The sequence below is a fragment of the Vulpes lagopus genome, chromosome 20 (genome assembly GCF_018345385.1).
Source record: "Vulpes lagopus strain Blue_001 chromosome 20, ASM1834538v1, whole genome shotgun sequence".
Taxonomy (NCBI): Eukaryota; Metazoa; Chordata; class Mammalia; order Carnivora; family Canidae; genus Vulpes; species Vulpes lagopus.
In genome coordinates this window covers 34,732,307-34,804,395 of record NC_054843.1, presented here as the reverse complement: position 1 = coordinate 34,804,395, position 72,089 = coordinate 34,732,307, and positions in this window count along the sequence as shown.

Sequence of the window (72,089 nt, the reverse complement as noted above, 5' to 3'; positions counted from 1 at the left end):
GGCTGAAAGGCTCTAGCTGATGACCACAAATCAATTACAGTTAACTTATTTTTCCCCACTGTTCAAAGATTAGACTTGAACAGCAAGGGGCTTGTTTCTATGAACAGAGGGTATCACGAACAATTGGGAGTTATTCTCTCAGTAGGGAGCCTTGGCAAATTGAAATACTATAGAAAAAAAAAATCTTTAAAAAAATCCTAAAAAAATAAAGACGGAAAATTCTGAAAACTTTATCTTAACAACAACAAAAAAAGTCCCAAACACAAACCATTTGTCTGGAAGTATTTGTAGATAAAATCTCAGTAAGTAAATCAAACAATTTTTTTCAGCATATATGTATGTAAATGTACTATGCGTAATAAAGCCATATTTTTCAATCTGCGGCTGCTGTAATAAAATCCCTTGTTTGCCAAAATACTTCTAAAATAACATAACCACGGAACATTTATATTTAAAAAAATATTTCAGGACATTGGATAATATATTATTTAGCAAAATTTCATAAAGTAAAAAATTTACAACTTCATTTATTCCTATATTCAGAAGTCTTTTAAATAAAATATTCAGAATTATGGTGAGATCTGAATTCAAATTGCATGCATTCATGTAGTAAAATATAGGTACAAAATTGAAGGAAGAAGAGATTCAAAGAAGATTTAGGTAAACAGTACTTCCCTTTTTCAAAAGTTGCCTGTAAGATGGTCATCTTACATTTCCAAATCTCCGCTGTCTGTAAGATGAAGATCCTGACAAATAGTGCTCAATAGGATTATATTATTAGAAAGAAGCAAATGGTAGGATAGGGCCATTGTTAACAAGAAAGCATATCATAAATATAAATTTTCAAAGACTTTCTATTTTATGTAACCCTTTATGAAATGGTATATAAATTATTCTCTTTCAGTCTCTTCTGTATATGATTATTCATGACTGGGGTTTCAGGCTTTTTGTTGCTTTAATGCATGCTTTTCTCATCATTCCATTAGTCATTACATCCTATCAGAATAATTGATGTTTAGGAAAAAGGAGTTATCTTTTACAAAGCATTTCTGTAACTTCGGTAAGTGTAATAACAAACTTTCTTATGAGGCCTGAAAATAGCCCAAAACATTCATATAGTCCACATTTAGATCAATAATCTGTGGAAATGAAAATCAGCAATATTATTTGGATAAATTGTTTTAGAATACTCTTTGATGTGTAATTAGAACAAAATAATTGTATTTCAATTAAGGAGATTTTTTTGTTGTTGTTGTTCAAAACATGATTTTGCCATAGGTGATATCTTTGGAGGATAAATGAAGACAACTGTCAGACTATTTTCACATAATGGATTTTACAAAACAATATTTAGATAGTTAATTGTGTCTAGATGCATTTTGGTATTACATCTTTTTAAAATGATTGTAGGCATAAATGAAATGCAAAAATAAACATTTTCTCTATACCTTAAAATATTCCCAGAAGTAACAAGATAGTGCTTCAAGTAAGTCTTACAAGGAACAATAAAAATAGAAGACAAGGTGCTCTCAAAATGCATAATTACTCTTCTACTAATATGTTATAATGTTTCAAGTGACAGTTCTTAATAAACAACTGATACAATATTGTCATAGCAAATGCACCCATAATATGTGATGTGAAAGATTTATTTCTATACTAAGTTATTGCTAGGTTATTGCTAGAAGAATTAAAAAGTCTAAATAATACTAATGGACTGAGTCCACATCTGCATTATATCCTCAACCCTATTACCTTTACATTCCAACAAAATTTCTCTGCTGCAAGAAGGTAACAAAATGATTTATATCTGACCACCACACCTACAACAAATTGATCAAAACAATTTTTTGGAAACAAATTTAATGCCTCTTTATTAATCATTTATAATTGCAGGTTTATATAAATATGGATATGGATGATAGAGACAGAATTAGAAATATATGCATTGTTCCTTAGACTTTTTCTGCCACGTTAATAAATAAATTTGAACCAAGAAATATGGCCAAAATAGCATATTACTTATTGTAAGCAAAAATAAAAAGCATGTAGCTAAATATAGGTCATTAACATTCTATAGAAATAATATGTCATAATAGAGCCTGGGTGGCTCAGTCAGTTAAGCATCTGCCTTCAGCTCAGGTCATGTTCTTGGGGTCTTGGGACTGAGGCTTACATCAAGAGCCCTTCTTGGCGGAGAGTCTGTATCTCCTTCTCCCTCTGCTTCTCCTTCTCACTCTTGTTCTCTTTCTAAAATAAATTAATAAAATCTTAAAAAAGGAAGTAATATGTGATATTATACATTTGATTGGTTATAACCTACATTTATAAAGTTATTTCACTACATGCAATCCACTTATAAAATCGTGCAAGACTTTGTTATTTTAAGATACGACTGTTATTTGGGAGACTTAAGAATTAGTCTTTAACTTACAGTTCCTTTCACATGGATAATACAAAATATTTAGAAACATTTGGTATAATATTTATCATCACTGATTCTGATTCAAATAAAAATTAATGTCTTTTTAAAAAGGTCTTATTATATTTCTCAGTATTTTAAAAAATAGTGATCAATTTCATATTTAAGTTTCTCTCATTTGAGGTCACAGTAGAAAATGATCTAGAAAAGTCAAGTGATCGAGAAAGTAAAGGATATTATTCATAACTTAAGAAAATTAGTTATACCTCGTAGACTTATTCAGCATTCATGACAGCTGGTATTAAACATTCAAGACCCTGGTATTTTGATAACAAGGAATAATATGAACAATGGGCCATGCTCTCTTCGAATGTCAAGGGTGAAGATGGTTAATTAAGCCGTTCAGATGTCTATAGAGCAGATGAAGTGAAATACAAATAAGTAGATGCAAATAATAAAACATATCCTAGGAAGCAGTTCATGTGATTACTATTCATAAATGGAGGCCAAGGATAATATTTATCCATTATTCCTTTTGGAAATGATGTTTAAATATGACACCATAAAAAAGCTTAAAGAAGATATATATTCATTAAATCCATAATAAAAATCTCAAGAAACATTGATGTTCTCAAAATGAATAAGAAGGAACATGTGGTAATAATAATGTCACTAAAAATAATAATAATAATAATAATGTCACTAATACAACATTGAAGCATTAAAAAAATTCCAAGGCAGAAACCTTTTTGCATAGTTATCATATAATATGCCTGCTTAGGTATCATTAATTCCGTGTTTAAGAAGTGTTTAAGAGGGGCAGCCCCAGTGGCTCGCGGTTTAACGCCACCTTCTGCCCAGGGTGTGATCCTGGAGACCCAGGATCAAGTCCTGCATCTGGCTCCCTGCATGGAGCCTGCTTCTCCCTCTGCCTGTGTCTGCCTCTCTCTCTGTCTGTCTCTCATGAATAAATAAATAAAATCTAAAAAAAAAAAAAAGAAAGAAAGTGTTTAAGAAACTAATGTTTATCAAAGAGGATATGTGCATAGCATTTTATAATACAATTTAGTAATAACACAAATCTATATGATGTTTAGAATTTTGAGCAAAGACATTTTAAAGGAATGGCATTAGCTATTGTAGCATGATGTAGTTAGAATTAATATACTTTTAAAGTTGCTCTTTCAAGGTGCTAGAGTTGGAAAGACAGTCTACAGATATGAAAATCTGAGAAAAAGAGAAAAGATATTATTTATGCAAAATCACAGCTGGCCAGTTATAGAACCAAGATAGAAACTCATATTACAAATTCATTAAAGAAACATACCCTTTATTGAATACTTACTGAAGAGAAAGCACAAGATACCTGAGAGAGAAAGATGACTAGGTCATGGAGATATTATTCTAGGAAGGATTGCTCTGGCAAGTGTAAGGAGCATCCAACGAAGTAGTATAAAATGATGTAAGAATGGACTTCCACTTCTGAGAAGCCAGTTTAGACTATTTTTTTTTTTTATTTCTCACACTAAATAAACTAAAAACTCTGCAAATTGCACCTATTCCAGAACACAAAGAACAGTAAGGTTTTTTGTTTTTGCTTTTTGTTTTTGTTTTTGTTTTTGTTTTTGTTTGAGTTTCCAACATTTTATTTTTGCTTCATGTCTCCCAGAATGGGGGCTGAAGAAGCCAGCAATCTAGATATGCCAATAAGCACAGACCAAAAAAGCCACAACAAAGGTTTGCTCTTTGTAGCTACAAAAAAGATTTTAGCAATAAGATAGTATCTCATTTTGGCTTTTATTTGCATTTCCCTGATGACTAATGATGTTGAGCAAGTTTTCATATGCTTGTTGGTCATTTGTGTATCTCTGGCAAAATTTCTATTCAAGGTTTTGCTAATTTTTAATTGGATAGTTTTTGTTTTTGCTGTTAAGTTTGAGAGATGTTTATATATTTTGGAAATAAGTCCTTTACATTTGTAGTTTGCAAACATTTTTTTTTTCCATTTCATAGGTTATCTTTTCATTCTGTTGATTGGTTCCTTTGTAGCATGGAGGTTTTAAAATTTGATTCAGTCTCATTTGTCTGTCTGCTCTTATTGAACGTGCTTTTGGTGTCATAACCAAGAAATCCTCCTTGGTTAAGTTTATTCCTATGCATTTTATTCTTTTTGATCCTATTGTCAATTGGATTGTTTTAATTGCTTTTTAAAAATTATTCATTGTTAGTATATAGAAATGCGACTGACTTGTGTGTGATTTTATATCTTACGACTTCTCTGAATTTGCTTAGAGGTTCTAATAATTGGTGCAACCTTTAGGGTTTTCTAGATCATATCATTTATGGATAGAGAATGTCATTACTTCTATTAATTTGAATGTCTTTCATTTCTTTTTCTTTAACTGCTCCATCTAGGACTTCCAATACTATGTCGAGAAGTGCTGAAAGTCAAGCAGCGATGGGCATCCTTAGCTTGTACTTGATCTCACAGTGAAAGTTTTCAGTTTTTTACCATTCAACGCGATGTTAGCTGTGGGCTTTTTGTAGATGATCAATATTATGTTTAATGAATTTCCTTCTTTATTAGAGGGTTTTTTAAATGAAAGATTGATTTTTTTTTCAAATGCTATTTCTGTTCATTGAGATAATCATGTGTTTTTTATTCTTCATTCTGTTAATGTGTGCATTATATTGATTGATTTTCATATGTCAAAATATCCTTGCATTCCAAGCAATAAACTCCTTTAGGTCAAGATACATATATATATATATATATATATATATATAAAATCCTTTTAAGTGTTATTAAATTTGGTTTGCTTATATTTTGTTGAGAATTTTGTTTGAGAATTCATCAGGGATATCAGTCTTTGGTTTACTTGTAACATCTGTCAGGCTTTGGCATCAAGGTAAATGCTAACCTAATAAAAAAGGTTTTTAGAAGTATTCATTATTCTTAAATTTTGAGGGGAGGAATCTGAAGAAGATTGGTGTTAATTCTTTAAATGTTTGGTAGAATTCTTTCAGTTAAGATACCTGGCCCAAGGGTTTTTGGGGGAGAATTTTTATTTTTGATTAAAAATTCAGTCTTAATAGTTGTGAGTCGGCTTAGATTTTTTATTTCTTCAAGATGCAGTATTAGTAGGTTTTGTGCTTCTAGAAATTTATTCGTTTTTTGGTATGTTATCTAATTTGTTGGTGTGTAATTGTTCACATTTATCTATTATTCTTTTTAATTTCTATGATATCTATTATAATTTCTCCTCTTCTATGCTTCCATTTCTATTTTTTATTGAGTCCTTTCTCTCTTTCTCTCTTTTCTTAAGGATTTTATTTGAGAGAGCAAAAGCAGCAGGGAGGGTCAAAGGGCCTCCTCACTAAGCAGAGAGACTGACTCTAAGCTTGATCCCAGAACCCAGATTATAACCTGAGCTGAAGACAGATGCTTAACTAAGTCACCAAGGTGACCTGTCTTTGATCTTTATGCTTTGTCTAGTTAAGGATTTCTCATCTTTATTATATTTTTCAAAGAATAAACCATTTTTGTCAGGTAATATTTTGTTATTTTTTTCTGTTTTTGTATCTCAAGTTCTCCTCCAATTTTTATTATTTTCTTTTGTCTGTTAACTTTGAGTTTATTTTATTCGTCTAGCTTCTTATGGTATAAAGTCAAGGCTGTTGAGTTGAAATTTTTGTTCTTTAATAATGTAGGCATTTGCGACTGTGAATTTCCCTCTTCTTATTGTTTTTGTTGTACCACATAAGTTTTGATGTTGTATTTTCATTTTCATTTGTCTCAAGGTATTTTCTACTTTCCCTTGTGACTTCCTCTGTGATCTGCTGTTTGTTTAAGCATGTACTGTTTAATTTCCACATATTTGTGATTTTTCCAGTGTCCATTTTGCTATTGATTTTTAGCTCCATTTCATTGCGGTCAGAAAGAATGCTTGGTATGATTTAAATCTTCCTAAATTTGTAAAGACTTATTTTATAGCCTAACATATAATCTATCCTGGAGAATGTTCTATATACTCCTGAGAAGAATGTGCATTCTACTCCTGTTGGGTAGTGTTCTGTATGTATCTATTGGTCTAGAGTGTTTGAGTTCTTTTGATCATCTGTCTGGATTAACTATCCATCACTGAAAGTGCAGCATTGAAATCTCCTACTACTTTTATATTATGATTTCTTCCTTCTATCCTGTCAAGTTTGGTATGTATATATATATATATATACATACACACACACACACACATATATATGAATATATTTATTTATTTATTTATTTATTTATTTATAAAATCATTATAGCTTCCTAGTGAGTTGATGTTTTTATCATTATATGGTATTCTTGTCTCCTGTGACAGTATTTGATTTTAAGTATAAAAGTATAAAGCATAAAAGTATATCCTGTCTGATATAACTATAGCCACCCCTATTCTCTTTCCCCCTTCCTCTATTCTCTTTTGGTCATCACTTGCATGGAGTTTATTTTTCCATTCCTTTACTATCAGTGTATGTATATCCTTATATTTAAAATAAGTCTTTGGTAGATACCATAGAGTTGGATCTCATTTTTAAAATTATTTTATTTATAAAATTATTTTATTTATTTACTCATGGGAGACAGAGAGAGAGGCAGAGACACATGGCAGAGGGAGAAGCAGGCTCTATGCAGGGAACCTAATGTGGGACTCAATCCCAGGACCCCAGAATTATGACCTGAGCTGAAGGCAGACGCTCAAATGCTGATCCATCCAGGTGTCCCAGATATCATTTTTTTTAAATCCATTCATAATATATATCTTATTAAAGGGAGATTTAATCCATCTATATTTAAGGTAATTACTAATAGGGAAGCAATTACTATTGACATTTTGTTAATTATGTCCTATATGTCTTCTACTGATTTTGTCATTTTCCTTTCTTGCTGCCTTGTGTTTCACTGACATTTTGTGTGTTTACATGCTTTGGTTATTTTTTTCTCCTTTTCTTTTGTAAATCTTCAATAGATATTTCCTCTGTGGTTACCATGGGGATTAACTAAAATATTTTTCAGTAACATACTAATTATTGTAAATTTTTGCATTCAATCACAGTAAAAAAATTCTACCCTTTATATCTCCCCCTACATTTTCATTGATGCCACAAATTACCTCTTTTTATATCTTATATTAATTAACAGTTGACTGAGTGCTTTGAACTTTTAAATTCTATAACAGAATTTAAAATGAGTTGTTAGGAGAAACTGAGTGGCAGTTGGATAAGCGACCAACTATTGATTTAGGCTCAGGTCATGATCTCAGGGTTTTGAGATCAAGGACTGTGTCAGGCTCCATGCTCAGTGGGGAGTTTGCTTAGAATGCTCTGCTGCTGCCCCCATTCATGCCCAGTGCAGTCTCTCTCTCTCTCTCTCAAATAAATAAGTAACTCTTTAAAAAATGTGGATTTGAGCACCACCATTATAATATTACAGATTTTGTATATGTCCATGTCTTTATCAGAGAGATTTATATTTTTGCATGCCTCTGTGTTGTTTTTAACTGTCCTTTGGTTTTATTTTTTATTTTTTTATAAATTTATTTTTTATTGGTGTTCAATTTGCCAACAATATAAAATAACACCCAGTGCTCATCCCATCAAGTGGCCCCCTCAGTGCCCATCACCCAGTCACCCCCACCCCTGCCAACCTCCCTTTCTACCACCCCTAGTTCATTTCCTAGAGTTAGGAGTCTCTCATGGTCTGTTTCCCTTTCTGATATATCCCACTCATTTTTTCTCCTTTCCCCTTTATTCCCTTCCACTATTTTTTTATATTCCCCAAATGAATGAGGCCATATAATGTTTGTCCTTCTCTGACTAACTTACTTCACTCAGCATAATACCCTCCGATTCCATCCACGATGAAGCAAATGGTGGGTATTTGTCGTTTCTAATGGCTGAGGAATACTCCATTGTATACATAAACCACATCTTCTTTATCCATTCATCTTACAATGGACACCGAGGCTCCTTCCACAGTTTGGCTATTGTGGACATTGGTGTTACAAACATTGGTTTAATGCCAGGTGTCCCGGCATTTCACTGCATCTGTATCTTTGGGGTAAATCCCCAGCAGTGCAATTGCAGGGTCGTAGGGCAAATCTATTTTTAACTCTTTGAGGAACCTCCACACAGTTTTCCAGAGTGGCTGCACCAGTTCACATTCCCACCAACAGTGCAAGGGGGTTCCCCTTTCTCCACATCCTCTGGAACATTTGTGGTTTCCTGCCTTGTTAATTTTCCCCATTCTCACTGGTGTGAAGTGGAATCTCATTGTGGTTTTGATTTGTATTTCTCTGATGGCCAGTGATGCAGAGCATTTTCTCATGTGCGTGTTGGCCATGTCTATGTCTTCCTCTATGATTTCTCTTCATGTCTTTTGCCCATTTCATGATTGGATTGTTTGTTTCTTTGCTGTTGAGTTTAAGAAGTTCTTTAAGGATCTTGTAAACTAGCCTTTTATCTGATAGGTCATTTGCAAATATCTTCTCCCATTCTGTAGGTTGTCTTTGAGTTTTGTTGACTGTGTCCTTTGCTGTGCAAAAGCTTCTTATCTTGATGAAGTCCCAATAGTTCATTTTTGCTTTTGTTTCTCTTGCCTTCATGGATGAATCTTGCAAGAAGTTACTGTGGCCAAGTTCAAAAAGGGTGTTGCCTGTGTTCTCCTCTAGGATTTTGATGGAATCTTGTCTCACATTTAGATCTTTCATCCATCTTGAGTTTATCTTTGTGTATGGTGCAAGAGAGTGGTCTAGTTTCATTCTTCTGCATGTGGATGTCTAGTTTTCCCAGCACCATGATTGAAGAGACTGTCATTTTTCCAGTGGATAGTCTTTCCTCCTTTGTAGAATATTAGTTCACCATAAAGTTGAGGGTCCACTTCTGGATTCTCTATTCTGTTCCACTGATCTATGTGTCTGTTTTTGCGCCAGTACCACACTGACTTGATGACCACAACTTTGTAGTACAACCTGAAATCTGGCATTGTGATGCCCCCAGCTATGGTTTTATTTTTTCAAATTCCCCTGGCTATTCGGGATCCTTTCTGATTCCACACAAATCTTAAAATAATTTGTTCTCACTCTCTGAAGAAAGTCCATGGTATTTTGATAGGGATTGCATTAAACGTGTAAATTGCCCTGGGTAACATTGACATTTTAACTATATTAATTCTTCCAATTCATGAGCATGGAATATTTTTTCATCTCTTTGTGTCTTCCTCAATTTCTGTCAGAAGTGTTCTGTAGGTTTTAGGGTATAGATCCTTTACCTCTTTGGTTAGGTTTATTCCTAGGTATCTTATGCTTTCGGTGCAATTGTAAATGGGATTGACTCCTTAATTTCTCTTTCTTCAGTCTCATTGTTAGTGTATAGAAATACCACTGACTTTCTGGGCATTGATTTTGTATCCTGCCACACTGCCAAATTGCTGTATGAGTTTTAGCAATCTTGGGGTGGAGGCTTTCGGGCTTTCTTTGTAGAGTATCATGTCATCGGCGAACAGGGAGAGTTTGACTTGTTCTTTGCCAATTTGAATACCTTTTATTTCTTTTTGTTGCCTGATTGCTGAGTCTAGGATTCTAGTACTATGTCGAATAGCAGTGGTGAGAGTGGACATCCCTGTCTTGTTCCTGATATTAGGGGAAAGGCTCCCAGTGGCTCCCCATTGAGAATGATATTTGCTGTGGGCTTTTCATAGATGGCTTTTAAGATGTTGAGGAATGTTCCCTCTATCCGTACACTCTGAAGAGTTTGGATCAGGAATGGATGCTGTATTTTGTCAAATGCTTTCACTGCATCTAACGAGAGGATCATATAGTTCTTGTTTTTCTCTTGCTGATATGATGAATCACATTGATTGTTTTACGAGTGTTGAACAAGCCTTGTGTCCCAGGGATAAATCCTACTTGGTCATGGTGAATAGTTTTCTTAATGTACCGTTGGATCCTATTGGCTAGTATCTTGTTGAGAATTTTTGCATCCATGTTCATCAGGGATATTGGTCTGTAATTCTCCTTTTCGGTGGGGTCTTTGTCTCATTTTGGAATTAAGGTGATGCTGGCCTCATTGAACGAATTTGGAAGTACTCCATCTCTTTCTATCTTTCCAAACAGCTTCAGTAGAATAGGTATGGTTTCTTCTTTAAACGTTTGATAGAATTCCCCTGGGAAGCCATCTGGCCCTGGACTCTTATGTCTTGGGAGGTTTTTGATGACTGCTTCAATGTCCTCCCTGGTTATTGGCCTGTTCAGGTTTTCTATTTCTTCCTGTTCCAGTTTTGGTAGTTTGTGGCTTTCCAGGAATGCATCCATTTCTTCTAGATTGCCTAATTTATTGGCTTACAGCTGTTCATAATATGTTTTTAAAATCGTTTGTATTTCCTTGGTGTTGGTAGTGATCTCTCCTTTCTCATGATTTTATTAATTCATGATTCATGATTTTATTATTTTGAGTCTTCTCTCTCTTCTTTTTAATAAGGCTAGCTAATGGTTTATCTATCTTATTAATTCTGTCAAAGTACCAACTCCTGGTTTTGTTGATCTGTTCCACCGTTTTCTGGTCTCGATTTCTTGAGTTCTGCTTGAATCTTAATTAACTCTCTTCTTCTGCTGGGTGTCGGATCTATTTGCTGTTTTTTCTCTTGCTCCTTTATGTGTAAGGTGAGCTTTTGTATTTGAGTTCTTTCTAGTTTTTGAATGGATGCTTGTATTGCGATATCTTTCCCCCTTAGGACTGCTTTGCTGCATCCCAAAGATTTTGAATGGATGTATCTTCATTCTCATTAGTTTCCATGAATCTTTTTAATTCTTCCTTAATTTCCTGGTTGACCCTTTCATCTTTTAGCAGGATGGTCCTTAACCTCCACGTGTTTGAGGTCCTTCCAAACTTCTTGTTGTGATTTAGTTCTAATTTCAAGGCATTATGGTCTGAGAATATGCAGGGGATGATCCCAATCTTTTGGTATCAGTTCAGAGCCGATTTGTGACCCAATATGTGGTCTATTCTGGAGAAAGTTCCATGTGCACTTGAGAAGAATGTGTATTCAGATGAGTTTGGATGTAAAGTTCTGTAGATATCTGTGAAATTCATCTGGTCCAGTGTATCATTTAAAGCTCTCGTTTCTTTGGAGATGTTGTACTTAGAAGAACTATCAAAGGTAGAAAGAGCTAGATTGAAGTCACCAAGTATAAGTGTATTATTATCTAAGTATTTCTTCAGTTTGGTTATTAGTTGTTTTAAATATTTGGCAGCTCCCACATTCGGGGCATATATATTGATGATTGTTAAGTCCTCTTGTTGGATAGATCCTTTAAGTATGATAGAGTGTCCCTCTTCATCTCTCACTACAGTCTTCAGGATAAACTTTAGTTTATCTGATATAAGGATGGCTACCCCTGCTTTCTTTTGAGGACCATTTGAATGGTAAACGGTTCTCCAACCTTTTATTTTCAGGCGTAGGTGTCCTTATGTCTAAAATGAGTCTCTTGTAAACAGCAAATAGATGGGTCCTGCTTTTTTATCCAGTCTGAAACCCTGCACCTTTTGATGGGGTCATTAATCCTATCATGTTCAGAGTTTCTATTGAAAGATATGAGTTTAGTGTCATTCTGATACCTATCCAGTCCCTGTTTTTGTGGATTGTTCCATTGGACTTCTTCTTAAAGGGAACTTTTAAGAGTCCCCCTTAAAATTTCTTGCAGAGCTGGTTTGGTGGTCACATATTCTTTCAGTTCCTGCCTGTCTTAGAAGCTCTTTATCTCTCCTTCTATTCTGAATGAAAGCCTTGCTGGATAAAGTATTCTTGGCTGCATTTTCTTCTCATTTAGGACCCTGAATATATCCTGCCAGCCCTTTCTGGCCTGCCAGGTTTCTGGAGAGGTCTGCTGTTAATTTACTATTTCTCCCCATAAAAGTTAGAGATTTGTTGTCTCTTGCTTCTTTAAGGATCTTCTCTTTGTCTTTGGAGTTTGCAAGCTTCACTATTAAATGTCGTGGTGTTGAGCGGTTTTTATTGATTTTAGGGGGGGGGGGATCTCTTTATTTCCTGGTTCTGAATTCCTGTTTCTCTTCCCAGATTAGGAAAGTTTTCAGCTATGATTTGTTCAAATACATATTCTGGACCTCTGTCCTTTTTGGCTCTCTGGAACCCCAATTAAACATAGATTTTTCTTTCTGAGGTTGTCATTTAATTCCCTTAATCTATCCTCATGATTTTTCAATTGTTTTTTTCTCTTTTTTCCTCAGTTTCCCTCTTTGCCATCAACTTGTCTTCTATGTCACTCACTCATTCTCCCACCTCATTAACCCTCGTTGTTAGGACCTCTAGTTTGGATTTCATCTCATTTAATTGACTTTTAATTTCTGCCTGATTAGATCTAAATTCTGCAGTTATGAAGTCTCTTGAGTGCTTTATGCTTTTTTCTAGAACCACAAGTAGCTTTATAATAGTGCTTCTGAATTGGCTTTCTGACATTGAATTGTAATTCAAATTTTGTAACTCTATGGGAGTGAGGACTATTTATGATTCTTTCTTTTGAGGTGAGTTTTTCCTTCTAGTCATTTTGCTCAGTGCAGAGTGGCCAAAAACAAGTTGTATTGGGAAAGGAGAAAAAGAGAGAAGAGAAAGAAGAAAAGAAAAATAAAAAAGAAAAAAAAGAAGAAAAAAAAAAAAACAAGAGAAGAAAAGAAAAAAAGGGGGAGGGAAGCAAACCAAACAAAAAACGAGGGGGAGTATCCTTTGATTCTGTATACTGTAAATCCCTCGACTTCTCCTGGAACTTTCCAGGGCTGCTTGGTCAATAATTTGTTTTTCCCCTGTCGGTCTAGCTGGTCTTCTGAGGGAGGGGCCTGCTCTGCTGATTCTCAGGTGTGAGCACCTGGGGGAGCTGCTCAGCTGCCTGCCTGGTGCAGGACTCAGTGAAAGTTGTTTAACCTGTTTGTCCTGTGAGGCCATTGTGAGGCTCAGTGGGGGTTGTTTACGCTGTGAGAACCCAGGAGGAACAACAACAGTGGGGGCGGCCAGCTCTCCAGCTCTAGAGTCAGTTCATGCAGTAACTACCAGAGATCTCAGTCTGCAGGGCCTGGATGCTCCCCGTGCAGGGCCGCTCATCTGCTCAGCTTGGGGCTGCCCAGCTGCAGGAGTGTCCCTGCTGTCCTGGGCCCTCCCGGCCTCTGCCTGGCCCGGGGGAAGCGCCAGATCCTGGGCTGTGTCCTGGCGCGCTGTGCTCCTGGGCCTGCGCTGCTGGAATCTGGCTCCCGGTCGGGCAGCTCCCTCTGCGCGGATCCTCTACCTGAGCCGCTCCAAGCTGCTCCAGGGGCCGCGGGGCACGCGCTGCAGCCCTTTAGGGAGCTCGCCCCCGGGGTGTGGGGCTCTCTCCCCCCGGGGCGCAGGTCCTCTGTTAGTGTCCCTGGGAGCCTGAGGGCATCCCTGCCCCTCCTGGGATCCTGCTCAAGCTCCCTGTGGAGTGTCTTTCTGACCAGGAAGGTTGGTGCAGCTCCTGCTTCTCCAGGTGGGGCTCTCCTGTCCTGGGGGCTTTCAACTTCGGCCTTAGCCTGGCTCCTCACGGGGCCCCTCCCCCTTGGAGGCCTTTTGTTTATTTCTTTTTCCCCCGTCTTCCTACATTGATAGAAGTGTGAACTCTTCTCACTGTAGCCTTCCAGCTGGTCTCTCTTTAAATCTCAGGCCGAATTCGTAGGTTTTCAGGATGATTTGAAGGTTCTCTAGGTAATTTGGTGGGGACAGGTGACTTGGGGACCCTACTCTTCTGCTATCTTGCCCTGCCTCCCCCTGTCCTTTGGTTTTAATGTGGGGTACTCCCTTTAGCAATCCTTAAAGGCAGGTCTAGTAGGCAGTTTCTGTTGATCTGGGAAGGTCTTTATTTCTTCTTCCTTTTTGAAGGATAGTTTTGCCAGATATAATATTCTTTTTTGGTACATTTTTTATAGTTGCTTTTAATGTATCATCTCACTTCCTTCTTTGTAATGTTTCTGCTGAGGTACCTGTGATAATTTCATGAGAGCTCCCATCTACCTGACAATTTTTTTTTTTTTCCTTTCAGCTTCCAAAAGTTTTCTGTGATTGATTTTTGGCAGCTTGATCATGATGTGTCTCTTGGGTTTATGCTAGTTAGAAACTTTTTAAGTTTTGAATTTGAATGTTTATTTCCATTCTTATATTTGGTAAGTTTTTGGCTGATATCGCTTCAAATATTCTCTTCCTTATCCATTCATTTCCATAATTCATAAATTTATCTGCATGTTGGGGTCCCATAAATTCTTTGAGCTTTTCCAATTTTCTTGATTCTTTTCCTGTTTATTTCTCCGATTCTATAATTTCAAATACACTCTTTTGAGTGCACCATATTTTTTCTTCTGCTTGATCAAGTCTGCTGTTGAAACTCTAGTGAATTTTTCATTATAGTCATTGCATTTTTCAGTTCCAAAATTTTTCTTTGCTCATTTTTATATAGTTTCTAGCTCCTTATTAATCTCATTTTGCCTGTGCCTACTTTTCCTGATTTCACTTACTTGTGCATCTGCATTCTCTGGTGCATTGAGCCTTTTAAGGTGGTTATTTTGGATTTTTTGTCAAGTAATTCATAGATGTACCTTTCCTTACCTTTCCTTAGGGTTTGTTTTATGGAGATTTATTTTTGTATTTTGACTAGGCCATGCTTTCCTGTTTCTCTCTTGCTATATGTGTGGTAATTTTTGCATTTGAAAAAAGAAACAGCCATCTCCCACTCTTTATAGACTGACTTCAGAGAAAAGACCTTCACCAATGATCTTGGGGAGAGACTCTGGCAGCCTCTCAAGCCTTTTATTAAGATGCATCTTCTCTAGGTTTATGTGTTGCAGTTTCTTTTCTGGAGCTTGTGTTCTTTTGCTCTTTCTAATGTACAGTACTGTAAGTCCTTTGGGCTGCAATAAGCTAGTGAGTTCTCTTTTGTTCTCAGAAGCCAAGGCATCCAAAGTATACTCATTTATTCTCAGTGCTCTGAGTTGGGCAAGACATAAATCAGTCCTTCTGGAAGTTTCCTGAAAAGCTTGAATATTGCATACATGCATGTATATTTCACCCTTCTCTTTGTCTTCCAAAGGAGAAGTCACAAGCTGGATACTTTCTGATTGCCCTGAACTGTGCCAGTGTTAGGGAAGGGCTGACATGGTTGAAATAAAACAACTTTTTTTTTTTTTTTTTTTTTTTTTACCTATTTCATTGTGGCTGTTTTTGGCTTTGAACTTGCTGGAGTCACTGTGGCTTCTTAAATGGTTTTTGGAGTTCTTACAATGGCCTTTTGGGCCATATATCTTTAAGTCATTGTCTCTGTTGGGGAATGAGATCTAGGTCTTCCTCTTTCATCATTTTGCTGATATCACTTTCTACTTAGGACAAAAGTGCCAAACCAATTCAAGGGCATAAAGAAATGGTACTGGAGCAATTGAACATTTTTAAGATAGTATACATGAACTTAAATCTCTTATTTTACATAAAAATAAATCATTGTTGGAATGCCTGGGTGGCTCAGTGGTTAAGCATCAGCCTTTGGCTCAGATCATGATCTCAGGGTCCTGGGATCAAGTCCCACATCCCATTCCCCATAAGGAGCTGCTTCTCCCTCTAGGTGTCTACTTCTCTCTGTGTGTCTGTCATGAATAAATAAATAAAATCTTAAAAAAATCATTATTAGGGGATCCCTGGGTGGCTCAGCGGTTTAGCGCCTGCCTTTGGCCCAGGGCGCGATCCTGGAGTCCCGGGATCGAGTCCCGCGTCGGGCTCCTGGCATGGAGCCTGCTTCTCCCTCCTCCTGTGTCTCTGCCTCTCTCTCTCTCTCTATGTCTATCATAAATAAAATAAATCTTTAAAAAAAATCATTATTATAGGCCAAATGTTTCTGTACCTCCAAAAAAACATATTTTGAAATATTAACCCACAATGCAATGGTATTAAGAAGTGGTACCATGAGGAAGTAATTAGAATTAGATAAGCTCATGAAGGGAGATCTCTCATGAATGGATTAGTGCCCTTATTACAAAAAATATAAGAATGCTTGCTATTCTCTGCTGTCTGCCTAACTAGGTTACAATGAGAAGTGAGCAGCTTGCAACCAGAAAGAGTCTTCAATAAAACTGCTGATTCTTGATATTGGAATTCCAGGTACCATAACTGAAAGAAATAACTTCTGTTGCTTTTAAGCCACCTAGTCTTTGGCATTTCTGTTATAGCAGCCTGAACAAATGGAGACAGTCATGTAGTTAAACAAAATATGAAACCAAAACTTTGAGAAAATATACAGGAGAAAACTTTCCATATTTAGGGCTATGCAAAGAATTATTACAAATGAACGAAAAAACATGATTTACAAATGGAAAATTTGATAATTTGGGCTTTCAAAATTTCAACAAAATTCTGCTCTATGTAGGACATATTAGGATGAAAATATAAGCTATATGATAGAAGAGAATATTTGGAAACTACAAATTTGACAACGTACAAGTATCTTGAGTAGAGCAAGAACTATCAGTCAATGGTAAAAATAAAACAAATAATACAGTTAGAAAATCAGTAAAAATACAGTGGCGCTCTTCCAGAAGACACACAGATAGAAAAACAAGCCCATGAAAACACGTTCAACAACATACACCACTGGGGAAATGAAAATGTAAACCACAGTGAATTATAACTGCACAGTTACCAGAATGGCTCAAATGTAAAAGAGTGACAACACCAAATATTGATGAGGCTGTGGAAAAAGTGGATTATTCATACATTTCTGATAGAAATATAAAAAGTTACAGTTACTCTTAAAAGATTTGGCAACTATACAGTTGTTCCAGTACCATTTATTGAAAATAAGTAGAATATATATATATATATATATGCCAATATATTCAATGAATATACATATATATTCAATATATATATATTCATTCCATAATGAATTGGATGAATGAATTGGATGAATAAATTCAATGAATATATATATATATATATATATATATATATATACATTCCAATAATTTCCAATATATACATTCCAATAATCTCAATTTTATCCCACTGGACTATATAGATATACTATTGCTAATGAAACACTGTATTACTTAAAATTTAGAGTAAAATTTAAAACCAAATTTTATGCTTTTCTACAACTATCTCTTTTTTGCAAAATTGTTCTTTATTATTCTAGTTTGCTTGCACTTGCATATAAATGCTAGAATTTTAATTAGATTGTACTGAATCTACAGATCTAACTAGAGAGAGCTGACATTTTAATACTATTTAGTATTCCATTTTATGAAGGTGATATAGTTTTCCATTTACTAAGTTCTTTATTTTTTCTTAATAATGTTTCCTGGTTTTAAATATGGAGGAAATATACATTTATTTTTCTCAATTATTGCAAAGTTTGTTCTATTTTTGATATTACAACAAATCAAATTGTCTTTAATTTCTATTTCCAATTGTGTATATTTACCAATAAATCTACAACCAGATCTCTTCACACATTTATGTGTTTCACAATCAATACCATATGTCATATCCCTTCAGCAGGAGAAAACTGGAATTTCTTATAGTGCATGCAGCTGTGCTGGCAATAAATTCTCTAAATTTTTCTTTATGTAAAAACTGCATCATTTTGCTTTTATTTTAATGGATTAATTCACTAGATATAGAAATTTTGGTTGGCAGTAATAACAATAGTGTGCTGAAAACAATATTATTATGTATGTTATATATATATGTATAAATATACACACACACACACACACATATATATTTTTGTTTGTTTGTTTTTTCTTAGAAAGAGAGACAGTGGTGAGAGGGGCAGAAGGAGAGGAAGAGAGAGAACCATAGGCAGGCTCCATGTTCAGTGCAGAGCCCAACACAGGGCTCAATCTCAGGACCCTGAAATCATGACTTAAGCAAAAATTTGGATGCTTAACTGGCTGAGCCACCCTGATGTCCCTATATAAAATATATAAAAATACTGTTATTTTTAGCACATTGAACATGTCATTTTTACACATTCTGATATGAATAATTTCTGATAAAAACTGAATCATTAATTATAATGTTTCCCAACATACATAGAGAAATATACTGTTTGTTTTTCTATAATTGTTTAAAAATTTCTTAGACTTTTAGTACATTTATTATCATTTTTGTACATTTATTATCATTTTTTAGTTTTAGCACATTTATTATCATTTTTGTGTTTTCATCTTGCTTGTTATTTGTTGAGTTCTTGGATCTGTAAATTCATGTGCTCTGAAAAATTTGTGAAATTTTTGGTTCTTTATATTACTTTTCTCTACCCCTTTATTTTACTCTTCTCCTTCTAGGACTTCAATTACATATATTACTTACTTGACATTTCTTCACAAGTGTCTTTGAAGCTCTGCCCATTTTATCTTTAATTTTTTTCTATATTCTTTAGATTGGGTAATATTTTGACCTGTTTTTAGGTTTGCTTATTTATTCTATTAACTGAAATATGATATTAAGCCAATGTTGTTACTTTTTCATTTAAAGTTACTGTACTTTTCAGCACTTGATTTACTGAGTAGTTCTCATTTGTATGTTGAGATTCTCCAACTATTCCCACATTAAAATCAGTTTCCATTAATTTTATACATATGTTCCCACAATTCTTCAAACATATTTATGTAATAGTTGCTCTAAAATTTTTATCCGATGAATTCAATCTGGTCCTACTCAGTTTCTGTTGGTCATCATCATTTTTCTTCCTTGTTATGAGTGACACCTTCCCTCTTTTTTGATGTAGCTATTTGTGTTGAAAAACGGGCATTACAGATCATGATTACTGTGCCATTAGATCCTGTTTTATGATTTCTGTGGTGTTCTTGCTCTTAAGAGATTTACTGCTGATTCTCAGATATTCTATCAGTCTCGGGATCTGTCTGCTGACATCTCAAGCTTGTAAAGCTTCTACTGTCTTTTGCCTTGGTGGTGGCATAGTTGGGAATTGCACACAATTAAAAAATTAAACAAAGCAATCAAATCTCAGATCTCACTCAGTATAGCTCTAACTTTAAAAAGTAAAGTCCTCATTTTCTTTTGTCAAAATTTTGCTGTGCATTCTTCTCTCTTATTCATGAATCTGTAGTGTAGATGACAGCCAGGAATATGCACCTGGTGTTTATGCACCAGGTTTGTATCTTACACTTTCTGTCATTTTCTAAATACCACACTTTGTCCTTTAACGTTTCAGTTACTCTTTTAATACTAAACCCTATTTGCCATCATCTCCAGTTGATAAAGATGAAGTTTCCTCTACTTATTTTGCAACAGCCTTGGGGGTTGGGAGGAGCATTCAGGCCAGAAATTCACAGACTTGCAATTCTCACATCTTCTAGTTACAATATTTTAAAGTATAAACTCTAATTCTATTCTTTTTCTGACTGCTTTCCAGTTTGTTAAGTTTTATATATATGAGGGATCCAATTATTAATGTTACTGGAAGTTCTTTAGATATTAAAATTTTATGCCAAGATTTTTAAATTTTTTATTATTTAAATATTTTATTTATTTATTCATGAGAGAGAGAGAGAGAGAGAGAGAGAGAGAGAGAGAGAGGCAGAGACACAGGCAGAGGGAAAATCAGGCTCCATGGAGGAAGCCTGACATGGGACTGGATCCCGGGTCTCCAGAATCACACCCTAGGTTTCAGGCGGTGCTAAACCACTGTGCCACCGGGGCTGCTCCCCCAATTTTTTTTAAATACATATACTGATCTAGCAAATATTAGAAGAATTTTTTGCTTAATGATAGTCATCAGGAAATGACGAGAGGGAAGAAAGGGGGAGTTCTGTAATTCATTATTAAAATTTACTATGAAAAATAAAAATAGTTTACGTATTATATGCAACCTAGTACTGTGAGTCTTTATGATCCCTCTCTGAAAGAGAGACATCTCAACTGGGAGGCCATGAGAGCTTCCCAATAGTTACTATGAGGGGATTTCCATTCTTGTCTCTATGTTTCTGCAAGCTGGAGTCTGGAAATGTTCCTTATTCCTGTTACTACAGACATATCAAATATATAGAGAACACTTTATTATATTGAAGTAAGCATATCGAAAGGAAATATGGAAATAACACATTTTAGACATTATTCTTCTCTATTGCTGCCTCCCTTTCACTACTTTCTCTTACCCAAGTCCATTAGTAATCTCTCTACAAGCATTCCTAGTCTTCTTTACATTCCTAATTTGCAACACCTATACTGTTCTTTCCTCAAAAGTCCTTGTGGAGGCCATAATAATGCAGATTTCTAACTGCAGCAATGTGCAATTAAGTGATAACTCTAGCTAATGCACTATGATATTATCACCATGTTCACAGTGAAGATATGTATCCCAATGGGCCGTTCTCAGCCAATGATTAAGCACAGAAGAGATGCTAAGGCAGGGCCATTCCTAAGAAATACAAGACTTCTCTGATGATCAGTGTTGACTCCAGAACTCTTTAATGGCTCTTCCAAATTCTTTTATACCTGCAGTGCATTCTAAGGTATTGACAATCCTTCCTTCCTTCCTTCCTTCCTTCCTTCCTTCCTTCCTTCCTTCCTTCCTTCCTTCCTTCCTTCCTTCCTCTTTTTCATACAAGGTCAGGCCTGAGTCTAAAGGCTTTCATAGGCTCCCTTGGCTCTCTCTCTGTGATATCTAATATTTATCTTGCACATCTAATTTTGTCTTGGTGTCTGCTTCATGAAAAGTCCAAAATAATACAGACCCTGATCTATGCCAGCAGGCCTGGAAATATTCTTCTAATAAAGTGCATTTTAATTCTTGTGTTAACTTGTTTCTTCTTTCTCATCCCCCACATACAGTTAAAAATAAATAGAAAATAGAGAGTTAGTGGATTGACTAGGAGGGGAATCTTTTTTGGTTTTGTTTATCTTTCTAAAATACTGACAATGAAATCCTCAGAATATTTTGTATTTGTTTAATTTTAGAATCTGAATCATGGGAATGTTTATAAAAATCATACCATATGAACTATGACATAGCCACTTCAAATTACATTATTGATTTTATTATGCATAATTGTAATTTTTGCTAAAAAATAAGACTATAAAATGGTTTAGCCATATTGTCTTAACTGTGTTTAGTATGAAAACATATCTGCTTCCTGCTGGTAATCATTACTGAAGAGACTAAATTTTTTTTTTCCCATATTCTAAATTGTTTCCAAATTTTCTACAAATTTGTGATGAAAAATTATTTAAATTTTTATTATTATTTAATAGATAAGATGCCAACCCTCCAGTAATATTAAGGAACAGAGTCTCAGTGTGCTTGGTTTATTCAAATACTTTGTAATCCAGTAAATATGTTTTAAGAAGATTCATGTAAATAATTCATATCATTTATTTAGCAGGAAAAAAAATGTATAGTACCTTGCAGATCCAGGCAGTAGTGCCCTTATCTCATGGAATGTACTGAATGAGGTAAAAATGAATAAGGGAAAATGCTAAAAGGAATATATTTAATTCTATTAAACTACAAAGAATGGAACAGCTAATTATCTCCATGAAGAATGATTCAGAAAACTATTTATAGATGAACAGCCATTTATACAACTGTTTAAAGGAGAAAAAGAAAAACTCATCAAGATGTATATATTTGTATGTATACATGTTTACAAACAAATTTATCCAAGATTTTAATATTATGATTCAATAAACTTTTTTTTTTTTTTTAATAAGGGAGAATTAAGATGGTGGAGAGGTAGGAGGACCTTATGTTTGTCTCATTCCTCAAACACAGCTAGATAAATACCGAATCATTCTGAACACCCAGGAAATCAATCTGAGGATTGAGAGAAAAGAGGCCAAGTCAAGGAAGGTAGGAGGTGTATGATTTGGGGGCAAAAGAATCATGGGTATTGTGGACAGTCGGGAGCCCTGGTCATGAAGAGAGGAGAGAAAGAGAGACAAATAAAGGAGCGTGCAGGGGATTGCACAAGAAAAACATCTCCCCAAACAATTGACTGGGAAAATAAGGGCTGATTATTATAAGCAACAGATGACTCAAAGTCTGAAGTTTTAGATCTCCTTGCCATTGCCAGGGTCAAGGCTCGTAAGTTTAGTGGTGTTCCTGTGGAGAAGGAGGGTGGAGGCCTGGGAGTGGACAGCATGCTCTGAGGATCCCTGGGTCCTACTGGGAGAAACAGTTCCCCTTCTTAGAGTGCATTTGGGAGAGGTGACACTGCCTCTCAAGGGACAAAAGAGCTAGCAGGCAATGTTAAGCTACCCCATTCGTTCGCTTATGAGGAGAGACACCTGCTAAGGGCAGCTAACATGGATGTTGTCTTTTGCTGTGCTTTACCATAAAATCCAAGTCCCAGTGTGGACATGCAATTATTTTTCTGGGACAAAGCAGTACCAGCTACAGCATGGTGAAACCCTCCTCCAAGAGATCTGCATGGGTCTGCACCGTGTTATGTCCCTAAAACTTGGAGTTTTGAAACCCAGCCATGTGCCTATAATGAAACACAGAAGCACTGCACACCTGGACCTGCAGACAGCTTGAACACAGGATGAAGGCAGGAATATGACAGAAGAACAAGAAGAAATCAAAGTCAGGGAGTTAAGCAAGATAGTTATAAGTAATATACCCAAACAAGAATTCAAAACAACAATCCTAAGGATACATAGCAGGGCTTGAGAAAAGCATAGAAGAGACTAGAGAGACCCGTAGCACAGACATAGAAGACCTAAAAACTAATCAGGCTGAAATAAAAGGGCTATCCTCAAGATGCAAAACTGACCGGATGTAATGACGAAAGAGTGGAAGAAGAAGCAGAATGAATAAATGATATAGAACATAAAATTATGAAAATAATAATGCTGAAAAGAAGAGGGAAAGGAAACTATCACATCATGAAGGTAGACTTAGGGAACTCAAATGTTCCATAAAGCAAAACAACATTCATATCATAGGAGTTTCAGAAGAAGAGAGGGAAACAGATAGAAGGCATATTTGAGGAAATTATAGCTGAAAACTTCCCTAATCTGGGGAAGGAAGCAGACATCCAAATTCAGGAGGCACCGATAACTCCCATCAAAATCATAGCCAGCCAACACCAGGGCATGTCATAATAAAATTTGTAAAACACAGATAAGGAAATAATCTTGAAAGTAGTAAGAGAAAAGTAATCCCTAACCTACAAGGATGGACAAATAAGGTTGGCAGCAGATCTCTCCACAGAAACCTGGCAGGCCAGAAGAGCATGGCATGATATATTCAATGTGCAGAATGAGAAAAAATATGCAGCTAAGAATATGTTATTCAGCAAAGCTGTCATTCAGAATAGGAGAGATAAAAAGTTTCCCAGACAAATAAAAACTAAAGTTTGTAACTGGTTTAATAACCAGCACTAAATATTAAAGTGGATTCTTTGATTGGGAAAGAAAGGCAAAAAGCAATAAAGACTAGAAAGCAATTGAGAAAATCTCCAGAACCATCAACTTTACAGGTAATACAATAGCACTAAATTCATATCTAGCAATCACTAAGAAAGCAAATGAACTAAATACTCCAGTCAAAAGATACAGGGTGTCAGAATAGATTAAAAGAAAAAGACTCTAATATAAACGGCTTATAAGAGACTCGTTTTAAACCTAAAGCACTTCCAGATTGAAAGTGAGGGGATGGAAAACCATCTATCATACTAATGGACATCAAAAGAAACCTGGAGCAGCCATACTAGATTTTAAGCCAAAGACTGAAATAAGAGATGAAGAAGGGCACCATATCAAAATAAAAGAGTCTATCTAAAAAAGGAGATCTAACAATTGTAAATATTTATGCTCCCAACTTGGGAGGAGCCAAATATGTAAATTGATTAATAATGAACATGAAGAAACTCACTGATAGCAATGCAATAATAGTAGGGAACCTTAACACCACACTTACAGCAATGGATAGATCATCTAAGCTGAAAGTTAACAAGGAAACAATGATTTTGAATAACACACTGGACTAGATGCAGTTAACAGACATATTTAGAACATTTCATCCTAAAGCAGCAGAATATGCTTTTTTTTTGACAAATACACACAGATAAAAGAACATCCTATTAAAGTACTAAAGAATGAATGGGTAAACCAGGATTAAAGGAAGAAAAACAAAAACACAAGGAAGCATATGAAAATAAAAACAAAACAAACCAGAATCTTTAGGATACAGCAAAGGCAGTCATAAGAGGAAAGTGCATAGGCATACAGGCCTTCCTCAGGAGCAAGAAAAGTATCAAATACACAACCTAATCTTACAAATAAAAGGGCTAAACAAGGAATAGTAAATAAAGCCTAAAGCCAGTAGAAAAAGGAAAATAATAAAGATTAGAGCAGAAATAATGATACAGAAAAAAACAAACCCCACAAAACAAAACAGTAGAACAGATCAATAAAACCATGAGCTGGTTTTTTGAAAGAATTAATTAAAATGATAAAGCCTTAGCCAGACTTATCAAAAACAAAAGAGAAAAAGCAAAAATAAAACCAAGAATCAGAGAGGAAATATCAAAAATACTATCAGAGAAATAAAAATAATTTTTTTAGAAATAAAAAATTATAAGAGAATATTATGAAAAATTAAATGACAATTATTTAGGCAATCTGGAAAAAATGGATAAATTCCTAGAAACTTATAAACTACCAAAGCTGAAACAGGAAGAAAGAGAAAACTTAAGGGGACTGATAACCAGCAAAGAAATTGAATCAGTAATCAAAAGTCTCCCACAAAATAATTCCAGGACCAGATGGCATCCCAGGGGAATTCTACCAAACAAAGGAGAGTTAATACTTATTTTTCTGAAGCTGTTCCAAAAAATAGAAATGGAAGGAAAACTTCCAAAGTCATTCTATGAGGCCAGCATTATCTTGATTCCAAAAGCAGACAAAGACCCCACTAAAAAAGAGAATTACAGGCCAATATCCCAGATGGACATGGATGTAAAAATTCTCAACAAGATACTAGCAAATCAAATCCAACAGTATATTAAAAGGATCATTCACCATGATCAAGTGGGATTTATTCCTGGGCTGAAGGGTGATTGAATATTCACAAATTAGTCAACATGATACACCACATTAATAAAAGAAAGGCTAGGAACCATATGCTTCTTTCAATAGATGCAGAAAAAGCATTTGACAAAGCATTCATTTATGAAAAAAAAAAAAACCCTCAACAAATCAGGGATAGAGGGAATATAAATCAACATCATAAAGGCCACATATAAAAGACCTACAGCAAATATCATCCTCAATAAGGAAAAACAGAGCTTTTCCTCAGGAACTCTTCCTCAGGAACAACACAGGGATGTCTGTTGTCACCACTGTTATTTAACATTATACTGGAAATCCTAGCTTCAGCAATTAGACAACAAAAAGAGATAAAAGGCACCCCAATCAGCAAGAAGTCAAACTTTCTTTCTTTACAGACAGCATGATACTCCAAGTGGAAAACCTGAAAGATTCCACCAAAAAATTGCTAACACTGACACACATATTCAGCAAAGTCACAGGATATAAAATCAACATACAGAAGTCTTGTTACATTTCTATACACTAATAATGAAGCAGCAGAAAGAGAAATTAAGGAATCAATCCCATTTGCAATTACACCAAAACCCTTTAAGGTACCTGCGAATAAATCTAACAAATGAGGTAAAAGATCTGTACTCTGGAAACTATAAAACACTGATGAAAGAAATTGAAGATGACACAAAGAAATGGAAAAACATTCCATGCTCATGGATTGGAAGAACAGATATTCAAATGTCTCTACTACCCAAAGCAATCTACACATTTAACACAATCCTCATCAAAATACCACCAGCATTTTTCACAGACTGAAAACAAACAATCCTAAAATCTGTATGGAACCACAGAAGACCCCAAATAGAGTAATCTTGAAAAAGAGAAGCAGAGCTAGAGATATCAGGATTCTGGACTCCAGCTATATTACAAAACTGAAGTCTGTGAGACAGTATGCTACAGATACAAATGCAGATACATAGATCAATGGAACAGAATAGAAAACCCATAAATTGACCCACAACTATATGGCCAACTAATCTTTAACAAAGCAGGAAACAATATCCAATGGAAAAAAGATAATCTCTTCAACAAGTGGTGTCGGGAAAACTGGTCAGCAAAATAGAGAATGAAACTGGACCACTTTCTTACCATACACAAAAATGAATTCAAAAGAGTGAATGAGGGCAGCCGCGGGGCTCAGAGGTTTAGCGCCGCCTTCAGCCCAGGGCCTGATTCTGGAAACCCGGGATTGAGTCCCACATTGGGCTCCCTGCATGGAGCCTGCTTCTCCCTCTGCCTGTGTCTCTGCCTCTCTCTCTGTCTCTCTGTGTCTCTCATGAATAAATAAATAAAATACTAAAAAACTAACAAACAAAAAACCAAAAGGGTGAACGACCTAAGTGTGAGACAAGAAACCATAAAAATTCTAGAGGAGAACACAGGCAGCAACCTCTTTGACCTCAGCTATAAGAACTTTTTAGTAGACATGTCTCCTGAGGCCAGGAAAACAAAACCAAAAATGTTCTCTTGGGATTTCAGCAAGATAAAAGGAAAGGAAATTGTTTCCTTTGCTGTGCAGGAAACAAACAGCAAAACCAAAAGGCATTCTGTAGTTTGCAACCTACAGAATGCAACAAGATATTTGCACATGACATATCTGATAAAAGGTTAGTATCCAAACCCTATAAAGAACTTCTCAAACTCAACCCTCAGAAAACCAAATAATCTACTTAAGATACGGGCAGAAGATATAAATACTCATCATCAAAGTAATATAAATCAGAACCACCATGAGATACCATCTCACATCTGTCAGAATAGCTAATCAATAGCACAGGAAACAACAGATGTTGGTAAGGATTTGGATAAAAGGGAACCCCTTACTCTGTTGGTGGGAATGCAAAGTGGTACAGCCACTCTGGAAAACAGGATGGAGGTTATTCGAAAAGTTGAGAATAGAGCTACCCTATGACATGGCAATTGCACTAGGTCTTTACACAAAGTATCCAAAAATACTGATTTGAAGGGGCACATGCATCCTGATGTTTACAGCAGCATGATTAACAATAGCCAACTTATGGACAGAGTCCTAACATCCATTGACTGATGAATAGATAAAGAAGAGGTGGAGAAAAAAAAAAGGCAGGAGAGCAAGCCATGAGAGACTTTTAACCATAGAGATCTAACTGAGGGTTGATAGAGGGAAGTCATCAGGGGGTGGCCTAAATGGGTTATGGATATTGAAAACACTTTTTGTGTTGAGCACTAGATGTTATATGTAAGTGATGAATGACAAAATTCTACTCCTAAAACCAATATTGCACTGTGTCTAGCTAAGTAGAATTTAAATAAAAATTGGAAAGAAATAATAGGTTTTAATTAAAAACTTTCCATGATTATGTAGGATTTTTTGCCTAAAAAATAAAAATAAACCAACAAATGAATGAATGAATAAATGAATGAATGAGTGAATGATAAGGAGAAAGAAGAACAGTTAAAGCAGAGTGAGAAAAGATGTTCCAGAAATAAGAAATTAAAGTGAAATGATGGAAGTTTTTAATATGATAAGAGATTTTCTCATTACATATAAAATAAGTGGAAATAGAAACATCTGAATAAAGGCTGTACTCATATATAATCTAAATAACACTTGCTATTTTCATTTACAAATAGATTTTTTTCTTAAATTTAGCAAATCAGATGCAGACCATTAAGATATAATGATTGGAATACCAGATAGAACATCAGCAGGAACCAAATGCCAGGGATTAAAAAGAAAGTAGCTTCATATTTTTAGAATAATTATATTTTAGACTCTGACATCCACGTTTTTTCAATTCAGTATATTATATAAAAGACCCCAATGGAGAGTATTTATTATGTCTGTTGCACAGAAAATTTAGCATTCCCACTCACTTTTCATAAAAACACATTTGTATAATCTCCATATAAGAATGTTTTCAAGTAACTGATAAGTCAATGTTCAAGCACATAGTAGGTGCTCAGTTATTTATTTACAATAGCTTATGCTATTTTAGTAAGATTTTTATTTTGGAGGGCAACCCATTAAATCCCAGATAATAGTATCCAAGTTGTGGTTATTGCTAAAAGCAAATAACATATGTTAGATTTAATGTTGAATATGTGCTATAAGATTTCATACTTTAAATGCATAAGATCATTGGGATTTTATAGATCAAATTAATTGTGAGTGCATTTTTACTTGTCATCATACAAATTTCTTTCTCTCATGAACAACATAAAGACAGAGTAGTTTAAGTATCTAATAGAAAAAAAACAAACATATCTTTCCTCAAACCTAAATAGCATTATATATTGTTCAGACAGAGCAAAAGGAGGGAAAACATATGTGGCAAGATAAATCTTTACAAATGTATTCTATCATTAAATTTCACTTAATATTGTTGCAATAAAACAAAACTTTTTTTTTTTTGTCTTGTTTTCCTCTACTTATTTTGAGGATATTTTAACTGAGAGGCAAATACATTTTAACATTTGGACACATACTCTTTACTAAAGTATTCCTGGGCAATATATACTTTGGAGATATGGATCATAGGGTAAGGAAAGAAATAGCTATGAAATTAATAAAAATAATTGGATGAATTTTCTTGACATCTTATTCAACTGTAGATATGACAGCTCAGTTCATTTGGTGCAAACACAGTCAGCAGTGGCGGCTATATTACAAGGTCTGATTCAGACTGATAACTCAAAGAATCTCAGGCAATTCAACATTTATTTTAGAAATATCAAAAGCAATTAGGTCAAGAGTTTAACATTTCGTTAAAGCATAGTCTATTTGAACTTTTTCACACATAAGAAAAGGATCTTCAATCAATAGATAGTTTATTAAGCTCTGGAAATTCCTGCTGATTTTGATACTCAGAGAAGAGAAAAATTAGAAAATAGAAAATAAATAAATTTGTAATTATAAGAGCACATTTTAGAAAACTGAGTTCTCATTTCACCTTTATTTTCTTTTCTAGGAAGAACTGATTAAAGGGCATGGCATAAAATCTGATAAGAAGATATCTTTCTGTAAGGCAAAATGTTTATCAATACTAATGTTATCTTAGCAACCTCCTGTTCTGAAGTACTTAAGAAAATTTATGTACTATGCCTTAGGGGATTATACAAACTGGAAAGCTGTCTTTCTAAGACCCATCTTCAAAGGGGAGACTGGATAACTGAGTTTCCAGAATTCCTTGACAGAAACATAAAGAATCATAGAAAAATGGAGCTTCCAACTCAAAGGGAGGCAAAACATAAGGAAAGATAGGAGCACTAGAACAGATATTCCTCTATCCTTCTGTTCTAGAACAAATTTCCAAAGTCCCTATATATTGAAATTCTACTTAATGGAAAAAAGTGCATGCTCTGTAACATGCACTCATCAAGTTTATTCATTTTTAGCAACAAATTAGAAGTGGAATTTGTGGTAAATGACTGTATGTCTTCAAGATGATGTAGGTCATAAGAACACATAAGTAGAGAGAGAATATAATTTCATCCCATAAGGTTAATGAGTAGGCTTGAATGAAAATGAGCCAGAAATAGAGCCATTGCTCTACTATACCATGTAGGCTTAGCAGAAAAGTATAACAGAATTAGTCAACAACATAAATCATAATGTAGAATTCACCTATTAGAAGATAGATAATGCTGGAGATATTGGGAGAGTATAAAGTTCGAGAAGAATCTTTCATCCGAAGCCTGGAACTATGCTTTCCTGATGGGGATAGTATGCCTTAACACTCGTGACAAAAGAGAGTGTTGAAAAAACTATATGCATTTTGTGGAATTACTAAAGAGAGTTAGATTGCTTTTATAAAAGAAAGGAAGTCCTATAAGATATATATGGAATAGATGGGAAAGCTCAGGCAGTGCAATTTTCAGCCCCATTTACTCTGCAACCTTCATGGTCTGACATAAGTACAGGTCAAACAATGGAGCCTATGCTGGGCATTACCACTAGATGCATAGGATTGAACATGCTAGAGACATTAGTTATAGGAGTTAAATTATCAGATAAATTCAAGTGGGCTTTAGAGCATTTGTAGGGCCCATCTTTGAGAGCCTGAATGAAGCAAAACACAAGGAAGGAAGTTTGTCTGGGCCTGATGGTTCCTGGCACTTCCAGCAGGGTGGAAACACTAAGGAAACAATCCATTTCTGAGTAACCTAGGGACGGATGATACTTCTACTTTGGGCATAAGACAGGGAATCTTTATTACGGATAGTAGAGAATTGTTAGAGAAGGTTTGGAAGAGTATCAAACAAGTACTACTGGAAGCCATCTGTGCTAGGGCTGACTAAAATACTGTTAAAGGCCTAAGACCCCCAATCCTATTCCTGACTTCCCCATAAATACTCTCAAATGCATTTCTCTTTCAGAATAACAATCATGTTACAATGAACAAAGGCTATTAGAAAGATATGGGAATATTCATGATTTAAATCAGAGTTTGGCAGATTATGTCTTGTGGAGTAAATCTGGTCCGTTACCCATTTTTGAAATAAAAACATAGGGAACATAGGGGGTACCTGGTTGGCTCAGTCGGTTAAGCATCTATCTGCCTTTGGCTCAGGTTATGATCTTAGGATCCTGGGATAGAGCACTGACTTGGACTCCCTGCTCAGTAGGAAGCCTGCTTCTCCCTCTCCCTCTGCATGCCACTCCCTCTGCTGTGCTCTCTCTCTCTCTCTCTCTCTCTCTCTCTCTCTGTCAAATAAAAGTCTTTGAAAAAATATAGTGGAACCTAGCCATGCTTGTTTATTATGTATTGTCTATGGATGAATTTGGCTACAATGCCCAGGGTGAATAGCTGTGACAGAGATTGCATGAATCTCCAAATCCTAAAATATTTACTATCTATTCCTTTACAGAAAAAAATGCCAACCATGCATTATATGGTAGAGTCAAACAACAGTTTAAGGGCCCAAGGATAGAGCTCAAACCTGAGAGATTTAATATTCATGAACCATGGTTGGGCTCTTAATCCAAAAGGCAGTGGAGCTGTAATGTGGGCTTACTGGCTAGGCATAAGATGTTGCTAAGGATACCATGGTTTTACTTCCTAATCATTAATGACCAAAAGAGAATATCAGCTGACCTTGATGTAATTTGGGGGTGGGAAACAAGAGAGCAGATGGAGAGTGTCTCACCTTACACACAACTAAATTAGGGATTTAAATTAAATTACCTACAATTAAATACCTACATCAGAAGGTGATAAAAGTAATGTAACATACCGCTTTGAACCTATCAATAGCTATACCATCAAAAACTAGTGGTTTCAAAATTCCAATCATGAATTTTGATTGTGATTCTGTGAATTTGCAGTTTTTTTCTGGGGCCAGCTAGACAATTCTGATGATCTCATTCATGTGTCTGTTGGCAACTGAGGATCAATGGTCGCTCTATGTCTGATAGTTGGCTGTGATGACTTGTTTAACTGGGATGCAGGCTCTTAACCTTCCACAAATTAACTTGGTTTTATTCATGTTCCAGAGAAAAAGAAAACTTCAAAGCTAAGACCCTGATGATAATTCTTTGCTTCCATCAAGGTTGCTACTGTTCTGTTGATCATAAACTAAGCAAATGGCCAGGCCAAGAATAAATATGGGTGAGAACTATCCAAAGACATGGATTATTACAACAATTTACCACACAGGATATGTCTAATAAGATACCAAAAGTTGTAAACTGATTATAGGAACCTGGTTTTAAGATGTATAAAAGTCAGTGGGACTTACACACTGAGGAACTGACAGGAGATGGGGGGACCCACACAGGTACAATAGGGAATGATTTGATTATCAGAGAATCCTTTAACAGTTCAGGGAGAAGTCTCTCCCTCATATGGAGAAAGGGAAAGGAATTCGAAGGAGACACCAGCAACATGGACATTGAGGTGTTTGGGGCACTATCTTGGCACTGGGAGGCAGAGTTCCCTCCTAAATTCCTTAATCTAGAGGTATCAGAATTGGCTAGTTCAGAACCTCTGCAAGGAGAACAGTGTCATAAAAATTGCAATGAATATTCCAAAACAAATGGAAATGATGACATTAGAAATCAAAGAGCAAGAACAAGGATAAACAGAATCCACTATTATCACAGGTGATAACTCTATGCTGAGTGTTCTAGGACATCTTCTTGCACCCATGACACACCTAGTGAGTGGCATATGTAGTACTCTTATTCTGATTTTTATGTGTAGTAATCTAAATACTCATGGGAAGTTTCTGTGTCCACTCTAGAGATACTCAAAGATTTTAAATATCCCCATGGGAGGCAGCATATGAATGCTTATTCTGTCATATTTAGTTATAAAGGCCACATACAAAATGTAGGGAATAATCCAGGGAGTGGGCGGGGGGGGGAGGGGAGAGGATTGCAGACAAATTTAGAGTATAACTTTAAGTTCTCCAAGAGCTATTTGGTAAAATCTGAAAGAAATAACTGTTAGTTGTAGTTATTTCCACTTGCATGTATCATTGATAAAACTGAAGTTCAGGGATAAATTTGGTCTAGGGTTCTACACATAATAATCAAATATTATAAGCTCTTACCAGTTACTGTTCTCATTTCTTAATTAGCATTATCTAGACCCCCTATCTTTAAAGATTCTAATCTAGTTGTTGTGGAATGAGGCTGGAGGCTGTGATTGCTTTTAAAACCAATTCTGTTGATTCTAATGTGTGGTCATTTAAATTAATCCTTATTATATTCTATACAGGAGACACTATGATAGTCCATTTTCAAGGTGTAAAAATTGAAACAGGATGAGGTAATAGGGTGCCCCAGATCATCTAGTTTATTATAGAAATATCCTTCATTACAGAACTAGTAAGCATCAGTGGTAGGATTTGAATCTAGGGAACCTGATTACAGAACTTTGACCACTACTCTCTTTCCTGACCAAAAACGTTTAATGTTTATCTCAAAGCTTTTTTTTTTTCCTTTTAACTGCACTACTTTCTGGAAACCAAAGTCTAGACTATTTTAACATTTAGTAACACATTTCTGAGTGACAGATGTTGCCAGTTTCCTTTTTGGTCAGGATGAGGCACTGAAAGTTTAGACATCTTCAGCCTACATTTGTAATCATCTAAGTCTCAACAGCAGTACTACAGAAGTGTTAATATGTAGCATCCCCAGTAACTGAGAGGCTTTGGGTTTCAAGATGTTGCCCAGATCATAGATGATTAGTGTGTAGCAAAGGCTCTGAGTAGGTTTTCTCTCGGAATAACCCAAGGAGTTATAACTACAAAGCTTGGGGACACATACAGAATTCAACTGGATACCATTTTGACATTCATGAGTAAAATGACAAAATAATGTAAGAAGCATAAACAGATTATTTATATCAACTAGGCATTAGAGGCAGTAGGGTTGCATTTACAGACCCTTATTTGATTTGAATATTAGGTCATGATGACTTAAAAATGGGACCACCCATTTCTTTATGTTTATTAGTCTACAATATGATGACTATAAGTGGCTCAGCATGGTAGTTAGGGAAATGAATAAAAATGTGTTGATGTTCATAATTGTAAATTATGGGCCAGATTGAATCTCTAAGAAATAATCTCAGAGAGCCCAATTTTGCATGAGGAAGTCAACATTTTTAAAGATAATTTTTATTAATGAGTCATTATTATTAGTAACTCCTGTGAGATTTAGAATTTAGTATGGAAATGAATTAAAACAAACCTGTAGTGTTAGTATTTTTGTATTAAGCTCAGAAACTATGTACATTTGCTACTTGAGCATTTACAGTTTATTGTAAAATTTTTGACATTTTAGCATTCAAACTGATTCTTATAATTTCAATTTTAATAAGCATAATTGAAAAAGTTAACATAAATTTACTAATTTAATATTCAGTACACATTTAAGGGAACTTATGGTTTAACTTACTATGTTAAATTTATAGGAGTTATTTAAATACTCAGGAAGGTTTTATTTGTTAATTAGACAATTGGAATACTTAAAAAGAAATTGAATATATTAAATTTATAAATATAGTTTAGAATGTTGAAGGTGTTTAATTAACTGAGTTTGTAAATGTGACCAAACACTCTTAAAGGCCCATTATTATAGGTAGTGAAATTTTACTAGACTTAGCAATACAACATTCACATACAGCTTAAAAGCTTAAGAGCTAGTTTTGGGGTTTGTAGCTTTAATAAATTGAATATTAGTTTCAAAACCAAAGTAAACTTAAATAATATTCTGAACATAAAAGCCTCCTTTGAGAACATAAATAATTTTTCAATAATACTTAATTTTGCAGTATTTTGGGGAAATCTATGACATAGTAGCTTTACCCTATGGCTAGTTTTTCCCTCTGGTTCCAAGAGTGTATTCTTATTCTATTAATGCACCTCCCCCCCCAACAACAACAACAACAAAAACCTGAAGAAAAAAAAACCCACAACAATCCTATATTAAGGCCTAGCACTTGGTATGGCTATATCAAACCCTATATCATCCTTTTAACCATACTTTTTTTTTAAGACTTTATTTATTAATTCATGAGAGACACAGAGAGGCAGAGACACAGGCAGAGGGAGAAGCAGGCTCCATGCAGGGAGCCTGATGCAGGGCTCAATCCGCAGACCTCAGAATCACCCCCTGAGCCAAAGGCAGACTCTCAACCATTGAACCACCCAGGCGTCCCTTAACCATTCTTTCTGAAGGACTTGATTGTTTCTGCATATCCAGAAGTTCATGGACTCCCTGCTTCAAACTAAACAAATCTAACAGAACCAGAACTTTCCCACCCATTTCCTAACTCCTTGATCACTATATGACGAAGTTTATCTTATCCAGCACATCAGCCAAAATGGTTTCCTGGGTACAGAGTGAAACCACTCAGTTGCATGGGATCATTATTTAAACCCCACTTGGCCCTTCTCACCAGTGCTTTATGGCCTCTGCTTTGATTCTCCCCTCCCTCACAATACATCCATTATCTACAGTTGAGGTTTTGGTAGTACATATATTTCACACTATAAGAGAAAAAATATATTTTCCAGGAATGTTAACATATGTATGGGGAAATTAACATCATTAACATTGAGATAAACAATCCATCTCCAGTGTCATCAGGCAAAGCGATTGCTACCTTGACCAAGAATATGCTAATAGACTCCTAATTAGATTTAATTGGCTTTCTCATACTCATTTTTGATCAAATCAACAGATAATTAATTATTCATTATATGTAAGGTACTCTTTTTATAACTTACCTGGTCAAGATAGCATTATTTTAAAAATCATTTAATTATTGCCCTCTTTCTAAATAATAATTCCAAAATCTTGTGAGTGCCTACACGGGCCTACAGAATTTGGTATACATCAACAGTGCCCACCTTACCTCTTACCATGTGATCCCTGGTTGTTTTTCAATACTGTGAATAACTATACCTCTATCCCTCTAAATCTGTAATTTTTGCACCTTGCCATCAATCATCCACACGTGAGGCTTAAGAGCTCCAACTTTGTAAATATCTTTGTGATTGCACTACTAAAAAGGTTTACCTGTTGATTTTCTGTTTGGACACAGTTTTCCATGGGTTTCTCATATTTCTGAATGGTTTAGGCCATCTGAGAAAATAATACATTTAAATAGCAAACTGCCTTGGAAGCTGGAGATAATGTTATCCCTCCAGGGAGATGTGGAGATGCACCTACTCAGAGATATCTCATGGCACTAAAAATTTTCTTTTCCAAAGACATTTACTTAAATTCTAGGATAATAAGCCTATAGATGGGTCCCATCTCTCCCAAAGGTGATTTGCCTTCTCACTGTCTCAGCAGAAAGGAAAATAAATATATATGTACCAGTAGCCCTACAAAAACTGACAGTTTCCAAAAATCTTGGATATCCCTCATGTGATGCACCTCACTGTACATATAGAAAACAACAGACCCTCATGGCATCCCCCTTTGGGGATTGGGACATGGGATTGAGCGAGATGTTGCTCTAATTTTGTTGTGAAAAATAAACTCTGTCTTTGACCCAGAGACACTGAGTTTCATGTGCATGTGTGTAACATGTATAATGTATATACACATATATATATTAAATTTTTCTGACAATATATTCCTTTCTATATTTCTTTATTGTAGTCACCTTAAGAACCTTATATTATTTGGATTTTTATTCCTCATTTATATATAATGTCCCGAAAAAAGGGACTCAGGAAATACATGGATAAATATATGTATCTTCACAAGTGTTAGGAATTCCTATCTTATGTACCACAGAGTACAGATGTCTATAAAGACAAAGAATGTATAAGAATCAGTACAGAGAATTTATATATGCAAAGATTATAACTTCATTTCTTCTCAGAATAGTTCTGACTCAAAACCCATTTTTCTGCTAAGTTTCTGAAATATTTGATCTTGGTTATTATTGAGACCATCTTCATTCTCCTGGGGCCATATCAGAATGCCTGGGTTTATTTAATATCATGAAAATTAAGTAAATAAGTCTGATATTTCATTTACCTAAGTTACTACTGACAATTTCATTGCCCCAGCTTTCCATGGAATCTGGTGAATTTCTGCCTCCATGCCACAATTGGACTTCCTAACTTTTGTAAGACAGAGAAACACCTGCACCCAGGTCCTACACAGCCCCTACCACTGAAGTTTGCTTCCTCCTTTCATCTCAGTCTCAGAACAATAAAGTCCATGATGTCTAATGAAATCTTATCTGTGGGATCAAAGTTTAGAAACAAATCCAGGAGGCTCTAGTCTAGCTGGGGAAAGAGAGCTGAGTGGTTATGATATCTGTTGATATCAGAGGAAGATAAGATATGGGGGAAGATAAGGGAGAAAATATATATATATAGCTAACAGAGAAAGAGAGAGGAGGAGGAGGAGGAGGAGGAGGAGGAGGAGGAGGAGGAAGGAAAAGAAGAGATTGAGAGAGATTGGAGACCAGGTTCCTGCTCCTTCCAGCACCCCTCAGCTTCACATGTGTGCACTTCAGGGGCACTACAGGGACTGGCCGTTTAGTAGGACCTCCTCTTGACCTTTGTCCTACACAGTGTCCTGGACCATCCACAGCCAAACCTTTACATAGAAGTGTGCTAGGCTCCTGCAGAGTGAGGTCTTTTGAATTCTGAGTTCCCATAGTACCTGCAGCACCACCTGAACACACTGTGTAGGTCCATCTATCTCAGAGGTCTGTGCCCTGGAGCTTTATTTCTTGGGGTCTGCCTAATGCAAATACCCTGTGTCCTGAGCCTGGAATACGCCATGGCAACTTCCCTCCTGCATACTACCCACAGCCTTGGCTCACCTCAGCCCTGGTGTGTTCTTTGCCTGTTGAGTAACTATGAACCGGTTCCCCAGGAAACAGCAGCAGCATCCAGAGGGCTACAATCACAACTTTCTGCATGAAGTCTGAAAGCCCTTCCAAGTTCCTTCTTTAGGAACCCTTCCCTCAGACTTAGGATACTTTTTTTTTTTTGACTTAGGATACTTTTGGGAATTCCTTTCCATCTTCAGAATCATTCTATCATGACTTAATCATTCTTTATATTAAGTGTTCTTCATTTAAATTACCAATTGAACCCTGGCTGATATATTAGTCTTTTAATATGCCTTGTCCAAAAGCTAAATAACTGGATCCCTATCACTGAGAAAAATTCTACAGGTAAACTAATATCTAGAAGAAATATCTGCTAAGAACCCAGCCACATGTTTCTCCTGATATATAGTATGATCATTGTCCTGAGAGATGGTATTCTGCAGACTGCAGATTCAGACAGAAGGTTTTTATAGATATTCCTCCCTCTGAAAGACTTCACAGGTGTTAGCAATATACCTGTCTTCAGGAGGCAAGCTGAATATCATCTCACACATTTCTACATATAGAACACTCAGAATAAGCGTAATATCAATACATTCGGAAAAATTAGAAGTGATCCACAGGAAAGAAATGTAGTGTGTGTGGGAAGGGAGGGAATTTTTCAGACCTAACGTTGCCTATTTTCATTTTTCAATAGAGAAAAAAAAGTATCACCATCGTCCATTAACCTTAAAATTGGTGATGTAACATGAGTAAGAATTATACTTCATACAGAACACTTTTTAAAAAAGATTTTATTTATTCATTCATGAGAGACATAGAGAGAGAGAGAGAAGCATAGACAGACACAGGCAGAGGAAGAAGCAGGATTCCTGAGCGGAGCCGGATGTGGGACTCAGTCCCAGCACCCCCGGATCATGCGCTGAGCAAATGGTAGATGCTCAGCCACTGAGCCACCCAGGTGCCCCCAGAATACTTTTTAAATAATATATTCATGGGTGGTTCAATCGGTTAAGCATCCAATTCTTGATTTTGTCTCGGGTCATGATCTCAAGATTGTGGAATCAAGCCTGGCGTCAGGTCCCGCAATCAGCAAGGAGTTGGCTTGAGATTTTCTCTCTCCCTCTGCCGTTCCCTGCTGCATCTCACGGTCTAAAATAAATATATAAATCTTTAAAAAATATTAGCATGACTCAATAAACTTTTTTTTAATAATTTATATTCGTCTTACAAGCATATTTGCCCTCTAAATACTGAAATTTAAACATCATCCTACGGGCAGACCAGGTGGCTCAGAGGTTTAGCGCCTGCCTTCAGCCCAGGGTGTGATCCTGGAGACCTGGGATCGAGTCCCACGTCGGGCTCCCTGCATGGAGCCTGCTTCTCCCTCTGCCTGTGTCTCTGCCTCTCTATCTCCTCTGTGTCTTTTCATGAATAAATAAACAAAATCTTAAGAAAAATAATAAATAAACATCCTAGCTAGTAGATAGTAATTAATCTGGGATAGCTTACATGAATGGATATAGACTTATACACAGACATAGATGTATTTCTAAATTACCAAAACTGAAGGAAAATATTTACTGGTTTGAATGGACACTTAACCTTGTAGCCAAAACTATTTCTTCCAAATCACAAGACTAATTATAAATTAGGAATTATTTAATCTTCTTGAATATTTATTTGGATATATTTTCATTCAGCTATCAGACTCTGGATAAATTTGTATAATGTGATGAGAGGAGTCATTTCATTAAAATTTGCATTGAACTGAAATCATAAGGCCAGGTTAAATCCCTAATTGATTTGGATTCCATACATTAAAGATCTGTGAAAATATAGAAACAGATTGTAGTTAAAAGCAAGGTGTGCTTAAAAAGTCAAAGTATGTGATACAGAGGAAGAAATAAGAAACTAGAAACTAGGAAAGAGACAGTTTCTAGTTCTCAGCGATGTTCATTTGTATATCAGTAATGTGTTATTTTACATAAATATTTAGTGTTCACTAAATTTGGGTATTTGGTGGACTACTGTGTCAAGAAGCTGTTAGCCATTTGTTGCACTTGTTATTTGAAATAAAGACACAATCCTACTTTTAACATATTGCATACTTCAAATTTATTTTTTACCCCAATTAACCTAAATTAGCTGTGAGATTTAATTATTGGCCTGATGATCTTCCAATTGAGTACCACTTACTGCTTTGTCTTCAAGATATAACTGCCAGTTACACAGCACCACTAGTATCTTACAGGCATTATTTATTTGAAAAACACCATTGCTATTTGTTTTTTTGTTTTGTTTTGTTTTTTGTTTTTTTAATTTATGATAGTCACAGAGAGAGAGAGAGAGAGGCAGAGACACAGGCAGAGGGAGAAGCAGGCTCCATGCACCGGGAGCCCGACGTGGGATTCGATCCCGGGTCTCCAGAATCGCGCCCTGGGCCAAAGGCAGGCGCCAAACCGCTGTGCCACCCAGGGATCCCCTACCTTGTTTTAATTAGAATGCAAAAAATATATTAATGGTAAATTGCATAAATACAATTTGAATATACTTTATGTGAAATGTTTTATTTCCCAAGTTTAGTGTTTCAAGCTTATGTCCATTATCATTATTTTGGTTTTATTATCAATAAACTATAAAATTGGGATCAGATTTTTATTTTGTAGCAAAATTTAGAGAAGAAAATGAAAATATATCTTTAAAAAATATATCTTTAAAAACTTCTTTAGGAATGTGTTCCTTGAAAATTCTTAGATATCTTTAAATTACTTCTGCCAAATACACTAAAAGCTAATCCATAGTACAGTATTTTCCAAGAGCTATGAATATATCTTGCTGAAAAATAGAGCAGGAAAGAGAAAGAGTTTTTTTTTATAATTATTTTTAAAATTAAATTGTTGAGAGTTTAGCTCCTAATTACCATATATTTAGAAATGAATTCTGGATAAATAAATTGGAATTCATAGAGCATCATTTTCAACTAAAAACCTAATGCTGAGAAATGTCCGTAGTAAAGACAATCAATTAGAAAATAAAATAGTTTAGATTTAGTCTTTAACTGTGAAAGTGAGTTAATTTTGAAATTTACTTTGTTTTAGCAATATAGTTGAAAAATGAATACAAATGTACTGGGGATTTTTCAAAAGATTTTATCTATTCATTCATGAGAGACAGAGAGAGAGAGGCAGAGACACAAGCAAATGGAGAAGCAGGCTCCCTGAGGGGAGCCCAATGTGAGACTCAATCCTGGATCCCAGGATCACTACCTGAGTCAAAGGCAGACGCGCTCAACCCCTGAGCCACACAGGCATGCCTATTAGGGTTGTTAAAAAGTGTTTGAACTGCACAACTTAATCCATTTTATGTAAACTTAACTCTGATATTTCAGTAGTGGTCAATATGACTATAGAAATTGAGGTTTATTTTATATATTCAATAATCAAGGAAGAGCTCCTTTAAATATTATTTTCCAGTAATATAAACAGTTTATAAAATCTATTAAGGAGTTTAACATATATATTAAAATTTCAATTCATTTAACACCCAAATTAGCTAATATTCCCATGTAACTACTACCAATGTCAAAATAGAACATTTTATCACCCCAAAATGTTATCCTATGCTTATTTTCAGGCAATTTTAATGTCTTCTTTTAGGCCCAGGCAAAAACTGACCTGTTTTTATTCACTGTGGATTAATTTAACCTGCTCTGGAATTTCACATACATTTAATTTTATAATGTAGTCTCTATTGCTCAGCAAAATATGTTTGAGATGAATTCAAGGTGTCACATGTTCTGGTGAATTTGTTTCTTTTTCATTGTTAATTACCACTAGACTCCATTATTTAATTCATTTAACTTGTTAATGGACAGTTGTATTAGTTTTATTTTTTTATCTTTATGAATAAAGCTGCTCTAAGCTCTTTTGTACAACTTTTTATAGTTAAAGTTTTCATTTTTATATTAAATAACTAAGTGGAATTTGGGGGGTTGTATGGTAATTATATCTCTAATTTTAGAACAAGCTGCCAACTATTCCATTTTCTAGTGAGACCTAAAATTAGGCAGGCAGCTCAGGGTGGCTTAGAAGAACTACTAGATACCAGTGAATGACCCAACATAAAATTTCTTTACAGGAAGAAGAAATGTGTTCCAAGTAAAAAAAATAAAAGCCCAGAATATGGTTTTTATGGGAGAAGGCTTGATCTAGGAGTGTGTGTCTAAGGATGAATCACATCAGAACCCAGATATTTGAATACATGTTCTCTGAGCAAATCTTAGGTAGTTAGTTGAGTTAGTTTATGAATCCATTGCAGGTGTTGGATAGCCTGATCTAGGGTTGTTCTAGAGAATTACTCATGATAATGCAACGGCCTGAGTCTCAATAATGATGCTGTGGTAGCAGTAAAAAACAAAACAAAGAAAAACAAACAAAACCCAGAAAATGTAGAATATAACAAAACAAAGTAAAAATTGAACAAACATACAAACAAAAACGCCACTATAGTGAGCTAGCTAAACACTAATGCTCCTCGCGTGTCACATCTCCAGATGATTATGCCCCTTTATGGATTTAGTATACCGTAGGGTTTTGGGCTTTTTGATAATTTAAAATAAATCTCAAGGGGGGAATCATTGGAATTCTTAATAAGAATAAAAAAGATTCAATATTGCTTATGCTTGGAATTTATGAACATGTGACAAGTGATTAAAACAGAATAAAAAAAGATTCACTTCCAGAAGAAGAGCAATCAAGAAAAGAAAACTTGTATAGGAAATGCAAACCATAATCTTTGGGATTGATTGTATCTGGCCTTGAATCACTACCACTTACTCTAGGCAAATTATTTAAGGTAGGGAGTTATCTTTTGATAGCTAAACTGGAAAATTAATATAATTAATCAGAGATGACCTTAAAACAAATAAAAGATACTAAGTCTACCTTAAACATGGTAACATTTTTAAAGAAAGCTTTCTTTTTCAAAGGGGTGGAATAGAAACGGAAACAGAAAAAAAAATGAGTCATAGGGACACTCAGCAGTGCCTCACTAGGGTCTGCTACGTCGAAAAAAGAGTTATGAATTCATGCCAACTGTACAATTTATATTAACCATGTTTATGTCATCTTTAAACTTGATATCTACTCAACATGCACAAGTTGGACATGTTTTTACTCTGGACAACACAATATGTCTGAGACACTATGTCTTGGCGCTACATAGTGTGGTATGCTCTTTTCTTATGGGTACTGGGCATAATAAAATGGTAATTGTCTCCTGACAATTACACCTCATATTTCCTAATAGGAACAATGGTGTGGTATTAACTACTGCTATACATCAAAGCCTATAAAGAGCATCAAACTAACTCCCATAATCCAATTTCTTTGCTCAACTTTGTTTTTAATATAACCTCTCATTTGGTTTGTTGATAAAGAACTAATTAGATTTTTGGTCTTTTAACAGTCTTTTCTTCTTATGTATTATTTTAACAGATTTTAATTTTTATACATAGTTTTTTGTAAGTTAAGCTATATACAAGTCTGCCCAAGGAGACGGACTTATTCTGATAAATTTTGGCTGAGGGTAATTTGAACAGCAGCCATCTAACCATTACTGCCATATTGGGGTCATTTGTGGCAATCAGCTACCTTTCCCTTGGTTTGCTGCAGGAGCTTCTCTTCAAATTATTTCAGAATTGAGGTAAAATTGGAATTATTGTTGCCCAGAATAAGCATTCAATATTATGATAATCACCACTATTATTATCTATGTGAATTAAAGCATTGATTGTATTAACTTTAATCTTTCTTTACTTCTGGTTGGTGAATGTACCATTTACCAAGTGATTTCTGTACAATCAGATTGGTTATTCTGCTCTCTACCATCATGAGCCCTAAATACTTTAAACTAATTGTTTTCCAATATAACTTTACAATGCATTTCCTACTTGTGAATAGAATGCATATAGATTTGTTTACAAATATCACCTCAAACAATATCATTGTAGTAATAAACAATAAAAGACATTCTTAGTATTGTGTCAATGTTAAAGAATTACATGGACTCTGGTGATCCTCAGTAGTAGAAAGTATAACACCTAAAATGATTTCAAATATTTCATATTGAAAGTTAACCTCTGGGATGCCTGGTTGGCTCAGCGGTTGAGCATCTGCATTTGGCTGTGATCAAGTCCTGCATCGGGCTCCCTGCAAAGATCCTGCTTCTGCCTCTCTCTGTGTGTCTCTCATGAAAAATAAATTAAAAAAAAAGAAAGAAAGAAAGAAAGAAAGAAAGAAAGAAAGAAAGAAAGAAGAAAGAAAGAAGAAAGAAAGAAAGAAAGAAAGAAAGAAAGAAAGAAAGTAAGTTAATCTCTGGAAAATCTACATTAGGCAATGGAAAAAGAGGTTTCCAGCGTAAAGATATGCCTATGTTACAATATTCATTATATTCATTAATTACCATAGAAATTATACCGATAAAAATTAGAAATTACAAGAAACAGAATTTGAACATGAATACTGACTTGTCTTCTTATATTTAATGCATTTAATTTATATATAGCTATATTTTTATTTTTGTTTTATTTTTTTATAATAAATTTATTTTTTATTGGTGTTCAATTTACCAACATACAGAATAACACCCAGTGCTCATCCCGTCAAGTGCCCCCCTCAGTGCCCGTCACCCATTCACCCCCATCCCCCGCCCTCCTCCCCTTCCACCACCCCTAGTTCATTTCCCAGAGTTAGGAGTCTTTATGTTCTGTCTCCCTTTCTGATATTTCCCACACATTTCTTCTCCCTTCCCTTATATTCCCTTTCACTATTATTTATATTCCCCAAATGAATGAGAACATATGTTTGTCCTTCTCCGATTGACTTACTTCACTCAGCATAATCCCTCCAGTTCCATCCATGTCGAAGGAAATGGTGGGTATTTGTCCTTTCTAATAGCTGAGTAATATTCCATTGTATACATAAACCACATCTTCTTTATCCATTCATCTTTCGATGGACACCGAGGCTCCTTCCACAGTTTGGCTATTGTGGACATTGCTGCTATAAACATCGGGGTGCAGGTGTCCCGGCGTTTCCTTGCATCTGTATCTTTGGGGTAAATCCCCAACAGTGCAAATGCTGGGTCCTAGGGCAGGTCTATTTTTAACTCTTTGAGGAACCTCCACACAGTTTTCCAGAGTGGCTGCACCAGTTCACATTCCCACCAACAGTGTAAGAGGGCTCCCTTTTCTCCGCATCCTCTCCAGCATTTGTTGTTTCCTGCCTTGTTAATTTTCCCCATTTCACTGGTGTGAGGTGGTATCTCATTGTGGTTTTGATTTGTATTTCCCTGATGGCAAGTGATGCAGAGCATTTTCTCATGTGCATGTTGGCCATGTCTGTCTTCTTCTGTGAGATTTCTCTTCATGTCTTTTGCCCATTTCATGATTGGATTGTTTGTTTCTTTGGTGTTGAATTTAATAAGTTCTTTATAGATCATGGATACTAGCCCTTTATCTCATAGGTCATTTGCAAATATCTTCTCCCATTGTTAGGTTGTCTTTGAGTTTTGTTGACTGTATCCTTTGCTGTGCAAAAGCTTCTTATCTTGATGAAGTCCCAATAGTTCATTTTTGCTTTTGTTTCTCTTGCCTTCGTGGATGTATCTTGCAAGAATTTACTGTAGCTGAGTTCAAAAAGGGTGTGGCCTGTGTTCTCCTCTAGGATTTTGATGGAATCTTGTCTCACATAAAGATCCTTCATCCATCTTGAGTTTATCTTTGTGTAAGGTGCAAGAGAGTGGTCTAGTTTCATTCTTCTGCATGTGGATGTCCAATTTTCCCAGCACCATTTATTGAAGAGACTGTCTTTCTTCCAAAGGATAGTCTTTCCTCCTTTACTGAATATTAGTTAACCATAAAGTTGAGGGTCCACTTCTGGGTTCTCCATTCTATTCCATTGATCTATGTGTCTGTTTTTATGCCAGGACCACACTGTCTTGATGACCACAGCTTTTTAGTACAACCTGAAATCTGGCATTTTGATGCCCCCAGCTATGGTTTTCTTTTCTAAAATTCCCCTGGCTATTCGGGGTCTTTTCTAAAGTTTTCATGCAAATCTTAAAATAATTTGTTCTCACTCTCTGAAGAAAGTCCATGGTATTTTGATAGGGATTGCATTAAATGTGCAAATCGCCCTAGGTAGCATCAACATTTTCACACTATTAATTCTTCCAATCCATGAGCATGGAATATTTTTCCATCTCTTTGTGTCTTCCTCAATTTCTTTCAGAAGTGTTCTATAGTTTTTAGGGTATAGATCCTTTACCTCTTTGGTTAGGTTTATTCCTAGGTATCTTATGCTTTTGGGTACAATTGTAAATGGGATTGTCTCCTTAATTTCTCTTTCTTAGGTCTCATTGTTAGTGTATAGAAATGCCACTGACTTCTGGGCATTGATTTTGTATCCTGCCATGCTACCAAATTGCTGTATGAGTTCTAGCAATCTTGGGGTGGAGGCTTTTGGGTTTTCTATGTAGAGTATCATGTCATCGGCGAAGAGGGAGAGTTTGACTTCTTCTTTGCCAATTTGAATACCTTTAATGTCTTTTTGTTGTCTGATTGCTGAGGGGAGGACTTCCAGAACTATGTTGAACAGCAGTGGTGAGAGTGGACATCCCTGTCTTGTTCCTGATCTTAGGGGAAAGGCTCCCAGTGCTTCCCCACTGAGAATGATATTTGTTGTGGGCTTTTTGTGGGTGGCTTTTAAGATGTTGAGGAATGTTCCCTCTGTGCCTACACTCTGAAGAGTTTTGATCAGGAATGGATGCTGTCTTGTCAAATGCTTTCTCTGCATCTAATGAGAGGATGATATGGTTCTTGTTTTTTCTCTTGCTGATATGATTAACCACACTGATTGCTTTATGAGTGTTGAACCAGCCTAATGTCCCAGCAATAAATCCTACTTGGTCATGGTGAATACTTTTCTTAATGTACCATTGGATCCTATTGGCTAGTATCTTGTTGAGAATTTTTGCATCCATGTTCATCAGGGATATTGCTCTGTAATTCTCCTTTTTTGGTGGGGTCTTTGTCTCATTTTGGAATTAAGGTGATGCTGGACTCGTAGAACGAATTTGGAAGTACTCCATCTCTTTCTGTCTTTCCAAACAGCTTTAGTAGAATAGTAGTAAACTTTAGTAGAATGGTTTCTTCTTTAAACGTTTGATAGAATTCCCCTGGGAAGCCACCTGGCCCTGGACTTTTGTGCCTTGGGAGGTTTTTGATGACTGCTTCAGTTTCCTCCCTGGTTATTGGCCTGTTCAGGTTTTCTATTTCTTCCTGTTCCAGTTTTGGTAGTTTGTGGCTTTCCAGAAATGCGTCCATTTCTTCCAGATTGCCTAATTTATTGGCATATAGCTGTTCATAATATATTTTTAAAGTTGTTTGTATTTCCTTGGAGTTGGTAGTGGTCTCTCCTTTCTCATTCATGATTTTATTAATTTGAGTCTTCTCTCTCTTCTTTTTAATAAGGCTGGCTAATGGTTTATCTATCTTATTAATTCTTTCAAAGAACTAATTCCTGGTTTTGTTGATCTGTTCCACAGTTCTTCTGGTCTCTATTTCATTGAGTTCTGCTTGAATCTTAATTAACTCTCTTCTTCTGCTGGGTGTAGGATCTATTTGCTGTTTTTTCTCTAGCTCCTTTAGGTGTAAGGTGAGCTTTTGTACTTGAGTTCTTTCTAGTTTTTGAATGGATTCTTGTATTGCGATGTCTTTCCCCCTCAGGACTACTTTTGCTGCATCCCAAAGATTTTGAACGGTTGTATCTTCATTCTCATTAGTTTCTATGAATCTTTTTAATTCTTCCTTAATTTCCTGGTTGACCCTTTCATCTTTTGGCAGGATGGTCCTTAACCTCCATGTGTTTGAGGTCCTTCCGAACTTCTTGTTGTGATTCAAATCTAATTTCAATGCACTATGGTCTGAGAATATGCAGGGGATGATCCCAATCTTTTGGTATCGGTTCAGACCCGATTCGTGACCCAGTATGTGGTCTATTCTGGAGAAAGTTCCATGTGCACTTGAGAAGAATGTGTATTCAGTTGAGTTTGGATGTAAAGTTCTGTAGATATCTGTGAAATCCATCTGGTCCAGTGTATCATTTAAAGCTCTCGTTTCTTTGGAGATGTTGTGCTTAGAAGACCTATTGAGGGTAGAAAGAGCTAGATTGAAGTCACCAAGAATAAGTGTATTATTATCTAAGTATTTCTTCACTTTGGTTATTAATTGATTTAAATATTTGGCAGCTCCCACATTTGGGGCATATATGTTGAGGATTGTTAAGTCCTCTTGTTGGATAAATCCTTTAAGTATGATAGAGTGTCCCTCTTCATCTCTCACTACAGTCTTCGGGGTAATTTTAGTTTATCTGATATTAGGATGGCTACCCCTGCTTTCTTTTGAGGACCATTTGAATGGTAAACTTTAAAGTCTCCAAACTTTAATTTTCAGGTTGCAGGTGTTCCTATTTCTAAAATGAGTCTATTGTAAATAGCCAATAGATGGGTCCTGCTTTTTTTTCCAGTCTGAAACACTGCACCTTTTGATGGGTTCATTAAGCCCGTTCATGTTCAGAGTTACTATCGAAAGATATGAGTTTTGGGTCATCATGATATCTATTCAGTCCTTGTTTTTGTGGATTGTTCCCCTGAACTTCTTCATAAAGGGGAATTTTAAGAATCCCCGTTAAAATTTCTTGCAGAGCTGGTTTGGAGGTCACATATTCTTTCAGTTCCTGCCTGTCTTAGAAGGTCTTTATCTCCTTCTATTTTGAATGAGAGTCTTGCTGGATAAAGTATTCTTGGTTGCATGTTCTTCTCATTTAGGACCCAAATATATCCTGCCAGCCCTTTCTGGCCTGCCAGGTGTCTGTGGAGAGGTCTGCTGTTACTCTAATACTCCTCCCCATAAAAGTCAGGGATTTCTCGTCTCTTGCTGCTTTAAGGATCTTCTCTTTATCTTTGGAATTTGCAAGCTTAACTATTAAATGTCGAGGTGTTGAATGGTTTTTATTGATTTTAGGGGGGGGGGTCTCTCTATTTCCTGGATCTGAATGCCTGTTTCCCTTCCCAGATTAGGAAAGTTTTCAGCTATGATTTGTTCAAATACATATTCTGGCCCTCTGTCCCTTTCGGCACTCTCGGGAACCCCAATTAAATGTCGCTTTTTCTTCCTCAGGATGTCGTTTATTTCCTTTAATCTGTCTTCATGGCCTTTTGTCTGTGTCTTTTTTCCTGTTTCCCTCTTTGCCATCAACTTGTCTTCTATGTCACTCACTCGTTCTTCCACCTCGTTATCCCTCGTCCTTAGGACTTCTAGTTTGGATTGCATCACATTCAATTGATTTTTAATTTCTGCCTGATTGGATCTAAATTCTGCAGCCATGAAGTCTCTTGAGTGCTTTATGCTTTTTTCTAGAGCCACCAATAACTGTGTAATAGTGCTTCTGAATTGGCTTTCTGACATTGAATTGTAATCCATATTTTGTAACTCTGTGGGAGAGAGGACTGTTTCTGATTCTTTCTTTTGAGGTGAGGTTTTCCTTCTAGTCATTTTGCTCAGTGCAGAGTGGCCAAAAACAAGTTGTATTGGGAAAAGGAGAAAAAGAGAGAGAGAGAAGGAAAGAAAAGAGAAAAAGTAAAAAGGAAGAAAAAGAGGAAAAGCGAAGATAAAGAGAAAGAAAAAAAATGAAAAGAAAAAAAAAAGGGTGGGGGAAGCAAACAGAAATCAAAAAGAAAAAAAATAAAAGAAAAAAACCACGGGGGAGTATCTTCTGATTCTGTATACTTTAAGTCCCTTGACTTCCCCTGGAACTGGTCCGTGTCGCTGGTCTTCTGGGGGAGGGGCCTGCTGTGCTGATTCTCAGGTGTGAGCACTTGGGGGAGCTGCTCTGCCCCTGCCTGGTGCAGGGCTCAGTGGGGGGTGTTCAGGGCCCTGATCTGCCCAGCTCAGGGCAGGAGCGTCCTCACTGTCCTGGGCCCTCCCGGCCTCTGCCTGTCCCGGGGGAGGCCGGATCCTGGGCTGTGTCCCGGCGCCCTGTGCTCCGGGGCCTGCGCTGGTGGATTCGCTCCCGCCCCGCAGCCCCCTCTGCGGAGCCGCCGCCCGAGCCCCTCCGAGCTGCTCCGGGCCCCGCCGAGCGCTGCAGCCCTTAGGGAGCTCGGCGCAATCCCCAGGGCGCAGGTGCCTGTTAGTGTCCCCGGGAGCCCGAGGGCATCCCCGCCCTCCTGGGTCCTGCTCCACCTCCCTGCGGGCCCCTTTCCCCCGGGAAGGTTGGTGCAGCTCCTGCTCCTCCGGGACGGGGCTCTCCTGTCCTGGGGACACTCCCCCGGCCTCAGCCCGGCTCCTCGCGGGGCCCCTCCCCCTTGGAGGCCTTTTGTGTCTTTATTTCTTTTTCCCCGTCTTCCTACCTGATAGAAGCGCGAACTCTTCTCACTGCAGCATTCCAGCTGGTCTCTCTTTAAATCTCAGGCCGAATTCGTAGATTTTCAGGATGATTTGAAGGTTCTCTAGGTACTTTGGTGGGGACAGGTGACATGGAGACCCTACTCTTCCGCCATCCTGCCCCTCCTCCCTATAGCTATATTTTTAAAAGTTGTATATGTCTTTTGATGACAAATCTTTGGAGCATCTTAAAAAAATAAGTAGTTAATTATACTAGCAAACAGTAAACTTTTATTTTAAGATTTTATTTGTTTTTGAGTGAAAGAGAAAGCACGTGAAGGGGAGGGCAGAAGGAGAGGGTGAGATGGAGGCTTGGGAAGAGAGAACCTCAAACAGACTCCATGCTCAGCATGGAGCCCAGCCCAGGGCTCATCTCACAACTCTGAGATCATGACATGAGCCAAAATCAAGAGTGCAATATGAACTGAGGCACCCAGGCACTCCAATAATGAAGCTTTATATATATGATGACATTGTGTAGATATTACCTCAAAAAATACATGTTTGGGGCTTTTTTATATGACATTTCTATAGATAATACAGACTTCATTTGTATAATAAGACTTGAATAGAGACTCTGGTTAAGAAGTTGAAAGAACATGGTATTGTTATGCTGGATTAACATTCTTTAATTGCTTTTTGTTTAACTTATCATTTTATCTTTGTTGATTGTTTTCTACCATTTCTCCTCCAATTGCTTTCATAGGTATATTTTTTCTTTAATATCTTTATGAGTCCCCTTCAGTTAAAACATTATTTTCTTCCAATTGTGAAATATAACATCCTAATTGGAAATATGCATGATAAATACATAAAGCTAAAACATATTTGTAAATTAAAAAAAAACATAAAACATATTTATACCTATTCATTTAAGTACTCAGATGAAGAAACAAATTAAAGGAACTTCTTTTAGGGATTCCTGGATGGCTCAGTGGTTTAGCACCTGCCTTCAGCCCAGGGCATGATCCTGGAGTCCTGGGATCGAATTCCACATCAGGATCCCTGTGTGGAGACTGCTTCTCCCTCTGCCTGTGTCTCTGCCTCTCTCTGTCTCTGTGTGTGTCTCTCATGAATAAATAAATAAAATCTTAAAAAAATTATTTTCACATCAAATGCCCCATTCAATGAGATTCATAATATATAGTTAATTTGGTCCTTCTGAAACCAAGACAGAAATAACAACTGCTTGGTAGAGCAGCTGCATTCCCCAAATGCCTCTCTTATTTATTCAGACAGTTGGATTTTTGCCTTAGCACATTTATCTTCAAATTTGAAACAACCAGAATGAAACAAACCTTAATACCTTTAGTGACTCTAAAAATAATATCCACTATTGCCTAATGTTAAGCTCTTTGTTTTCTCAGGTGATCTGTTTAAAAGTCAAATTGACACATAAGGTAGTAAAAATTCACTATGGAAAGATTATTTCCCCATTTTAAATTGAAAACTCCACAAGGATACACACAATTTTGACAAAATTAAGATAATACCCACTACACTGAAAGTTGACAAAAATGAGTAAACTGAAAAAATAATTTTTGACCATATGGGATTAGATTCCTTAGGCTTCCAAAAGATAAAAACCATGAAGATGGTATTCTGAGAAACTAGATTAAATATGTCTATCTAAAATAGAATAGCTTTTAAGAATTTTAATTTAACTCTGATTTTTATAAGAAATCTTTTTTTTAAGATTTTATTTATTTATTCATGAGAGACACACACAGAAAGAGAGAGGGAAAGAGCGAGAGAGAGAGAGAGAGAGAGAGGCAGAGACACAGGCAGAGGGAGAAGCAGGCTCCATGCAGGGAGCTGATGTGGGGTTCGATCCCGGGACTCCAGGATCATGCCCTGGGCAGAAGGCAGGTGCTAAACCGCTGAGCCACCCAGGCATCCCAGAAATCTTTTTAAAAATAAATTGCTATTAAAAATTGGCTAGAAGTTTTAATTTGTAGAATTTTATTTTTAAGTAGAGTACTATCAGTTATCCAAATCACTTTTAGAATAATGAAAGTAATCGATAGATGACAGATATGTAGACAGAAGGACACATCCCCCTCTTGTCTGTGTCTCCATAATTCACAATGCCTGATATGACACATTTCAGAGATATACCATTGTCTATTTATAGCCATCCCCTGTACTTGCACTCTGCAATCTTTCTAAGAGTTATAAGGAAGAAATTTCAAATGTGAAGCACTTATGTAAATTTATAAAATAAAATGTCCAAAACTGTGTATATTTGTATTGGGTACTGAATCAGAATCTTTCCTATCTTTGTAGATCATGTATCCTTGGTTTAATTATTTAATTATTCTAAGCCTCTATTTTCTCATTTATTAAAGGGGGATACTTATATTTAACTATTTAATAGTTAAATTTAATATTTTAATAGTATAATAAATATTTAATTTAATAGTGTAATATAGAATTCCTGGTTAGAAGAGAAAGAATATGTTTCATAAATAATGATACTTATTGGCTATATACAGAAAACAACATATTTTCCCCACAATCTATTCATCACTCCACATGCTCCTTTTCCTTCCATTTTGGAGGGAAACTAGAACAGATAACATCATTTCTGATAACTCTTAGTTACATAATACTTTCTTGGCTCCTCCAGTATTAAAACATGCATTTGTTCAATAGTTAATTTATCTATCCAGTAAGAAATTAGCACTTAAATCTTTATTCTAAGCAAGGTTTCTCTCTTTCTGCTGCTTAGACTACTCCAGAATAAGTTGCCTACTGTAAGAGAAGGACACAGTGGCACTTTTTCCTACTTTCCTACTTTGTATTTTTTTTAAATTTTCTCTGTTTCTTTTCTTTCTTTCTTTCTTTCTTTCTTTCTTTCTTTCTTTCTTTCTTCTCTTCTTTTGAGAAAGCAAGCATGCATGCATGTGCAAGTGAGGGTAGCAGAAAGAGGATCTTAAGCAGGCTCCATACTCAGCACAGAGCCTGAGGTGGAGCTCCATCTCTCAATCCTGAGATCATGACTTGAGCTGAAATCAAGGGTCAGATGCTTAACCAACCAAGCCACCTAGGCACCCCTCTACCTTGCATTTCTTATCTAAAGAAGCTCTTGGAGAACTTTGTCTCAAAGAAGGTGTGCAACTACAGGTGTACAGTCTTTAGATTAGGCATGGGTCATGGGATCCCTGGGTGGTGCAGTGGTTTGGCGCTTGCCTTTGGCCCAGGGCGCGATCCTGGAGACCTGGGATCGAATCCCACATCAGGCTCCCGGTGCATGGAGCCTGCTTCTCCCTCTGCCTATGTCTCTGCCTCTCTCTCTCTCTCTGTGACTATCATAAATAAATAAAAATTAAAAAAAAAAAAAGATTAGGCATGGGTCATAATCCCACCAGCCCATGGGTTCCCCAAGATTCAAGAAGCACATGTCAACTCTGAGTGGTTTTATTGAGGTTGTTTCTCTAGGGTTCAGACAAGGGTAAAGGATTCTTACTACACTTCAAGAGTCTACTAAGAAGTGCCTCTATCTGGATTTGGTGACCCTTATCCTCTTAACAAAATTAAAAGTCTAAAAGACTAAGTAGGGTGATATAAGAAAAATTGCTAAAGGACAATGAGACTCCTTACCCTTTTACACTTTTACACTGTGGCAAATTCTCTTCTTATACTTTCATATGCTAATATTAATGTGCTAATATGCTAATAGTTACCCTCTCTGCCTTGAGGGTTTCTGGTGAAACTATAAAATAGTGCTGTCCTAATATTCAGATAAAAAAAGTTCTGAGTTGGGTGTCTAGCACATAATACATATTTAGAATTAATAATAGTTTTTGCATATAATTAAACCATCTATTTGTATTATAATTTTACGCTAAATATGTCTAAGGGAAATATTCAGAAAAATTTTCACAAAAAAGGCAATGATTTTATATTGCCACTTTAATGTAGTGGTGAAAATAGACTTTAATGAATTGAAATGGACATGTCACGCTAGAAAAGCACATGATTGTTTTTCTAGGAGACTGACTTAGGTAGAGCTCTAGGAAATAGAAAATAAATCAAGTTCTATTTTTTTTAGAGTGATAAACACAAAAACATTATCTTAGTTCTATACAGTTAGTAGTTTTGTGCTATTTAAAAAAATTGTCTTGAGCTATTAATAGGATGCTAAATTACTATAATATTAATTATATATATAAATATATATAAGTATATATCACTTCTAATTTACATGTTTTCTTAGAAAAGTACTCAGGATCTAAGAGTACCCTAACCCTAAGAAAAATAGGTTTTTAAAATCATTATTATACTAAAATGGGGAATTAGAGATCTCCTTAGCAAAATAGGGTATTCTAATGAATGGAGTCATGAAGAAGGTCATTTTCCATGGTAAGAATTTTAATTCCATTGGAAACAAATTTGTGTGAATACAAATTTGATAAACTTCTAAAGGAAAGAATAGAAAAACATATATGAATGGGAAAAAAAAACCGACACACAAACTTTACCAGATAGACTAAATTTTACAATAGAATGAGTAATCTCTAAATACTGCAAGACACCCTTTATAATTGTAAGCCCATACAAAGCAAAACTTTGAAGGCATTTGTGTGACTAAAAATGAAATAGGACATCCTTCTAACTAATACAAAAATATCAATGCCTTAGTTTATAAAATTTGAAATTGGTATACTCCTAGATAAAAAATTTACATCTGTAAACAATTAAGCAGATCCCAATAAAATGTATATGTAACATAGATTTGTAGTAAGATCTAATTGTACATATCAGACCTACCCGAAGAATTTCATAGCCCTTTAAAATAATAGAAGGTACTCATAGTTTAGTAACAGGCTAATGCTAGTTAAGATATTTATGTGGAGACATCTATAATAAAAATAGAACTAAGTCAGAGGCAAGCATCTTTATAATTGTCTTGTGTAGTAATATTTAATATGCACACTTGCATGTGTCTATGCAGGTTTATATTTTATCACAGCATGCAAGTCATGAAAATATAATTAGTTCACTAAATATTACTAATAATATGATTTTAATGAGTGCATAATCCATCACATACAATTGGTATTATTAAAAGTAATATATATAATGCCTTTATAAGTAATGGTAGAAATAAATCATTTGTTCATTTCTCATTTTCTTCTCATAGAAGTGAATCCAAAAGATGGGAGAATTACTATGTCATAGGATATAAACTTTTAAAAGTACCTGATCTGTATCGACAAATTGCTCTTTATTAAAAGCTATACCAATCTAAATTGTCAATATGAAAATTAGCATCTATTTTGTTATACCACACATCGATATGTATATGAAATATAAAATGTGCACTTATTTAAGCATTAAACAAATGAAAATTTTATTAACTATTCAAATTTCTTCTAAGAAATATTCTGGGTTAATTTCTGTGCCTAACTGTACTATTTTTGTTAATGATTCATTATTGTACTTTAAGAATGTATAAACTTTGTTATAATCGCTGAAAAGTTAAAGAATGCTTTTACTATGTTTTTCAGCTTGTAATTTAGAAAATAATCAACTATAAAATTTAATGTGAAAAATGTCTTTGTTCTTTTTTAGTATGAATTAAATGATTAGGTTTCTTTATGCTAGCCATAAACTGTTAGAAGCCTTTATGAAAAATTATTCCCTTCACAATAGCAATAACAACAAAAATTAAATGAAATTGATATATGTACTAATAAATAAGCAAAAATTACCAGCCTCACTGTTCAGAAATTGAGAAAGCCTTGACAATAATTTTATTTCATTTTATTTATTTTTTTAAGATTTTATTTATTTATTCATGAGACACAGAGACAGAGGCAGAGACACAGGCAGAGGGAGAAGAAGGCTTCCTGCAGGGAGCCCAATGTGGGACTTGATCCTGAAACCCCAGGATCACACCCTGAGCCAAAGACAGACACTCAACACTGAGCCACCCAGGCGTCCCCTTCACAATTGTTTTAATATTTTGAGAAAAAAATAACTTTAATTGAAAAAATTATAAGTACTATCTAAACTATGGTATCCAAAAAAATCACAATTTGGAGAGTATAACAATTAAATAATATACTTTACACAAGTAGTAAGCAATAACTGAAAAATTAAGCAATTTATGGATAAAACATCATGTAGTAAAGGTTCTCCTTATTCAAAAAAGGAGGAAAAGAAGAGAAAGATAATAGGTAATAATGAGTAGAGGAAGTTTATGAATAATTATTATTTAAAAGATGCATTATTTTACTATAAACCATTTTCTTTATTTTTAAACCACAAAAGGACTCATAGTTTTTGTACTTAAAATGAACTCAAGAAAAAAGTTTAGCACAGAAAACTACATTTCGAGCAAAAAAAAAAAAAGGCTGAACAACAAGAATATTTTCTAATGCATGGAAATGGTACACATAGAAAATGGACTGAAAATTCAGAGAAGATGCCACCTGTCTGTCCCTTTCAGCTGTATATGTGTGTATAACAATGCAGAACTTTTTGTCTCCATGCTAATATGGTCCACAATTTAAATTTGGCCCATGTGATATTCTTTAATCAGAGTATGTTGGAGTGTGTGTTTTTCCTAAAGCTGAACTACTAAAATAGGACTCATTTTGCTTGGTATAAACAAGGGATAAACATTACATTAATTTTCAAACAAGAAAATAAAATGGATTCCAATTCAATAGAAATAATAATAATAGTTCTAAAAATAACTTCTATTTTTAATAAAAAAATTATTGTAATATATGCCTTACCATTATTTTACAGATTATTTTATTTAAAAAAAAAGCTTTTATTTATTTATTTATGAGAAACACAGAGAGAAAGAGAGAGAGTCAGAGACACAGGCAGAGGGAGAAGCAGGCTCCATGCAGGGAGCCCATCATGGGACTCAATCCCGTGTCTCCAGGATCAGGCCCTGGGCTGAAGGCTGTGCTAAACCACTGAGCCACTGGGGCGGCCCTACTGATTATTTTAAAGCAAATATCGCATAATACTTCATCACTATGTAGTTTACTATGAAATTCTAAAGACATTTTCTGATGTAAACAAATACAACATACTTAAAATATGTGAATTATCTAATATGTAGTTTATATTAAGTTTTCCCTAGTTGCTCCTCAAATGCCATTTTAGTCATTGATATCAATAGTGACTTTGAATATCAGAAAATTTGTTTAGGCGAAAGGGATTAGATTTCACTGGAATTTCACATGTTAGATCTAACACCAGTAGGCATAAATTATAGGCAGACATATTTCTGCTTAAGGAGTTTTCCAGCCTTTCTAGAACTTGCCTTTTGAAATAATAAGCTTTTAGACATCGCAAATATTTAAGCAAAAGTTGGCTGGCTACATATAAGGGATAAATTCATGAATACATTGAGTGAGAAGTTGAACAAAACTACCTTTACTTCCACTCTAAGATTCAATGATTTTTGTGAAAAATGTCATTGTTGCATGACATTTTAAAGCTTTCCATGATTAATATCTCTTTCAAATATGTAAGTTATGTGAACTGTGAGATTTGTGGTTAACAAGTAAATGTTATAGAAAATATTCTATTGTTTCACTTATGCTTCACCAGTTTAGATGCTCTTACCTCACTAAATCTTCTTTATACCTGTCTTTTAAAACTGTTTTAAGAAAACAATTATTTCATAATTTTGCCCTAAACATACACTCACACACATATATTACACATCGCCCCCCCACCCAATATCAAGAGGAAATCACTGCGTCATTTCAATGTGCAGGTCAGACTATGTATTCAAACTGAGAATTATTTCACCACTTCTGTTCCTGATATATTGAGGTTATGAAGTCTCTGAATTTTTTCCTATTTTAGCAATCTTTTTTAAAAAATAATTTACCATTTTAAATATTGTACTATGAAATCTATAAACTATATAAACATTAAATAGATGACAATAGTCAAAAGTCATGAAGCTAGACATAGAAGTATGGTATAGGAAACATACTATTATTCTTAGACAATACATGGAATGGATAATATAACTTGAATGTAGACTAAGATAAGTTGTATGCTACAAACCTTAAAGCAGTTACTAAAAAACAAAATAAATAGCTAATAAGCCAATATGAGTAAATGTTACAACATTTATACAATTAATACTAAATGTGGGACACCTGGGTGGCTCAGTGGTTAAGCATCTGCCTTCAGCCCAGGGCATGATCCTGGAGTCCCAGGATGGAGTCCATAGGGTTCCAGGCATGGAGCCTGCTTCTCTCTCTGCCTATATCTGCTTCTATCTCTCTCCATGTCTCTCATGAATAAATAAATAAAATATTTTTAAAAATATTAAATTAGGCAGAAAACAGGAATAAGGAGAAAAAATAGAAAGGGTCAATAGAAAATAGAAGAAAATTTAACCTTCTGAGTAATCATATTTTTTTGAGTAATCATATTTAATGTAACAGTGAAACACTCAGTTAAATAGGGAGCATTAGATTTGTTGCTTTCAGAACGCCAGATACAATTATAAGCTACTGAAAGAAAGACACAACTAAGTTGAAAGTGAAAAGATAGAAAAACAAATATTACATTGATTGAAAGAAAGCTAGAATTACTATATATATATATTAATATACTATAATACTATATATATATATATATATAAAACAGGCAGAATAGATTTCTGAGCAAATAATATTGCCAGTGATAAAGAAGCTAATCACATAATGATAAAGAAATCAATTCATCTATTTAAGGTTATATCTTAAATATTTATCCACCTAATAATGGAGCTTCACAATACATTAAAGAAATCTGATAAAATGACAAGGAGAAATAGACAAATCCACAATTATAGTTGGGAATGTCAATAGCCCTCTCTTGATTAAATAAAAAGTAGAGAATAAATCAGTACAGATATAGATGATATAAACTTTCAACATTCAACAACACTATCAATCAAAATGACATTAATAGAACACTACATTCAAAAACAAAATACACATTATTTTCAAATGCACATGGAATGTTTACCAAAATACATCATGTTTTGTGCCACAAAAGAAGTTACATTAAATTTGAAAGGATTTGACTCATTTAAATAATATTTTATGGCCACAATGGTATTAAGTTAGACATCAATAATAGACAGACATCTGAAATTTTCTCATGTATTTGGAAACTAAAGTAATACATATTAAAAATCTTACTCAGAGCCAAAGGAGAAAGAAGTTTAAAAAACGTATGTAAAGACACCACAATTTCGGAAATACTTTTAGAACATTCTATAGCAAATACGTAACACAAAATAAGTCTTAAAAATAATAAAAGTCTATAAACAATGAAATCTGCATTTTTAAAAAAGACATATATGTATATGTATATTTTTTAGAGAGAGAGAGAGCATGTGCGAGTTGGAAGAGGGGCGGAGGGAGAGAATCTTCCAGCAGACTCCTGCTGAGTGAGCATGGAGCCCCACCTGGGGCTTGATTTCAACACCCATGATCTGAGCCAGAACCAAGCGATCAGACATATAACCAACTGAGCCGCCCCAAAGAGTTCTGTTTTTAATTTAAGAACAAGAACAATAAATGCAATTTTAAAAAATAGAAAATAATAAATAGGAGTCAAAAATCAATAAAAGAGATCATATAATAACAAAAAAATCAATACATTCTAGACATAATTTGTTGAATAAATTCTTACACTTAAGTGGATGATAAAAATATATTAAGGGGCGCCTGGGTGGCTCAGTGGATTAAATTTCTGATTTCAACTCAGGTCTCCATCCCAGGGTCCTAGGATCAAGCCCCATGTGGGTCAGCAGGGAGTCTGCTTTTCCCCTCTCCTTTTCCCACTGCCCCTCCCTCCACTCATGTTTGTTCTCTCGCTCTCTTTCTTTTTCATATAAATAAATAAAATCTTAAAAAAAACACATCCATGACACAAATCAGTACTAGAAGGAATAAGATTGTTGATTGCTACATCACTATGTTTTAGTTACATTACTATGAATCTATCAATATTAAAAATATACTAAAAGTATATTATGAATAAATTTATATCAAGAAACTCAACACTTATGTAAAATGGAATGTTTCTTGAAAGAAACCAAGGTCTGAAGCTCATTCAAGAACAATTAACCTAAATAGTTTTATATCTACAGAAGCATTTAGATGTGTAGGAAAAACCAAACAGGGATCCCTGGGTGGCGCAGCGGTTTGGCGCCTGCCTTTGGCCCAGGGCGCGATCCTGGAGACCCAGGATCGAATCCCACGTCAGGCTCCCGGTGCATGGAGCCTGCTTCTCCCTCTGCCTGTGTCTCTGCCTCTGTCTCTCTCCCTCTCTGTGTGACTATCATAAATAAATAAATAAATAAATAAATAAATAAATAAATAAATAAAGGAAAAACCAAACAAAACATTCTCATAAGCAAAAATTCAGGCAGAGATAGTTTCACTCTTAAAATCTGCCAAATATTTAAAGAAAAAAATTTCCACAAATGTTTTCCAAAATGTAGAAGTAGAAGAATTCCAACTAATTCAGTATTGGTATGAGGCCAAAACCACATAACAACAGTACAGGAAGATTATAGGCAAATAATTCATGAATATAAATGCAATAATTTACAAAAATAATAAGTCCAACAATGTAAAAATGTTGACTACATCATGAACAAGTGGATTTTATCCCAAAGTGTAAATAATTTTTATATTAAAACAAACACGGGGCACTTGGGTGGCTCAGTGGTTGAGAATCGGCCTTTGGCTCATGTTGTGATCCTGGGGTGCTGGGATCAAGTCCCACATCAAGCTTCCCACAGGAAGCCTGCTTCTCCCTCTACCTATGTCTCTGCTTCTCTGTGTCTCTCATGAATAAATAAATAAAAATCTTAAAAACAAAACGAAAAAGAATTCTCCAGGAAGACATAAATATTCCTAATGTATATGGACCTAATGATAGAGTATTAAGCTACAGGAGGAAAAATATGATAAAACTTCAAGTAAAAACACATAAATCCACTATCATGTTGGAAACTTCAACACCTCTCTCTCAGAAATAGACAGCAGGCAGAAAATTCAGTAAAGACATAGGTGAAATTGACAATATCAATCAACTGATATTTATAGAGTACTTCATCCAACAACAGCAAAACACACATTTTTCCTCAAGCTCACATGGAGCATTCACCAAGACAGACCATATTGTGCTCTGTAAAACATACCTTAATAAATTTCAGAATAGAAATTCTACAATGTCTGCTTTTATATCAACTATGGAATTACAGTAGTATGAAATAGTTAACTGGAAAGTCCCAAAATTGTGGGGATTAAACAATATGCTTCTAAATAACACATAGATCAAAGAGAAAGTCTCATTAGAAATTAAAAATAATTAAAAATTAAAATTGTGTTGAATTACTTGAAAGCACAACTTATAATTTGTTGGATGTGTAAATTTGGGTAAAATTTATATAATTTTTAGAATTATATAAAAATTGAAAGAATTATATATAATTTAAATAAAATTATATAAATTTTATAAAATTGAATAAATTTTATAAATCCAGAAAATTGAATGCATATATCAGAAAAGATCTAATATCAATAACTTAAGTTTCCATCTTAGTAAACCAAAAAATTAGCATATTCAATAAAAAAAAAGTCAAGGTAGGGAGGAAAGAAAGAACTAATGGAGAAATCAATGAAATTGAAAACAGGAAAGCAAAACAGAAAATCAATGAAAGAAAATCCTGTCCTTCACCTGCACCCCGATGTTTCTATCAGCAATGGCCACAATAGCCAAACTGTGGAAGGAGCCTCGGTGTCCATCGAAAGATGAATGGATAAAGAAGATGTGGTTTATGTATACAATGGAATATTACTCAGCAATTAGAAACGACAAATACCCACCATTTGCTTCAACGTGGATGGAACTGGAGGGTATTATGCTGAGTGAAATAAGTCAATCGGAGAAGGACAAACAGTGTATGTTCTCATTCATTTGGGGAATATGAATAATAGTGAAAGGGAATATAAAGGAAGGGAAAAGAAATGTTGGGAAATATCAGGAAGGGAGACAGAACATAAAGACTCCTAACTCGGGGAAACGAACTAGGGGTGGTGGAAGGGGAGGAGGGTGGGTGTTGGAGGGGAATGGGTGACGGGCACTGAGGTGGACACTTGACGGGATGAGCACTGGGTGTTTTTCTGTATGTTGGTAAATTAAACACCAATAAAAGTTAATTAAAAAAAAAAAAAAAAGAAAGAAAATCCTGTCCTTTTAAAAGACCAGAATTATTAATAAATCTAGCCAGGTTAAGGGGAAAAAAAAAAAAGGATAAAAGCTATCATTTAAATAAAGAGGAACAGCACTACAGACATCCCATGGACATTAAAAGACTACTAATGGAATATTATGAACAACTATGATCTCAACTGTGATAACTAGATGAAAACCACCAATTCATTGAAAGACATCATCTACCAAAACTGAGGTAAATATGTGATCTGAATAGTCCGCTATTTATTAAAGAAATCGAGTCAATAATTAATGACCTTCCAAACAGAAAGCATCAGGCCCAGATAACAATACTCTGTTCATTTTTTAATTCTACTAAATATTTAAGAAATAAATTATATCACTCCACTATAATCCCTATTGATGGAAGCAGAAATAATATTTTCTAACTTGTTCAATGAAATCGGAATAACACTAATACCAAAGTCAGAAAAAGACATTACAAGAAAACTGCAAACCGGTATCTCTCATGAACATAATATAAAATTCCTCAACAAAATATTAGCAAATCAAATCTATGAAAGTATAAAAAATTATACACTACAACAAAATGAGATCTACTGCAGTTATGCAAAGATGATTCAGCATTCAAAAATTAATCCATCCCAAGATTTAAAGAAAAAAATATATCAATTTTTTAAAATAAAATTGGTGCCAAAATCTCCAGAATCTTACCAACAGACAGTCAGAGAATTGCACATTTAGGGAGTATACTCTGGGCACAAGGAAACCAGAGAGAGAGTGGATGTTTGGGACATCTCTTCAGGGAATGAAGACATAATCCTAAACTCCTATGATCAGCATAGGTCAAGTGAAGAAGTGAAATTTTGTTGCTGAATTCAATAATCTAAAATGAGTGAAAGGTTTATATCCTCTAGACAAGATGAACAGAATTATTACCTATCTCATATTGTTTTTATTTCCTTTGCATTTGTCTGCTCTATCTCATCATGGCTTCATCATTTTTCATTTTGAGGTGTTCTGAATCATTCCTTAATGGTTTGACATATGACAGTATTATTTCCTTATCCAGACCATGACATTACTTTGAGGTCAGCCCTCAAGGTCAACCATGTAGTAAACCTTGTTTTTGTTTGTTTGTTTGTTTGTTTGTTTAAATATAACATTCATTCAGCAAACCAGGAATAGTGAAAAGCTTTCTCAACTTAAAGACATAGGATGTACAAAAAGCCTATAGCAAACATCATAGTTAATGGTGAGAAACTAATATTAAGTACAAAGCACTTCTTACCATACCTCTTCAACATTGCACTGGACAGCCTTACCAATTCAATAAGGTGATAAAGGAAGACTTAAACAGCTTATCCTTGCAGGTGACATAATAGTCTATGTAGAAATTTTAAGAAAATCAATGACGACATAACAAGAAGCTACTAGTAGTAAGCAATTATGGTAAAGTTATGGGATAAAAGGTCTATTATCTTTGCCTTATAAGGATAGCAACAAGAGTGGCCACTCTAATGGTCTCATTTTAACTTAATCGCCTCTTTAAAGGTTCCATTTCCAAACCCAATCACATTATAAGATAATGGGGATTAGGATTCCCATATATTAAATTTTACGGGACAGAATTAGTTCATCACTTCATGTTAAAAATTTTTAAGGCAGCATATTATCATCTCAACACACACACACACACACACACACACACACATACACACCAGAATTTATATTCCAGTCCTCATAACACTTCTCATCAAACTAAAAGAGAAGGAAATTCCTTACCCTATGCAACTATCAATGTTAAAATGTGAAAAACTGACTGCTTTGTCTCTCAGATTAGGAACATGACCCAGCATGTTACTCTTTTTAATTCTATTTACCATTGCACTAGAAGTTCTAGCTAGGGCATTGAAGGAGAAAAAAGGAATAAGATGCATCCAGATTGAAAAGGAGTAAAACTTTTTAATCACAAATGAGATAATTATCTACATAGCAAGTTTATTAAAATCTACAAACAGGTACTAGAGTAAGTGCATTTAACAAGGTTTCTGGGTTGCAAGATCAATATCCAAAAATCAATCATACGTCTTTATACTGGTAACAAATATTTTGAAAATGAAAATTTAAATTTACTGGATATATATATATATATATATATATATATATATACACACACACATACATAGTGGAATATTACTCATCTGTAAAAAGGAATGAAATCTTGCTATTTGCAAAAATGTGGATGGAGCTAGAGGATATTATGCTAAGCAAAATATATCAGTCAGAGAAAGATAAATACCATAGGATTTCCTGATATATGGAATTAAGGAAACAAAACAGATTAACATAGAGGGGAAAAAGAGGCAAACCCTGAAACAGACTCTGAACTGTAGAAAATAAATTGATGATTGATAGTGGAGGGGAAGTGGGTGAGTGGATGGGCTGAATAGATGATAGGTATTAAGGAGGGCACTTGTATTGATGAGCATGAAGTGTTGTATGTCAATGACGAATCATTAAATTCTACATAGGAAACTAAAAAAAAAGAAGCAATAACGAAAATCTCTTATAAGTACATTAAAAACAGGAAATAAAAAAATTACAAAAGATGTGAAAACCACTATAGTGTAAACCATAAAACATTGATAAGAAAAATTAAAGAAGACCTAAATAGAGAGAAATACATGTTCAGGAGTCTGAACATTCAATATTTTAAAAATATCTAATCTCTGCAAATTAACAGATTCAATGCAAATATTATTTAATATCCAAATGGTCATTTAAAAATGGCAGTTATTCTAAAAGTCATGAAGAAATTCAAATGACCTAGAAAAACTGAAACAACTTTGAATAGAACAAATTTGATTTGTCTACCGGATTTCAAGATTATTGTGCTACAATAGTAGTGGTATAAAAGGAAGCAAATAGAATAATCAAACAGAACTGAGTGTCCAGAAATCATCCCAGACATGGAAAATTGATGTCTGTGAAAGGCATAAAGGCAATGCAGAAGAGAAATGTCTTCAAATCATGCTGGAACATTTGGATATTCATGTGCAAAAAGGGAAACTTAGATCCATTTTTCACAGCATATACAAATATTAACTCAAAATATCAGAAGGCCAAATATTAAACTAAACTATATAATTTCTAAAGAATGTCTTTGAATCTAAAGATCATTTTAAGAGAACACTTTTATAACCCTGTTTTACACAGATGTTTTTTTCTTTTAGTTATGGCACCAAAAGCATTAGTTATTAAAAAAAAATTGGATCTCATCAGATTAAAAACTTGTATTTAAAATATACTGTTGAGGCAGGGGAAGACGGCAGAAGAGTAGGGTCCCCAGGTCACCTGTCCCCACCAAATTATCTAGATAACCTTCAAATCATCCTGAAAACCTACAAATTCGGCCTGAGATTTAAAAGGAGCCAAATGCTGCAGTGAGAAGAGTTCACGCTTCTATCAAGGTGGGAAGACGGGGAAAAAGAAATAAAGAAACAAAAGGCCTCCAAGGGGAAGGGGCCCGCGAGGAGTTAGAGCAGGACCCAGGAGGGCGGGGATGCCCTCGGGCTACCTGGGACACTAACAGCCACCTGCACCCCGGGAGATGCCCCGAGCTTCCTAAGGGCTGCAGCGCGCACGGCGGGACCCGGAGAAGCTCGGGGGGCTCGGGCGGTGGCTCCGCGGAGGGGGCTGCGGGGCGGGAGCGAATCCAACAGCGCAGGCCCCGGAGCACAGGGCGCCGGGACACAGCCCAGGATCCGGCCTCCCCCAGGACAGGCAGAGGCCGGGAGGGCCCAGGACAGCGAGGACGCTCCTGCCCCGAGCTGAGCAGATCAGCGGCCCCGCCCCGGAGCCTCCAGGCCCTGCAGACGGAGAGCCCCGGAGCTACTGCGGGAGCTGACTCCAGGGCTGCAGAGCTGGCCCTCCACTGCGGTTGTTCCTCCCGGGGCCTCACGGGGTGAACAGCCCCACTGAGCCCTGCACCAGGCAGGGGGCAGAGCAGCTCCCCCAAGTGCTAACACCTGAGAATCAGCACAGCAGGCCCCTCCCCCAGAAGACCAGCTTGACGGACCAGTTCCAGGGGAAGTCAAGGGACTTAAAGTATACAGAATCAGAGGATACTCCCCCGTGGTTTTTGTTTTTTGATTTGTTTGTTTCACCCAGCCCCCCTTTTTTTCTTTTCTTCTCTTTTTTCCTTTCCTCTTTTTTTTCTTTTTGCTTTTTTTTTTCTATTTCTTTTCTTCTTTCTCTTCTCTCTTTTTCTCCTTTTCCCAATACGTGTTTTGGCCACTGTGCACTAAGCAAAATGACTAGAGGGAAAACTTCACCTCAAAAGAAAGAATCAGAAACAGTCCTCTCTCCCACAGAGTTACAAAATTTGGATTACAATTCAATGTCAGAAAGTCAATTCAGAAGCACTGTTATACAGCTACTGGTGGCTCTAGAAAAAAGCATAAAAGACTCAAGAGACTTCATAACTGCAGAATTTAGATCTAATCAGGCAAATATTAAAAATCAATTAAATAAGATGCAATCCAAACTAGAGGTCCTAACCAGGAGGGTTAACGAGGTGGAAGAACGAGTGAGTGACATAGAAGACAAGTATATGCCAAAGAGGGAAACTGAGGAAAAAAGAGACAATTAAAAGATCATGAGGAGAGATGAAGGGAAATAAATGACAGCCTGAGGAAGAAAAATCTATGTTGAATTGGGGTTCCCGAGGGCGCAGAAAGGGACAGAGATCCAGAATATGTATTTGAACAAATCATAGCTGAAAACTTTCCTAATCTGGGAATGGAAATAGGCATTCAGATCCAGGAAATAGAGAGATCCCCCCCTAAAATCAATAAAAACCGCTCAACACCCTGACATTTAAGAGTGAAGCTTGCAAATTCCAAAGACAAAGAGAAGATCCTTAAAGCAGCAAGAGATAAGAAATCTCTAAATTTTATGGGGAGAAATATTAGATTAACAGCAGACCTCTCCACAGAGACCTGGCAGGCCAGAAAGGGCTGGCAGGATATATTCAGGCTCCTAAATGAGAAGACATGCATCCAAGAATACTTTATCCACCAAGGCTCTCATTCAGAATAAAAAGAGAGATAAAGAGCTTCTAAGACAGGCAGGAACTGAAAGAATATGTGATCTCCAAACCAGCTCTGCAAGAAATTTTAAAGGGGACCCTTAAAATTCCTCTTTAAGAAGTCCAATGGAACAATCCACAAAAACAGGGACTGAATAGGTATCATGATGACACTAAACTCATATCTTTCGATAGTAACTCTGAACATGATAGGATTAATGACCCCATCAAAAGGCACAGGGTGTCAGACTGGATAAAAAAGCAGGACCCATCTATTTGCTGTTTACAAGAGACTCAGTTTAGACATAAGGACACCTATGCCTGAAAATAAAAGGTTGGAGAACCATGTACCATTCAAATGGTCCTCAAAAGAAAGCAGGGGTAGCCATCCTTATATCAGATAAACTAAAGTTTATCCTGAAGACTGTAGTGAGAGATGAAGAGGGACACTCTATCATACTTAAAGGATCTATCCAACAAGAGGACTTAACAATCTTCAATATATATGCCCCCAATGTGGAGCTTTCAAATATATCAATCAATTAATAACCAAAGTTAAGACATACTTAGATAATAACACACTTATACTTGGTAATTTCAATCTAGCTTTTTCTACCCTCCATAGTTCTTCTAAGCACAACATCTCCAAAGAAACGAGAGCTTTAAATGATACACTGGACAGATGATTTCATAGATATCTACAGAGCTTTATATCCAAACTCAACTGAATACACATTCTTCTCAAGTGCACATGGAACTTTCTCCAGAATAGACCACATACTGGGTCACAAATCGGCTCTGAACCGATACCAAAAGATTGGGATCGTCCCCTGCATATTCTCAGACCGTAATGCCTTGAAATTAGAACTAAATCACAACAAGAAGTTTGAAAGGATTTCAAACACATGGAGGTTAAGGACCATCCTGCTAAATGACAAAAGGGTCAACAAGTAAATTAAGGAAGAATTAAAAAGTTTCATGGAAACTGATGAGAATGAAGATACAACCATTCAAAATCTTTGGGATACAGCAAAAACAGTCCTGAAGGGGAAATACATCGCAATACAAGCATCCATTCAAAAACTAGAAAGAACTCAAGTACAAAAGCTCACCTTACACCTAAAGGACTAGAGAAAAAATAGCAAGTAGATCCTACACCCAGCAGAAGAAGACAGTTAATAAAGATTCGAGCAGGACTCAATGAAATAGAGACCAGAAGAACTGTGGAACAGATCAATAAAACCAGGAATTAGTTCTTTGAAAGAATTCATGAGATAGATAAACCATTAGTTAGCCTGATTAAAAAGGAGAGAGAGAAAACTCAAATTAATAAAACGATGAATGAGAAAGGAGAAATCACTACCAACACCAAGGAAATACAAACGATTTTAAAAACATATTATGAACAGTTATACGCCAATAAATTAGGCAATCTGGAAGACATGGGCGCATTCCTGGAAAGCAATAAACAACCAAAACTGGAACAGGAAGAAATAGAAAACCTGAACAGGCCAATAACCAGGGAGGACATTGAAGCAGTCATCAAAAACCTCCCAAGGCACAAAAGTCCAGGGCCAGGTGCCTTCCCAAGGGAATTCTATCAAAGGTTTAAAGAAGAAACCATACCTATTCTACTAAAGCTTTTTGGAAAGATAGAAAGAGATGGAGTACTTCCAAACTCGTTCTACGAGGCCAGCATCACCTTAATTCCAAAACGAGACAAAGACCCCACCAAAAAGGAGAATTACAGACCAATATCCCTGATGAACATGGATGCAAAAATTCTCAACAAGATACTAGCCAATAGGATCCAACGGTACATTAAGAAAATTATTCACCATGACCAAGTAGGATTTATCCCCGGGGACACAAGGCTGTTTCAACACCCATAAAACCATCAGTGTGATTCATCATATCAGCAAGAGAAAAACCAAGAACCATATGACCCTCTCGTTAGATGCAGAGAAAGCATTTGACAAAATACAGCATCCATTCCTGATCAAAACTCTTCAGAGTGTAGGGATAGAGGGAACATTCCTCAGCATCTTAAAAGCCATTACAAAAAGCCCACAGCAAATATCATTCTCAATAGAGAAGCACTGGGAGCCTTTCCCCTAATATCAGAAACAAGACAGGGATGTCCACTCTCACCACTGCTATTCAACATAGTACTGGAAGTCCTCGCCTCAGCAATCACACAACAAAAAGACATTAAAGGCTTTCAAATTGGCAAAGAAGAAGTCAAACTCTCCCTCTTCGCCAATGACATGATCCTCTACATGGAAAACCCAAAAGCCTCCACCCCAAGATTGCTAGAACTCATACAGCAATTTGGCAGCGTGGCAGGATACAAAATCAATGCCCAGAAGTCAGTGGCATTTCTATACACTAACAATGAGACTGAAGAAAGAGAAATTAAGGAGTCAATCCCATTTACAATTGTACCCAAAAGCATAAGATACCTAGGAATAAACCTAACCAAAGAGGTAAAGGATCTATACCCTAAAAACTATAGAACACTTCAGAAAGAAATTGAGGAAGACACAAAGAGATGGAATAATATTCCATGCTCATGGATTGGCAGAATTAATATTGTGAAAATGTCAATGTTACCCAGAGAAATTTACACGTTTAATGCAATCCCTATCAAAATACCATGGACTTTCTTCAGAGAGATAGAACAAATTATTTTAAGATTTGTGTGGAGTCAGAAAAGACCCCGAATAGCCAGGGGAATTTTAAAAAAGAAAACCATAGCTGGGGGCATCACAATGCCAGATTTCAGGTTGTACTACAAAGCTGTGGTCATCAAGACAGTGTGGTACTTGCACAAAAACAGACACATAGATCAATTGAACAGAATAGAGAATCCAGAAGTGGACCTTCAACTTTATGGTCAACTAATATTCGACAAAGGAGGAAAGACTATCCATTGGAAGAAAGACAGTCTCTTCAATAAATGGTGCTGGGAAAATTGGACATCCACATGCAGAAGAATGAAACCAGACCACTCTCTTACACCATACACAAAGATAAACTCAAGATGGATGAAGGATCTTAATGTGAGACAAGATTCCATCAAAACCCTAGAGGAGAACACAGGCAACACCCTTTTTGAACTTGGCCACAGTAACTTCTTGCAAGATTCATCCTTGAAAGCAAGAGAAACAAAAGCAAAAATGAACTATTGGGACTTCATCAAGATAAGAAGCTTTTGCACAGCAAAGGATACAGTCAACAAAACTCAAGGACAACTTACAGAATGAAAGAAGATATTTGCAAATGATGTATCAGATAAAGGGCTAGTTTTCAAGATCTATAAAAGCATCAAATCACCTTAAAGTTATACAATGTTACATGTCAACTATTACTCAGTAAAAATAAATAAATTATAGTTATTATTATACAAAAAAATAAAACAAAAGATACTGTTAAGGTTATATAAAAATAAACCACACATTGGGAGAAAATATTTGTGAAGCACATATCTCTAGGACTTCTATTCAAAATGTATACAGTATACTCTAAAATTAATAAGAAAACATAATCCAATAAAAAATACAGCCAAAAGTCATTTTAGTACAGAAGATGGCAAATAAATGCGCTAAGAGAAGCTCAATAGCATTAGTCCTTAAAGAAATGGAAAATTAATTCATGATGAGATACTACTAGAGATCTATTGGAATTGCTATAATTTAAGAAAACTGATAGACTGGGCTCTGTAGTTGAGCCCTGACTTCATCGCAGGGAGTGACCCCGGGGTCCTGGGATGGAGTTCACATCCAGCTTTCCACAAGGAGAGTCTGCTTTTCCCTTTGCCTATGTCTCTGCCTTTCTCTCTTCATGTCTCTCATGAATAAATAAATAAAATCTTAAAAAAGAAAAAGACTGATCTATTGATAGATATGAAGTGGAGGAATTAAAATTCCTGTACATGATGGTAGGAATGTACAGTAGCACAACCACTTTGAAAATTTATTTGGTGGTGTCTTAAAAGTTAAACTTTTACCTAGTACATGATTCAGACAGTCCACTCCTAGATATTAGCCATTGGAAATGAAGGCATATATTCAAACAAAAACTGGAACATGAATGTTCATAGTATCTTCATTTGTAAAATCAGGAAAAAATCAGATGCCCTCCATCAAGTAAATGAACAAATGTGATAAACCCATAGAATGTATTAGTATTTATATTTTTTTAAAAAGTAATGAGCTATTAAAACCTGTTGCAATGAGAATTTCAAATACTTTTGTTAGTAAAAAAGACCAGAAAAAATAATGTAGATTTTTGTTTTCCTTCTTTTTGAAGGAAAAAAGGAATAATTTATTATGATTTATTATATATTGTATGTGTCCTTAAAG